Here is a 72,089-nt window from a genome sequence, read left to right as displayed (position 1 = left end):
TTGCTTTGCATAGTAAATGTTAATTTAGGCCTATCATATATACGGTATCAACTAATTCACCCCTTCTTGGATTGGCACCGGTTCAACAAAATGGAAGCCCCAACCCGAAGCCCAGCAAGGACACTCTTGTGTTGGGTTCTAGGCCTAAGCTCAGTTCATGGGCCAAAAATTCCAGCCCAAGCCCATAAATTTTTGAGTGGCTTCAAGTTTTTTTTGGCCCAAATTTAATCTCTACTTGTAATGAAATCTGGTTAACCCTAGGGGTAGGGGTGGGGGAAGAAATCTTTCTCCTTCAATAGGAATCTTACTCCAATTCTATTATCTTTTCTCATCATTATTCATCACTTTTCTTTTATGTTTCATTTATTTTTCTTTATTCCTTAAAATAAATGAAAATAATCCCCCAGTGCAACAGAAAATATATCTTAAATTTAGCTTAGGTAGAGTTCCCTTCTCATTCTATGCTTTGAAGTCACAAATCAATATTTATTTTGAATGATGTTTTTTCACTAGAAATTAATTTTTTTTTATGAAAAAAAATATTACAGTACCAACAAATCATTGCCCTATATTTGGAACAATATCCATATAGCCGACGCTATTTACTTGGGATAGAGCTCAATAGTAGTAATAGTTGTAGTTTCGTAGCAAAAGAAATTTTTTTTTATATGTAGCATTTGAGATATTTGCCCACCCTTGTATAGTTGACGGACCCTGATTCTCTACTGCCAAGCTACCTAGCAGGACCTTACTGTTAAGACACAGCAAGACGGTAAATTAACGCCTTACCCTTGTCCAAGCGCGTTGTCTAAGTGAGGGGTAAGGCGGTCATTTATCGCTTTGTTGTGTCTTGACAGTAGGATCCTGTTGAGCAGCTCGACAATAGAGGATCCAAATTAGTAGTTGAATTGGATATAGAACCTCTACGCTCTACGGCCTTGGCTACAGCAACCATCTTCTGGCCCTTGCAACCTGCAAGCGACACAACAACGCATAAACAAGAGTTAAAATCCAACAGCTTCTTTTGTAAAAGTTTGAAAAAAAGAGTTAAAAGCAGTTTAAGTTTATACCAACTCAAACCGGACCGGTCGGGCTTACCAAACCTAGCTCGGTTTACAGCATTAAAACAAAAGAAACTGGATTTAGATCTTCCACGACCTAGCAGATAGCAGCCATCATCCTGCCCAGCCCTTTGACTGCGCCACGTGGATTTAGGGGGCATCTGACGGTTAAGTTCAAACTGGTTCACTTTAACGAGTGGATGCCACTAACCGGTGACCAACCCAAATATCTAGGCAACCCGTTTTGGTTCAATAATATGAACCAACCCATACTGTAGGTAAATCCCCAAATCACGTCGAATTCATCACTTTGCAATCACCAGCTTCTTCTTCTCCGTCGAACTCGTCACCCACGAGCCAAATCGTGGCCGACTTCTTCTTCTCCGTCAAGATCTGCAATACAAAGGCGAATGCCCACATCTAAATCGAGTCTGTCGATCTAAATCCCCAAAAACAAAAGCCCGAATGAAAAAGGCGTCTTCTTCCTCCGCCGCTCTGCAACTCTGTGTGTACTACTGTCTGTCCGTTTCTCCTGGTAAAGAATCCTTCGGATTGAAATCTTCTGTGATGCATCAAATACTGGGTTTAAACCTACCCACACACACAATACACGAATCCTTGATTTAGAGTTCCCGAGGGCTACAATTTCATATAAAAAAAATTTAATTGTTTGGTTTCTTTTTGGGTTTTTTATTTGAGTTTAGTGAAGATCTGATTTATCTACCTGTAATAAAAGAATAGTTGATTTTTTTTCAATTATTTCAACAAGAAGTTACTCAATTGAGCCAAAATTCTCTATTCGATTTGGCCATGCAGAGATGTCCCTATGTTTTTTAATGGAAATTCTAGAATTGATGAACTTCACAGATAAGTGTTTCCAATAGACAAACTCACATAATCCCGTGCTTGAAACTCTCTTAGCTTTTGTGACAATGACAATCAAATCCCCACAAAAAAAAACAATAGCATGCATTTGTGATTTTAGAAATGGAATTGTTGCAGAGGTTATGAGGCTAGAGTAAAGGCATGAAGGGTGAAGCAGATGACAGTGTATGAAACCATTATGCTAGATGGTTGCTATTCAGTCATGAGTAGGGTTTTCAAAGCCAAAATTCCGATTCTGGACAAAATCAATCAGAATCGAGCCAGCAGCTGCCGGAATCAGCCAGGATGGGGCGTAATCCTAGAAAAGCTGTAGGGAGAGACCAATTTGAATTGCCCAATCAGATTCACTTTTTCAGTACCCTGGTCATGAGTTATTCTTCTACCTTATGTCTTGCAGAGCTCAGCGGAGAAGAAGAAGAAGCCGGAATGGATTTGGCTCGTGGGTGACGAGTTCGACGAAGAAGAATAAACCGGTGGTTGCAGAGCAACGATTTCGATTTAGGGCCCGTATGTGATTTGGGAGTTACCTACAGTTTGGGTTGGTTCATGCTATTGAACCAAAACGGGTTGCCCAGATGTTTGGGTTGGTCACCAGTTTAGTGGCATCCAGTCATTAAAGTCGGCCAATTTGAACTTAACTATTAGATGCCCTTAAATCCACATGGCGCTCTCAGAGGGCTGAGCAGGACGATGGCTGCTATCTGCTAGGCCGTAGAAGACCTGAATCCAAAGAAACTCCCTCCACGACCAATTTGGATCCTCTACTCTACTGCCAAGCTGTCCGGCAGGACCGTGCTGCCGAGACACAGCGAGGCGGTGAATGACTGCCTTACCCCTGCTCAGGAAAGGCGCTCAGGCAGGGGTAAGGCAGTCATTCCCCGCCTTGCTGTGTCTCGGCAGTACCAGCCTGCCAGGCAGCTCGACAGTAGAGGATCTGGATCCCTCCACGACTCCTCTTCTTCTTTCTCAAACCCACGACTGCTCTTCTTCCCCTTCTTCCCCGCCTCTTCTCCTCTCTAATCTCCGAATGGGAGACAATGAACCGTAGAAAGTAGAAACTCAGATAATACAGTCTTCTTTTTATCTATTAATAAAATAAAAGTTTACAATAGCCATAGTAGTATACAGCACAAAGACGTAAGAGACCCAACAAAGCACAAATATAAAAGTACACAACACAGAAGGAAGAAGTTTGAGTTTCTAGAGTTGAAATGGATGGAAGGAAAGTGTGATGGATCTGTTTTGTTTTGGGGGGCATTGGATGCTTTAGCAGCTTAGCTTACAGAGCGTTCTGTAATCTCGCCAGTAGATGAGAGTTTTCCTTCTTGAAGCCATTTCATCTCCTCGTATGCCCATTCGAGACCAGGAGGGGGATTAAACCTGTTGTCATTGATGTCTGGTGGCAGAAATGCTCCATTCTCAACTGAAAATCTTATTGCCCCTGTCTTTCACTCCTTAGCAGCATTGTGCAGAGGCATCCCTGGTTTTCAGAGACACGATATATAGCAAAGCATATAATTAATAAGAAAGCAACATTAAGAACAGGGAAAAATATCTATGTCCAGGAGTGTGGCCTATGCCAGCACTCCCATGAGTCTATCTCTCTCCTCCCCATGTCAAAAGACACTTTTGCCACCTTGTTTTAAAGGAGAGAGATAGACTCATTGGAGTGCTGGCGTAGGCCACAATCCCATATAGAAAACTGCTTCCCGAATAGAATAATAGCAAAGAACACTACAGAATGGTTTCGGAAATACTTTTGGTTAACCCCAAAGGAAAGATCATTTTTCATACGGGCAATTTTGTCGTTGAAATAAATAAAATACAGCATTCCTGGTAACCAAAATGACCTTGGGGAAGAAACTTTATCTTGGAATTCAAAATAACTACAGGATAGCTTCAAAAATACTTTGGTAAACAAAGGAAATATCAGTTTCAAATGGGCACTTTGAAGACTCTTTTTAGGGGTTTATCCCCCTATCACTCCAATATACAAATAATAATAATATAATCACAATTCACAACTCCATAACTAAATTAGAAGACTCTTTTTAGGGGTTTATCCCCCTATAACTAATTTGTAGTGAGAAATGACAGGTATAAGTCAAACAAAAATATAAGTAAAAACCATACAATGGAATATAAGAATTGAAGAGAAACTAAAAACGAGAGATCCCAATGATATTTAATAGCTACAATCTTCGCCCACCTTTTAATGATTCAACCGCTTCATTAGTCAAATTGTTGTACCCAATAGCGTTGTGACTAAGTGAGGCTAATGGTTCAACAAACAAACAATATTCCGCCTCTTCTGTGCAACCGAACGGTGGGTTTGATCCCTCCTCAATCCCTGTAGCTCCATTGCTACATCCTTCATTGTGGGCCTTTCTTCTCCTTTTAGTCATAAACATCTTCCTGCCAGCTCTAGAACTGCTTGGAGTTTCTCTTTGCACTCTTCAGTAATAATCCCATCATCTAGAATATCCCAAACCCTACCCTCTTGGACTAAAGTGACAAAATGCATGGCTAGATTTGTCTAGAATATCCCAAACCCTACCCTCAGAAAAGATTGCCTTCTTTCCAGCTAATAGCTCCACAAGTACTACACCAAAGCTATAAACATCACTCTTTGTTGTGAGTAGACTTGATTGAAGGTACTCTGGATCCAAGTAGCCCCATGTTCTTTGTATTAGTGTACTAATTTAGCTATGGTCTAAAGGAACCAACCTTGATGCACCAAAGTCTAACACCTTTGCTGTATAGTTATCGTCCAAGAGTATGTTTAGAGACTTAATATCTCTATGAACGATAGGTGGCGAAGCTGCAGAATGCAAATAAGCAATCGCATCTGATGTTTCTGCAGCTATCCTGAGACGATTATCCCATGACATTGGAGAGTTGCATCCCTGATCACCATGGATATGTTGGTATAAGGTTTTGTTCCTGACAAATTCGTACACCAATATAGGAACTTCGGTTTCTAAACAGCAACCGAGTAGCTTTATGACATTTCTATGGTTAATTTGGGAGAGAATAACCACCTCATTTATGAATTGCTCGACTTGAGTTTTGTCAACTTTTTTTTATTTCTTAATGGCAACAACTCTACCATCGGATAGAATTCCTTTGTATATTGTACCATTACCTCCTTGACCAAGGATCTTGGTCTGAGCATAGTTGCTAGTTGCTTGCCTTAGTTCTTCTACTGTAAAGATTTTGGCAGCTCCAGCAGACCCTTCATGGGAAGATATCTGTTGCTTAAACAATGTGAACCTCTATTTTTCTTGAAGAATTTCTACTTGAGTTTGTTGCTCTTTCTTTTTTGAATTCCCCAGAGGACCAATAAGATACCAATAAGTAGAAACAACGATCCCAAGCTGGCACCTGTAATGAGACATTGAACTTATTAAAGACACTTGAGAAGTTGGGGTCAAACACCTTTCAGTATTAATAGAGTTCTGGATACGTTTCTAGAACAGGTTTATTAAAAACCTTTCAGGAAGCCAGTAACGCTATTCTGGTAACAGTAACACCAAAATACGTTTTTGGTCAGAAATAGCACAGAAACACTAGTAACGTTGTCAAACGGTGCCTAAGGGTATCTCTGGTATAATTTGTATTTGTCTTTATTTGATTAGTTTTTATTTTTTAAAGATGATTGGTATGATTTATGAGTGTTATTTTGTGATTTGTGATTACAAATTATTTGTGGTTATTTATGCGTGAGTAGTTAGTGAGCAGGTGTTTATAATCTGCTCCAGGTAGGGGTTAAATAGTCATTTACTTTCATTATAAAAATAAACATTTCACATGCCCTATCTCTCTCGTTGGGCATCCACCTCTCCGTCTCTGCTACTTGTATAACGGGACTCTAGATCGCCATTAAAAACAATGTTGAGGTCAAATCTCTTCTCAGCAAAATCATAGAGTACCTTTCAAAGTGGATTCTCTATTTTTCTAACTATACTCCCTTTAATTTATCAGAATTTATTGTGCAATCCATCAAGTTCTTTTCTTCTGAATTCTTGAGTACAAAGGAGAATGACCAAGCAGTTTCTCCACCAATCTATTAATGCATCTTTGTCTCTTTTTTTTTAATATATACTTTATTTGGATTTTTAATACTTTTTAACGTCCTAACATCATTGACTTGACTTCTACCAAAAAAAAACATCATTGACTTTATATGGATTATAGTATTAATGGCATTTCTATAATTTATATTAATCAATACAAAACTATTACAGAAACAGGTTTTATCAAACACCTTTCAGTATTAATAGTGTTCTGGAAACAATTCTAGAACAGGTTTATCAAACACCTTTTAGGAAGCCAGTAACGTTATACAGAAACACTAGTAACGTTGTCAAACAGTGCCTAAGGGTATCTCTGGTATAATTTGTATTTGTCTTTAGTTGACTAGTTTTTTTTTTTTAAGATGTTTGGTATGATTTATGAGTCTTATTTTGTGATTTGTGATTACAAATTATTTGTGGTTATTTATGCGTGAGTAGTTAGTGAGCAGGTGTATATAACCTACTCCAGGTAGGGGTAAAATAGTCATTTACTTTCATTATTAAAACAAACGTTTTACATCCCCTATCTCTCTCATTGGGCATCCACTTCTCCGTCTCTACTACTTGTATAACGGGACTCTAGATCGCCATTAAAAATAATGTTGAGGTCGAATCTCTTCTCAGCAAAATCATAGAGTACCTTTCAAAGTGGATTCTCTATTTTCCTACCTATACTCCCTTTAATTTATCAGAATTTACCGTGCAATCCATCAAGGTCTTCTCTTCTGAATTCCTAAGTACAAAGGAGAACGACCAAGCAGTTTCTCCACTTATCTACTAACGCATCTCTGTCTCTTTTTTTATAATATATACTTTATTTGGATTTTTAATACTTTTTAATGTCCTAACATCATTGACTTGACTTCTTCCAAAAAAAAAACATCATTGACTTTATATGGATTATAGTATTAATGGTATTTTTGTAATTTATATTAATTAATACAAAACTATTACAGAGACAGGTTTTATCAAACACATTTCAGTATTAATAATGTTCTGGATACGTTTCTAGAATAGGTTTATCAAACACCTTTCAGGAAGCCAGTAACGTTATTCTGGTAACAGTAACACCAAAATACGTTTTTGGTCAGAAACGGCACAGAAACACTAGTAACGTTGTCAAACGGTGCCTAAGGGTAACTCTGGTATAATTTGTATTTGTCTTTACTTGACTAGTTTTTATTTTTTTAAGATGTTTGGTATGATTTATGAGTCTTATTGTGTGATTTGTGATTACAAATTATTAGTGGTTATTTATTCCTGAGTAGTTAGTGAGCAGATGTATATAATCTGCTCCAGGTAGGGGTAAAATAGTCATTTACTTTCATTATTAAAACAAACGTTTCACATCCCCTATCTCTCTCGTTGGGCATCCACTTCTCCGTCTCTGCTACTTGTATAACGGGACTCTAGATCGCCATTAAAAACAATGTTGAGGTCGAAGCTCTTCTCATCAAAATCATAGAGTACCTTTGGATTCTCTATTTTCCTACCTATGCTCCCTTTAATTTATCAGAATTTACCATGCTATCCATCAAGTTCTTCTCTTCTGAATTTTTGAGTACAAAGAAGCAGTTTCTCCACCAATCTAAGGGATTCCTGAGTCAATGAAACTCGTACTGACCATATCACGATTATTCCCTCATACTATAAGACAAATTGTATGTTGTAAAGTTGGAACAACACCACATGTTGTAAAACACTGCCTTGTAATAGTATGACCATAATGCAACTTGGCCTAGAATCCATTTTCCTTATTCACAAAAGAGAGAGAGAGAGAGAGACTTTTAATGTGTTAATGCAACTAGTTTAGGTCCACAAAAATGGACATTTATGCATAAAAGATATCAAATAGAATGGTTACAGTATTAGAAAGGTCACAGTACTAGTAGATGACTTTTATATTACCAAACCTGAACCACTGAATGAGTTGATGCTGCCATGATAGAGAGAAGAAGAGAAAACAGTCAAAAAAAAAATATAAAGTGAAGGTTCCTGCACTTGTCCATGATTATTATTGTTTCAAAACAAAGGATATTCATCACCTTTTCTTTTCTGATAATTATGTCTAGTTGAGAAGTAGAGATTTCCATAGAACCTTAGTTAAATACCCATGATTCGACAAGGATTATATTATAAATACACTTCTTTACTAAAAAAAAAATAATTTAAATACACTTTAACTATTCAAGAGTATTTTACCTGTGGTGACCTGAATCACTGGAAATGGCTTACGAGCACATCCACGTCCATTCTTTTTCCCGTCTTCATCATGACCAGGTGGGCAAGAGCAGCTGTAACTCCCATTCAAATTTGTACAAACGCCATTGCAAGGACTGTTAACTTGATTTGCACATTCATTAATGTCTGCAACAAATATACCAACTACTTTACTTAGCTTGGGGTTTTCCACCAAAAGTGTAAACAAATGTACGAAAATGATGTATAGAATCAAGATTACCTTTGCAGCCATATGGAAGGTAGGGGTTACCTTGGTAACCTTGAGAACAAAACTGGAGCTAAAGCAGTAGGCGTTTCTACCACAGGCATAACTGGCGTTGTATTTCCTAGTTTCTTCACAAGATTGACCATTTTCATGCTCCATTGCCCAATCTAAGACAAGCGGGACATGTGAAACACCGTTTTTGTCGACATTGGGGCTGAAATGTAAGAGATCCGAGACTGAAAACTTATAAAAGTTCTTATCTACCAGGAATGCGAAGTTGCATGGATAGATAGACTCAAACTTGATAGTAGCGTTAGGGACGCTAAGATAAAAGGTTTTTATCTCGAAACTCTTGAGGCCTTTTGCAATGGGGGTCTGGTAACAACCAAAGCCGAAGCAGGAACTTTCCATAGGATGAAAATCTTTGCCTTCGCAGATCGCTTTGCACGCACTTTGCGTCTAGTAGTCATGACTATAGTCGGAGAGTTCTCCTAGGCATTGGCAACCCACAACTATGAACGTGTTGTGTGTGTCAGAGAAAGTAGTGAAGGGTCCACGTGTATAATTGATATTGTGTATGCTCTTGTCCTTGTTGTGGCCCCTTTTGTCATAACATAGCTGGGTTACTTTGTTCATCACTTGCAGTTGGCCTTGTAATGAAATGTTTAACACTTCCATATCTCTATAGAATAGTTTTGGAGGTGTATCATCATTGCAGGTTAGCAGAAAATTTTCATCACGGTAACATTCTTTCGCTCCAAAGCCGAAGGGATAAGGAACTGTGATACTACCACATTTTTCCTTGCAATTGGATTTCGGCATTGAAAAGGTTGATGTTGCCACCGCTGGCCATAACAATAGTATGATGACAAACCGAAGCCACACAAGTGCAGGATCCATTATGGCTTTAGTCAAATCAGAATGGCTGCCCTTGTATCGGTGATGAGAATGCACAGTGATAACACCAAAAGAGAATGTGTGAGGACGAGTAAATCGACCATGTTGGTAGTTAGTATATGTGAGATTGAAAAAACACAGAAGGAAATGCATATTAAGTCCCAGACCCCACAAGATAGGAACACACACATACACAAAGAGAGGAAGAGAGAGGACTTACTCTTTATCTCTTGCAAAAGTTTCCGACCTGTAGGTCCCTCAGTTACAAAGGTATAGTCTACAAGAAATTAAACCCAGAAAAAAAATGATCAAATTCAAGGGTTAGAAAGGATCAAATATGATTATTGTAATAGAAAATGGCAGAAACGACTTCAATTCCAGATAATGCCGTAAAGGTTTAGCCTATTACTATTAGCCTCACAGAAAGGAATAAAGGAGGAGAGACTAGAGAGAGAGAGAGAGAGGTACAATCGTACAAAAGCGTGTATTTGTGGTTTACTAAAGCAACCATCTTCTTCTGTCTCCACAACAAAACAAAAAGTCATGGCTGGTGCGAAGTAAGAGAGAAAGGCACCTCCATGGGTCTCTCTGCGGAGTATCTACTTCGTATCTGAGGCTCATGTAGTAAGTAATAGAGACTGGATAGTTTTTTCAAGAAGCTTTCAACTTGGATATGGGAACCACCACACTTGATTCTGTGGTTGTAGACTCAGAAATTTATTCATCTTTGGGTCTAATCAAGTTGGCTAAAGTTCCTGGAAACTACCCTCGTGTGTTGTCATTCCTTTCTTCAATTCTAGAGAGATCTGTCCAGAAGAATGAGAAGTTACTAGACACTACAAAGAAGAAAGATACAGTTACCATATTTCATGGTTTAAGGGAACCTAGCCTGGGCATTCAGAATTACATTGATCGTATCATCAAGTACTCAAGTTGATGCCCTTCCTGCTTTGTTGTTGCTTACATCTACATCGATAGATTCATCCAATGGACGGATGTCCATCTCAATTCCCTCAATGTTTACTGGCTTATAATTACAAGTGTGATGGCAGCAGTGAAATTTTTTGATGATGCATTCTTCAACAATGCCTATTAAGCAAAGGGGACCAGGATCCTCTGCAGTACCGGTTGGGTGGCAATGCACATCCGATGGCACAGTAGAGGAGTAAGCACATCAGAGATGAATAGGTTGGAGAGGAAATTTTTTGTTCAGTCTGGATTTCAGACTTCAAGTTACTGTTAAGACTTTTGAATGGTATTGTCTACTGTTAGACAAAGAAGGTGGTGGGAGTTACCAGATTGAGAGGTCGATCCAAATATGTGGGTTGAAAGAAAGCTGGCCAAACAAAGATAACCCAAAACATGCAGCCACAGTAGTAAGGTACAGTTGCTAAGCCATGATCTTATAATTACCAGTGCCTATCGGTTTCACAGAAAATTGTCATTCACACTAGGAGATTATTCTAGGAGATAGGGATGTTTAAAATATGCTTGTATGATCGCTATATGTAACGGATGCTATTGAGTGATTATTGCTTGCTTCTAGCATGCTTGTCTGGAAAAAAAAAAAAAGTAATAATAGCAAGGGCAAAACAAAACGTACGTAAAAAGATGGAACGCCTTCAATTTTTGTCTGTTCTACATTTTTTATTTGTGGCCCTCGGTGTACATACCAGAACGGTGGTTTGAATGTTGGCTTTAGGAGTTAATACACCCCTTTTCATATGACCAATCCCCGTTTGACACCTGGCCTCCCTTGGACCACAAGCAAACCAATTCCAAAATGTGGCTTCAAAGAACCATGCTCGAGACGGTTACATCAGCTAAGATGGGTCCACTAAGGCGGTTATACAACTTCCAACTGGGAACGTGCTGCTAGCCATATTCCACGTGCCACCTGTAACCAAATCGCTAGATTTGCTGAGAAGATCGCTGCCCTTTATGGTAGTTTTCTAATCCGAGCTTGCCAAAACCGGACTTACTAAAGAGGGAGGAGGTTGAACCCCAAACTGTTATAAATAAGAGCCCCAAGCGCTCATGTAAGGATGGAATGGTTGAACCCCAAACTACTATTTTGGTTCAAAGTGAAACATCTGATGAACAGAGCAGGAGAGGGACGTCTGCCCAACCGAGAACATCTGACAATAAAGGCCCCCACATATCTCCAACGATTGGGAACCAGTTGGCTAGGGGCAACTCTATAATGCCTAAGGAAAAAAGAAATGAAAGCAGGGAGAGGATATCGGAGCCCCGCCTCGAAAGGGTGCAGAATGAGACCAACCTCAGCAGCTTGTGGTTGGTTCAACCTATCCTCAGGAAAAGGAACCCTGAGATCAACAGACTCCGGGATGGCATAAACGTTTCGGATCTCGAACAGATTATACTCTGTCAGAATGGACAGAATCTCGTCCAACGCCTTGCCGATGGTAGGATCTTGCTGGGGTTGGCGAACCCGATAACCCCTGTTAGCCGATGATCTCTTGGAACCACGGCTAGAAGTATTGGCAGATACGCCAGAGGAACTTCGAGGAATCAATATGGGGATCATAGAAGCTACACTATCTCCTGACTACTTCGCTTAAGGGGGAGTGTAACGGATAAGGAGAATTCAAATTCCAATTTGAATTTCCAATCCCAACTCAACGTTATCACATGTGGACCAAGTCCAACATTAACACATGTAGACCAAGTCCAATGTTATGCCATGAGTCTTAGAAGGCTGCCCTTGTGTTGTATTTATTTTCTTTTCGTTTAGCAATAAATTGATTTATCTATCAAAAAAAAGTATCAAGCTCTCCCAAGAAAAACGAAAGAAAGAGTAAAGCCATATTTAATGTAAGGGATTATTTGTTTCGCTCTTATTTATATAAAAAAGTTGAAATTGATGGTACAAGAACCACCTTATTATATACAACTAGCAGCTAGCCAGTAGATTAGTTAGAGGAAGGTGGAGGGCCGCTGCAATCATAAGCACATATGCCGCCCACACAGCCGTGGACTTTACAATTAGGGTAGGGCGGATTAGTACAATCGACTGGTGACTGAAAAAGTGGGTCTTGGATTGAGACATCATCAGTATCAGCATAAACCAGTAGCAGATCTACAAAGAAAAACAATGATATTAAATAAAAAGATTAACAATTAAGGAACAATGAAAAGAGACAGAGAGAGATCACATGAAATTATCAAAACCAATATGAACGAAAAACTAGTAGCCATGATCGATTCTTGTTGAGAGAGTACGAAAGGTGTATTTGTTGGAGCTCTATAAATAAGGAGAGTCTTGGGTCATGTCAGAGTCATTGGAAACTCATACCACGATACAACTGCCATCTCCTCAATCCTAACTAATCCCACTAATTTAGATAGATAATTGTATATCTGTATTCAATGTAATCCTATTGTGTTGAGTGGAGATAGTTATAACCTATTGTGTTGTGTTGAAGAAGGTAAGGAGTTACGTTGATTTTAATTCTCTCTAGAACTCGGCACCATTGGATGTCCGAGCTGTTAGGTCTCAACATCTCCACCTTGAATTGTTACACATTTTAGGAAATTGAAAAGAATTATTTTCCAAAGTTATGTAGATATTGGGTAACTGACTGTAGCTATTGGGTAGTTGCTCCCCCCCCCCCCCACCCTTCCTACCCAAAAAAAGGTTATTGGGTGTCTATTGTATGTACTTTTTTATTTTTTGGGTACTTTGAATGACAATGAAATTAGTCTTTGGTTTCCACCTGAGTGGGGGCATGGTCTCTTCTAGTGTTTTGCGCCTTATCTAACCCATTCACGGTAGGTAATGTACCACTGAACTAGCCACCTCTCTCTCGCTGTCTAGTATCTAGGGGTTTCAATTGGTCGGACCGGGTCAGCTTTGGCCGGGTCTAATCAGGCCTTAAACAGACTAATGACACATTTATCTCTAAATGGAGCACAGACGGGCTAAGGTATTCACTTGCATATAGCTTTTCACTAGATACCTATTGTGTTGAGTTCTTCAATTTATCCCTTATCCGCAAATTCTATGCTATGCACCATTGAAACAAAAACGTCACATGGTTTTGGGCTTTATTTGGCAATTCTTACTAGCTAACTTCTGCATTGCTATAAAAATGCTCTGCAGAGGGTTGCAATGTCAATTCTATTTTATTTGCTTGATTGGATTGACCCCTAGTTATAATAGTTGGGTCTTAACTCTTAAACCCAAACTCACCTATTGATCATGTCAACGTATGATGGTCGTTAATGATAGCCCACACAAACAGGCTATAAATGGGCCGTAAATGGTCTTCAATAATGTCGGGATGGGACGGGCTATTAATCGGTCGGTCTTGACCTGCGACTGTCAGGCTGAACCCTTACTGGAATGACCGATTGTTATTTGGCCCATGCTCAAGCCTTACATGTTTCATAAATGGGCCTTGCCGGTCTCGGGTTTTCCTGATTTGGCTCGGTTGGGCCTTTCCAGTGCGGCCTTGAAATTGACACCTCTACTAGTATCCACGTCTCTCTTTCTCTTGTCAGAATTTGAATTTTTGTCCATCAAATTTAGATTTAAATATTCTATAAATGACAATTAATTTGCATGATATTTTTGGGAGCTTTTTGTCTTTAGGGTTACACCTTATATCGTTCACAAATGAAGATAGAACTAGACATTCTATTCATATTATTGTCATACTATGTAATTTTGCTAATGGAGATTTTGAGCACAAATTTGAATCTACATATGTGTGTACATTGGACTAGATCGCTTGAAAATCTTGAATAGAATACTATCAATTATGTTAGATACAAAACTCTCATTAATAATTTATGGTTTGTTCTTAGACTTGAGAGGTCTTTATCATTGTTGCTAATCATTATTTGTATTGGGGTACTAACACTTAGGGATGTAAATGAATAGCCAAAATCCGTTTCCGTATTCGTGCCTGTATCCGTTTAGCACTAATCGAATCCATCCAAAAGCTAAACGGATACGGATATGCTATAGCTATCCGAAAAGCTATATTTACATGTAAATGGATAAAATATCCACTCCATATACATGTCTGTATCCGTTTAGCACTATCCAAATCCGTCCGAAAGCTAATCGGATGCGGATATAGCACTAACCAAGCCGAATCCGATCTGTTTACATCCCTACTAACACTTGATGCCTCTCGGACCATATATCAATGCGCTAGATTCAGGATGTTTAGTAATAAACGAAAGAAACATTCGATAACGATTACACTTCACATATTGGGAGACATCAAGGGAGAGAGGTTTAATCAAGATTGGCTGAAAATTTTGAGCTCAGTTGCATGCTTTGTAAATAGTTTGCAAAATTTTCTAATATTATTAAGGGATTGAGTTCTCTATCAGGCTGCATAGCGCATGTTAGTGCCTCACTATGTCTACCTCTCTCCTTCCACGATGGAGGTTTATATGTCATTTCATAGGAGGGAAGAGAGAGCTAGCATAGACTACGTGGCCTAGCAACGTTCTTTTACCTTATTATTATTGATTAATAAATGTATTTTAAAATATTTTTGAAACTATTTATATCCAATGAATGATTGACAGTTAATTCTATGGTCATAGGTATGTTATGCAATATTGTATAGTGTTGGGACTAATTCATAATGATAGTATTAATTTTGGGGGCTTACACATTATATCCAATTTTGATGTCCTTGTGAATAAATGATAAATCTCTATTTATGACGTAAAGTTGGATTCACAGAAGAAAACTTTGGTAGGATCATCCAATGGGATCCCACGACTTGGCATATTTAACAGTACAGTGAGTCTAACAACTGTCTGAGAGTGGTGATACTGAGTGGAGGTGTTGAGTGGGGTGTTGAAAGTAGGTGCGGTTTCTATGTGGATTCTCCTGACAACCCCTAGGGAGGTTTGGAGGGGCTCTCACTCGAGGGTGGAGTCTATTAGCTACAGGTCAGGATAGGGAACAAACATAAATCAGAAATTTGCAAATATACAGATTACATCTGATTGTATTAGTTATCTAACTTCTATTAGAATTAGGCCCTAAAATAGGCCTCCAGATAACATACTTGGAAATTCGTAGATTAAGAACGTGCAATGCGCCGGAACGTGAGAAGGGATAGAGTGAGTGTGTATTGGAATACAAAGTATTTTTCTTCTGATAAATATTATAGTAAACATAATTAGTTCAAAGGAGAAAGAACGATGCTTGGCCGCATACCCTACGTCCTCTCACAGGGGACATGCAAATAGACCATCCCGCCCCTATTGATCAATGCCCATGTGTACGCTGCCATTGACCCAGTTGCTGGAGCAGTGTTCACGCGACCAAGCAGCTTCTTTTACCCTTAATTCAATTAAGAACTTGTATTTTTAAATGATCCTCTTTTAGTCATTTTTTAACTCATTCCTTTTTCAAACATGTTATAGTTTGGCATAATTCTAACCCGAACCTGATTGTAGATCCGAAAATCGGGAGAACCGAGGTTATAACCACCAATAACTTATGGTGTATCAGCCTAGTGATTATTCGAGAAGAGGGAACCCCAATGGTGAGGTCTTATTTGCCGGTGGAAAGACGAGTACCTTCCCCGTGCAACCACGGGGTCCATCATCGGATGTACCATTCATAGTAAGTAATCTCTAAATGGACAACTTTAATTATATTTTAATATTTCTAACTTAGAATTATGTTCGGAGAACTTGGAGTGCGAAGGCAAGAATGGCCAAAAGAGATCCAACAGTAAAATCAGCAATAACCCACTCTGGTCGATCACTTAGGTTGACCTCATATTTGGACCAGAGTTGTTGTATTCACGTTGCTCTGTCCTGAGAATGCAGGGCCCGATAATGCAAGTCGGGGATTTTGCCGCCGTGTCTCAATTGTCATGTAGGATCACTTTCCTGACAATGTGGGTAAGTGGGACCCACATTTCAAGATGAATACATGAATATCGACTTTTAAATTAGTTTTGGGCATATAGACCTTAGCCAAACAGGCCCTAGAGTCATTCCTATATAAACCAAAAACCAATTCTTAACCCATTTCTCTCAATTCTGGAACGATAAAACGAAGAAGGTGAGAGAAGAAGCACAGAAAGGAGAAGAGGAAGGAAAGGAACTTGGGGCCACCTACCCCAAGCTGAGGTATGAACCTCAACGTTCTCTCCCTTTCTTCCTTGAGTTCTGGTTACTTCACAAACTCTAAACCTTATCTTTTCTCCTCTGATCACCTTGAAAGGAGGAGACCCCATGCTGTAAAGCCCATGTATTGCCTCTATTTTCAGCAGTTCTTGATAATCTTAAAACCTACACAAGTATCACTGTTCAATTCATCCAAGACCTAGAATCTTATGTTCAATTCTGATCCTAAGAAGAACATGCCTAACCAAACTATTTGCATAATGATTTGTAGTGTTGGGAGATCGAAATTCCATTCATGCAAGTACAACCCATTTTCTCATTTCTTTTCTAGATTTAGAACTAATGCAAATTCTGTCTTATAATGTATATGGATCATCACCTAATTGCATGCATGTTTTATAAGATACAAATTGAACCCAAATTTCTTGATGCATGGTTGATCCAAACTCCAATTCACCAATTTCCCATCATCCTTGACCAATTTGTGATGCTAGATACATAATTGGAACGGTTAAACATCATCCCTAAAACCAAATAAGTGAAACCAAGCTAAAACCTCCCAAAAACCCTTGTTTCCCCTTTGATTTTGCTGTTGTGAAATCTCTGGTCGATGGCTCTAGTTGACGACACCCATCGACCAGAGAATGTCTTATAAAGTCTGAAATAGTCTTAGCTACTGTAGCCCACTGATTGATCCCTCTGGTCGACCTCACCTATTGACCAGAGTTGCTGACTTAGCTGTTATGAGTTTAAACTCCTCTTGGTTCACACCCAAGCATACCCTTGGGCCCCACCACTACTCTAACACACTTTTGTTGGACTTGAGTGTGTCCATCAAACCCGATTCGATCCGGTTCAACCCGGTTTTACTTTGTATTGAACTTTTATACATTTTAGTTTAATATTATCACATGCGATATAAACTTTTTGAGCATTATTTGTCCGTGAGTTTTACTTAAAATGGTAGTCATGACTAGGGTTTGGGCTGGGCACCCTTATCATATGGTCGTCGCATTGGATATGCCTCGACATGTGATGTCAAGGTACGAATGAGAATACTCACATGTTTGATGTGTGTATTGGCGAAGAATCTATTTTGTCGATTTCCTTATGTATTACTGTCAAATGTAAGAAGAGATAGACATGTGTCACCGACACCCTATGCCTGAGGGAACCATATCACTGCAAAATGTGATCGCATTCTTTGGTTCATCAATGACTGAGACTCAATCGAGTCAAAGCCGGTGTTCTGGGAATGCGAGAATACTTTGTGAGTGAAGGAGTTACTCAACATGGTCACCACTGCCCGATTGGGGAACACCAAGATTGAGACTGCCTGTGTACGGTTGGATCGGAATCTGGATCCAGTGCCGTTTTGGAAATGGTTTTGCAAAAATCTATTTTACATAAAATAATAGATTATATATGATTATTTGAACAAAGTGTTTTGTCGAGTTTTGCGGGACCCGATCAGATGCACATGCACTCTTATATGGACATGTACTATGGATTGGGGTTTGGCAGTACATGTGTACATGCCCTAGATTCCATAATGATGGTGTTGATTAGTGGGGGGGTTGTATATGATAATTTGTTATCATATACGGAGTTATTTGGAATTTGCTAAATTAATTGGTTCTTTATTTAATTAATGGATATGGTGCTAATTGTAATTATCCATAAATTTTACTTGATGTCTTGTGTGCTAGAATGACAGTAGAGCCTACTGCATGGTCATTAATAATGGAAATGTTTCTTTTCCTCATTAGATTTTGTGTTTTAATGTTTCAGAGGTTCCTTGACAGGTGGTTGGGTTCAACCGTTCATGATGTTTTTTTTTTGTGAACAAAGGGAGATTGGAGAAGGATATGTACGTTTTTTTGGTAAACATTGACATGGAAGGGAAGGACGTGTATGTTTAGAACATTGAAATTTGAAATGGAAGGGGCAGCAGAGTTTTTCTTTTTGTGCGATTTCATGAAATTTTACTTAAATGGTCAACTATAACCCTTGACAGTATTAAAGGATATTTAAAATGGAAAATTTTGGAAGATGAGTTATTTTATTGGTTTATCTTTTACTTGTTTATTTTTCATGTTTATGTCATTTGTTGTTTGGTGCTGTAAACGCTAAAGATCCTTCCTTATCTCCAACGGCCAACGTAGCAGAGTCCAACCATGACTTCACATATGATAATAGCTCAAGCACAGCCAAGGATAAGTCTGTTCTTATCCCTAACTCAACACTTCAATCTACAACAGTGTTTGAGTCCTCATTAAACTCTCCAAAGCTCAAGGATCGTACCAAGAAGTGTTCTAGATCAACATTAACTCCTTGTACCTATCTCTGTACAACCAAAACTACTACGCCTCTCCATCTATATAATGAGAGGGCTAGTAAAGAGTTAAATAAGTAAGAGAAATATTCAGTTGTGTGGACGTAGGTTTAGATAAACCGAACCATGTTAAAATTCTGTGTAGCTTTCTTCTTCTCCTCTTCTCCTTCTTGTTTTCTATTTTCTTAACTTCAACATGGTATCATCCAACCAGGGCACCTTGGGATCCACAAGTAACCTACCCAGCCTCGGCACAGGTTCCTCCACCCTACCTCTGTTTCCTTCTCTCAGCCATGCGATTGTCATCAAGCTGAGCGATTCGAATTACTTGCTGTGGCGCTCACAATTCATACCTCTTCTTCGTGGGTATGATCTCTATGGAATGGTCACTGGCACCATGGCATGTCCTCCTGAATACCTTACACCAGCAGCTGATGCATCTTCTGCTGATCCTCCAACGATCAATCTTGCCTACCAAACATGGCAACGCCAAGACCAACTCCTCATGAGCTGGTTAATTTCATCATTGACTGAATCAGTCCATGCTCACATCGTTGGATGCAGTACCTCTCATGAGGTTTGCCATACCCTTGAATGCTCCTACAACATCTCTAGTGCAAGAGTACTACAACTTCGGTACCAACTACAGAACACCAAGCGCGGTTCCTCCACTATTCAGGAGTACCTCTTAAGGATCAAAACAATAACCGATAGCCTTGTTGTTGCAGGGAAGCCTGTAACTGATGAAGATCTTTGCCTATATACTCTCGGTGGCCTTGGGCCTGAGTATTCGGCCTTTGTTACATCGATCACTACTTGTTGGGAGCCTCTTTCCTTTACTGCTTTGCGTGGAATATTTCTCACGCAAGAGATCCAAATGCTCGATGAACAACCTCTAGCTGATTTGAATGTCACTGCTAATACTGTCACCACTAATAATGATAATCGTGGTGGACGCTCAAACCGTGGCAATGGGTCACGCATTGGACGTGGTTATTATCATGGTGGCCAGAACGGGCGTGGCTCTAACCGGACTGGTTACCAACGATATCCCAATCCAGGTATGCACCGACAAGGTACTCAGCCTTCTAACCCTGCTCCAAATGTTTGTCAAATCTGTAACAGGGTTGGCCACAAAGCTCTATATTGTCACAATTGCTTCAATCATGTGTTTCAGCAGACTCAAGATACTGTGCCACCTGCTGCAAATGTGGTTAACTATACCCGTACGGCACCACCAAACAATAATGTTTGGTTCCCTGATTTTGGAGCAACAAATCATATCACTGCTGACATGGATAACTTGGCTATATCTTCTAACTATATCGGCCAAGATCAGGTCCAAGTAGGCAACGGTTCAGGTTTGGAAATCTTACACACTGGGTCATCTCAAATTTGTTCTTCTTCTAAGAATTTAATCCTACCAAATATTCTGCATGTGCCTGTAATTACTAGGAATTTATTATCTGTGTCTCAATTTACAAGGGATAATAACATCATGTTTGAATTTCATCCTGACCGTTTCTATGTTAAGGATCGCTGCACAGGGAGGTGTCTTCTACAGGGAATTAGTAAAGATGGACTTTACCAGCTGGCTATGAATAAAGGTGCTACTTCAGGACCTGGATCTGCTCCACGTGCATTAGTTGGGGAACACATGTCTCTACATCAATGGCATAACAGGCTAGGGCATCCAGCCATGCGCCTTGTTCGTCAACTTACGAGTAGATTTAATTTACCATTAAATTCTCAGCAGGTTTTTAATGTTTGTAATGCCTGTCAACAGGGCAAGAGTCATAAGTTACCTTTTAATTCTTCCACTCATCGGTCTACTGGCCCATTGGATCTCTTATATTCGGATGTCTGGGGTCCTTCTCCCATTCCATCTTCCAATGGCCACCGTTATTATGTGCATTTTGTTGATGGCTATAGCAAGTTTATCTGGTTATTTCCTATCACTAATAAGTTAGAAGTACTACCTGTCTTTATTAAATTCAAGGTTCTTGTTGAGAATTTATTTGATAGGAAAATCAAGCGCTTGCATAGTGATTGGGGTGGGGAGTACCGCTCCGTTTCAACATACTTGGAAAATAATGGTATTGAACATAGGGTATCTTGCCCACATACTCATGAGCAAAATGGATCTACTGAAAGACGACACCATCAAATAGTTGAGACTGGTTTGGCCCTATTATCTCATGCTGGCGTACCTAAATCATTTTAGCATCATGCATTTGCTACTGCAGCTTTTTTGATTAATCGGCTTCACACACCAGTGATTGGCAATGTGTGCCCTTTGTTTAAATTGTTTGGCACCCAACCCGACTACCTGACTTTGCCGGTTTTTGGAACTGCTTGCTATCCATTATTAAGGCCATATGACAAGCACAAGCTTGATTACAGATCTGAATTGCATGTTTTCCTTGGGAACAGTGCAAAACATAGAGGCTACAATTGCCTCAACATGCGTACAAAGTCCATTATAATATCCAGGCACGTAGTCTTCGATGAAAATCGGTTCCCTTTCCTTGAGGCTGCAGCTCCACACCCATCCAATCATCCATCACCACAACCTTCACTTCTAGGTCCACCACCGGTTCTCTCTTGGTCACGGATGCCATCACCACCATCCACCCAACACCGCTCATCTCCACCACTAATAACCCCAAAACGACCATGATCATCACCTACATCAAATCCATTATCTACCCCTCTACCATCCATTCCTCCACCTGTTCCTTCACACCCTCCACCGAATGCATCAACCCCATCTCCACCAAATACATTAATCCCACCTCCACCGAACTCTCCACCACCTCCATCAATCCCTCCACCGAATCCTATAACTTCCCACCACCCCATGATAACCCGACACCGTGATGGCACTCGTAAGGACAAAATACTTCTCACCACCAAACATCCGGTTCCAACTTTCCTATTAACCGAATCTGCAGCCCAGGCATTGGAACCCACATGTTACACCACTGCCTCTAAAGATCCCAATTGGCGTAAGGCCATGGACACAGAAATTAATGCCTTGATTAAAAATGGCACTTGGACTTTAGTCTCTCCTCGGCCTCAAATGAATATAGTAGGCTGTAAATGGGTGTACCGAATAAAACGTCTAGCAGATAGATCTATTAAGCGCTATAAAGCTCGCTTGGTGGCCAAGGGGTTCCACCAGCAGGAAGGACTAGACGACTCCGAGACTTTTAGTCCAGTGGTCAAGCCAACAACAATTCGTCTTGTACTATCATTGGCTGTGTCTAAAGGTTGGCCCATACGCCAGCTTGATGTTCAGAATGCATTTTTGCATGGAATACTAAAAGAGGAGGTCTACATGGCTCAACCTCCAGGTTTCACTAATTTACAGTTCTCAAATCACGTGTGTCGCATACACAAGTCACTCTATGGCCTGAAGCAGGCTCCACGGGCTTGGTTTGATCGTTTGAGTGAATTTCTTACTGAATTTGGCTTTTTGGGATCCAAGACAGACACATCATTGTTTATTTACAATACTGCTACAACTACCATGTATCTTTTGGTGTATGTTGACGATATCGTCCTAACAGGCAACAATACAATATTCATGTCACGGTTTCTTGACCAACTTGCCAAGACATTTGCCATCAAGGACCTCGGCAATCTCCATTATTTTTTGGGCATCAGTGTGCATAGCCATGCAAGGGGGTATTATGCTCTCTCAACGGCAGTATATTTTGGATCTATTGGACCGCACCCATATGACTGGCTGCAAACCCATATCAACTCCTTTATCACCATCACAAACACTGACACGGGTTGGTGGCACGCCAGTAGATGATCCTACTCTCTATCAAAGTGTGGTTGGTGGCCTCCAGTATGCAACCCTGACAAGGCCTGACATATCATTTGCCGTCAACAAGGTGTGTCAGTTCATGCACCGTCCTTGCAATGATCGTTGGGCAGCAGTGAAGCGTATTTTGAGATACTTGAAGTCAACCATTGATCATGGCCTCTTCCTAGAACGACAGCCCACATTACAGCTCTCTGCTTACTCAGATGCCGACTGGGTTGGATGTCCTGATGACAGGAAATCAACGGGTGGTTTTGCGGTCTATCACGGCACCAATCTTATCTTTTGGAGCTCCCGCAAACAGGCCACTGTAGCCTGATCGAGCACAGAATCAGAATATCGGGCCGTTGCCAATGCCGCCGCTGAACTTACCTGGCTACAGTCTCTCTTGAAGGAACTTGGGCTATACATGGCTACCGCACCGACTGTATGGTGTGATAATGTTGGCGCAACTTACTTAACGGCCAATCCAGTCTTTCACGCCCGCACAAAGCATGTGGAAATTGACTTCCACTTTGTACGTGATAAGGTTGTAAAGGGTGATCCTAACGTCAGGTTTATCTCCACCAAGGACCAAATTGCGGACATCTTCACAAAGGCCCTAGCAAGTAAACGATTCAGTTATCTTCTGTCCAAGCTCAAGGTTCAGCCCACCTTGCACTTGAGGGGGCATGTAAATGATAAGGATCCTTCCTTATCTCCAACGCCCAACGTAGCAGAGTCCAACCATGACTTCACATATGATAATAGCTCAAGCATAGCCAAGGATAAGTCGGTTCTTATCCCTAACTCAACCCTTCAATCTACAACAGTGTTTGAGTCCTCATTAAACTCTCCAAAGCTCAAGGATCGTACCAACAAGTGTTCTAGATCAACACTAACTCCTTGTACCTATCTCTGTACAGCCAAAACTACTACTCCTCTCCATCTATATAATGAGAGGGCTAGTAAAGAGTTAAATAAGTAAGAGAAATATTCAGTTGTGTGGACGTAGGTTTAGATAAACCGAACCACGTTAAAATCTTGTGTAGCTTTCTTCTTCTCCTCTTCTCCTCTTCTCCTTCTTGTTTTCTATTTTCTTAACTTCAACAGGTGCTTAAGGCAAGAGAAGGAAGCAATCAATTTTGTATTTTGAATTTATTTTTGGAAAAAATTGCATTTGCCAAGTGATAGGAGAGTTATTCTATTGGATAATCAGATAAACAGTAATCGGATAATCATAATTGGAATAGCGAACATCCGGATATTCGGGTATCCATTTTCTAAATGGATCGAACCGGATAATATCCGGAATCCGTTTAGTAAAGCCGAATTCAAATTCAATACACTTTCTACATATCTGCCGGATAAACGGATCGGATTCGGATAGTGGATTGATAAACGGATTCAAATTCGGATAGTGCTCAATCCGATTCGAATTTGATCTGTTTACATCTCTACCTAGACCTGACAATAATTAGCCAAATCCGATTTCAGCAACACTAATTGAAGGATCAGGATCGTCTACGGCCTGCTGCCCTTAGCAGTCGTAGCAGCCGTAGCAGCCTCCTAATGAGGTGCGGCGCAATGACCGCCTTACCCCTGCTCGGGCAAGGTGCTCGGGCAGGGGTAGGGTAGTCATTGTACCGCGCCTCATTAGGAGGCTGCTACAGCTGCTACGGGCGGGCAGGCCGTAGACGATCCAAATTGCTAATTGAATGGCACCTTCATACTAGTGGCATGTATGTATCCAAACATGTCCACCTCCAGCATCTGAATTCACTTTTAAAACGGGCTTGTGAAGCCTGGGCTGGCCCACTCAGTGTCTCATATGCCTGGGCCCTAAGCACAGCCTATACCAAGCCCAATAAGACCCAGTATCACACATGCTTGGTCTGGCAACGTGAGGCGCAGCTTTTAACTTGCAAGTGTCAAGTCTAAAAGAACTCTAAATCGCCTAAGACAGAAGAGATATATAAATAAATAAAAATAAAAAAAAGTAGAAACTTATCCAAGTAGACATTGAAACACAGTTGAATTAGGAGATTGATTAAATCGTTCTCTGCATCTTAATAAAGAGATTGTTGAACTCTTTTGGTACCGAAACACAAAATTATTTCAGACTCTATTCGTGTCTGAAATCATGAAGTCTCCCAAAATAAATTTTCTATTCTTTCTATTTCTGTTCTTCTTTGTTTTGATATCATCAGCTTCTTCTTCCCCTGTTCAAGTTATCAACTCCAAATCCAAACTCCATGTCCACAGATCAGATTTCCGGGTATTGAACAGAAGAACATTGGTTGAGTGTTCGCAGAATCAGAACATTCTAATCAGAGTTAATTCGAAATCCCCATCTGGACTTATGAATGAAGAATATGTAAAAGTTACAGTCACTGGAGTTTCAAATCCTTCAGAAAAAGATTGGATTGCCATGATCACACCTTCTCATTCTGATAAAGAGTAAGTACTCTTTTTTTTCTTTTGGTATTTCATCATGGTTGTCATCACTTTCATCTTTCTCTGATGGATTTTCTGTTATGATGGGCATGCAGTGTGAAGGCTTGTCTGGATATTGAACTTAACTATGTTCTGACTGGAGATACTAGTGATCTTCCTCTTCTCTGCCATTATCCTGTGAAGGTTAGGTTTTGTAATCTTATTCAAATTAGAAAATAAAAATTTAATAGAAAAAAAAAAAAAAAAAAAAAAAAAAAAACTGATTTTTTTGTGTTTTTCTGTATTTGGGTTACAGGGACAGTACATGAGCCAAGATCCTAATTATATGAATTGCAAGAAACAAGAAAGAAATAATAGTTGCAATGGAACATTAACTTTCCATGTTGTTAACATTAGAACTGATATAGAGTTCGTGTTATTTGGTGGTGGATTCCAAAACCCTTGCATCATTAAGAGGTCTGGTCCTATTAGGTTTGCTAATCCGAAGGCTCCGTTGTTTGGTCATCTTTCAAGTGTTGATTCCACTGGAAGATCGGTAACTTTTTTTTTTTTTTTTTTTTTTTTTCTCTAACTGTTTTTTTATTTTCTTTGTTAATGAGATAATGATGATTGACGTATGTTTTGGTTGGGCAGATGAGATTAACGTGGGTTAGTGGACATAAAACACCTCAACAGGTTCAGTATGGAGATGGAAAATCCCTCACATCACTAATTAGGACGGCACAAGTTACAACTTTTACCCCAAACGATATGTGTAATGGTGAGTTGAAATACTCTCTTTCTCTATTTAATTAGATATGACATATGCTCTTGTAAGTATTTGATTGATACGTTAGAAGTTATGGAACATATTAAATCAAGTCTCTTAATCTATCTCATATTAAGTTAGTTCAATCTAGTGTCCATACACTTGATTAAATCGTTTATACATAAATATGAATTGATAGTTTAATCTCATGGTTTTTTTATTTTTTTATTTTTTTTATTTTTTTTATTTTTTTGATTTGTATGAACCATATTATATAAGTTCGCGGGTAGATCTTGGCATTTTTCTTGGCTCGGGCCTTGCGCTAGTTTTGAAGGCAGTTTTTTTTTTTTTTGGGTAAAAAGTTTTGAAGGCAGTTTATTAAATGGAAATGAAGCCTTTTAAGTATACTATTTTAATTGAATCCCATCTGCACACCAATTGTATGATTAAATTCCGAAGCCTTTTAAGTATACTATTTTAATTGAATCCCATCTGCACACCAACTGTATGATTAAATTCCATCTTGTGAAATTTCAATTTCGCAACCTTGCAAGGGGGCCGAAAAATCTTTTTGATTTTGGATTATTTTGGTAGTTTTGGAAAATTTTAGATTTCAGAATTATGGTACAATTTTTTCACAGTTTCTATTTTTTTTTCATATTATTGGAATTTTGGATATTTGTCTATATTTAATAGAATTAGTATATAATATATGGGAGACCATTCTCTATGGGGGAATGTGGCCTTTGCGTGTGCATTGGGGCCAATGAGAGGAGGTGCATTAGCATCTTGGGGATGGGATATATATCTGCCTTTTACTGAGGGTGGGGAGGTCATTTCACCCCCCACACTGTCTTAGTGCACACTCCCCCATAGGAAACTTCTCTACATATATATAAAACACTCTCTTGTATTGTGTAATTTATATTGTACAAGTAATATAAATAAAGTTATAAATCAACACAATTCTTACCAAAAATAAATAAATAAATCAACACAATTTTGTCTCAAATGATATTAAAAAAAAAAAAACCAATTTTAATGAAATTTTGCTTACTGTCTAAACTGAAATCCTAAAATTTGGGTTCATTTAGAACCTAGCCCCTAACACACAAGGCCTAGGCACCATTGATCAGTTGATTGGTTAGAGTTTGGTTTGGTTTTGTATTGGGTTAGGCCTGGTTTAATGTTGTCCCGCCTGGTTACTCTAAAATGGGTTTTCAAGCTTGAGGGAGGGGAGCGGGGATAGGATAGGTTTTATGGTGGCCTCCTACATTAATGCAATCTACAGTGTGTGCGACGCTTGTGTCCTCAATTAAAAGCGGCGGTGGATGGGCTTTAAGCCTTAAGGCTGGCAAAATCGACAGCCCCACACCTCTTTTACGCGTCTCATTAATGGTTGGCTTGGCAACTTAGATAAGGGATGGGACTCCCAAGTCACGTCTACATGGGTTCCCTAGTCAGCTATCCAGTTCCAGGGAACACCAACAAAGATGAGCAATGCTACTAGGATTCCCGGTCAGGTGTCTAGGGACAACAACTACAACAATAACTCACTTTTATTCCAATTAATTGGGTCATCTACATGTATCATTGCCATCCGATTACCTTTATTTGGAGGTCATATTTCACAAGTCTTGAAGCATCTCATTCCTCACCATCAGGGCATCGGAATCCGTCGGAATCGATCTTCAAGAACCTTAGAATAGGTCTCCACATCCAAAATCAGAGAATTTCTAGGGTTTTGAATGTGAATCGACCGTGTCTGATTGATGGAAATCGTAATCAATCACTATCGATTCTAATCCAAATTGACCGATTCATCAATCCTCGATTCTTAAAATCTTGCTCACCATTTCTCCTATAGTCATTTTTTATCAGCTCTAGGAACCCTCTTAAAAACATGGAAAATCATCTTCTCCAATTCATAAAGGTGTGCAGTGCTGCAATGCTAGGTGGAGATGTCGACACTTGACAGTTCGGACATCCAACGGTTTGAGCTCATTGATATAGACCATTGGATGTCTGAGCTGCCAGGTGTCAACATCTCCACCTAGCACTACCACATTATACACTTTTTTAGGAATTGGAGAGGATCAAAATCCTAAAAACATTCACTTGCACCATATAGTATCACCCTTTATTACTTTTTTTTTTTCAAAATAAAATTGATTTCACAAAACCCAATCCAATGTAATTAAGGAGTCCTCCATTAGTTGACTCCCCATTTTCCAATCAGGAAATCAGAAATTAGGAAAAGATTCTCTAAATCGCTAAAATGGATATACTAGCACCTATATAGATCTTTTTCTCTCTCCAATGAAATTATTTTTCTGTCTCCTTGGATATATTTATATACAATACTATTTTGTCACACCTCAGTGGTGCACTCCTTGCTGGTAGCTCAAAGATCCCTTTCCTAAAAAATTATTATGATCTAATAATTGTTAGGATTGTTGCAAGTCACATTGGTTGGTGACATTTCCTCATCATCGACTTGTCATATGACAACGAGGGTGGGTCTATGTGATATTAACCACTAATTTTAGTCCCCTACTTGCATCATGGTTGCAGCCTCTTTCCCACAAGACAGAATATAGATATGAGAAGAAAAAAATTCAAGTCAAGAATATCTAGTAAAATCTCAAAAGGAATCCTTGGCCATAATTCCTTTTCATCCTGAATAGATTAGATAGAGGACCCCACAGCAATTTTATGAGAAGTACCTTTTAACAAGTAGCATAGTACAAGCACATTAAAAAGCTAAATTAAGGTGAACTAAAATTTTAAGAAATATCATTAAATTTTACTCTAATGATATTGTACTTTCCTAATTTCAAGAACCTTGAAACTCACAAATTTACCCCTTCCCATGTTTTTGTTTTGGACTCATATTCAAGCTGATAGATGGGTGTGGGGTCCCCTAAAGACGATCGGGATCCTCTCCAATGAGGAGATCGCCCACCCATGCAGCCTAACCGTTGGGATGCTCATTGGGCGATGCCTTCGTTGGAGTGGATCCGGATCACCTAAAGACACATCTTCATTTGTCCATGTGTGATATGTTGAATGGTAAAATGAGTTGGTTGTGGATACGAAATTTCACTAATCTTTTTTATTTTATATTTATACCAATCTCCTATAGTATCAATAATGGGATCTGATACACCACTTTCTATGCACCCAATCCCTATTTTACACGTGGCCCTACTTGGGCTATAAGCAAACCGGTTCTCAAACCAAAACCCAAAAAGTTACGCCCAAGACAGTTATACTAGCCTAGACACGTCAACAAAGACAGTTGTAAACTTCCAAGTGGGTATACGCAGATAACCGTAATTCACGTGTCACATATGGAAGGATCCCAATATTCGATGAGAGAATCTCGGTTCTTGTAAAGGTTTCCTAATCCGAGCATGCAGGGACCACCTTATCAGAAAGGAAAGGTCCTCTGGCAGATCGGAGGGATGGAATAGGAAAGGGATTGGGCATGAATTTGTATAAATAAGAGCCCAGTCTCTCATGAAGAGGAGAATTCATTCATTCATTCATCTATCAATAAAGAAATCAAGAAACTTAGCAGAGTCATCTTCGTTTTCCCCTAATTCATTCCTAGCCCAAGGCTAGCTTGAAAGTTGTATTGCCTGAGGGTCTTCCTCCGGAAACATTCTTTGTGCAACATTTTGGTGCCGTCTGTGGGAAGCGAAGAATAGAGACCTGCAAAGTTCCCACCATGACTAACACCAGAAATCAGTCAAAAGTCACAAGGGCTGCCACCGTCGCCGCTACAGCAGCCGCTGCTCCAACTGTTGCTCCCGCCGTCGCCCAGGGAGGAACTTTGGGAGAACCGGCAAGCTTTTGCCAGGCGGCGGAAGATCCTATCCTCGAAGTGAATGAATCACAGCAGGAGGAATCTCATCCAAGACTCTCTGGAGACCCACCGTGGTACGTGACGGTGGAGCAGTTCGATGCGTTGCAGGCTCGCTGGCAGGACAAGATGAATCAGATGGTGGAGCTGCAGTGTGATTTCTTACAGGGGATTCAAATACCCCCACATCCACCGCAGGATAGAGAAAGAACTCCTTCCTTGGAGCATAGTGAGAATCACAGTAATGCAAACAATGCCAGGCGGAAGGAGAAAGAAGTGCCAGGGAACGGCAAGAATCAGGGTTCCCAGATGACCAAGGTTGAACAAGCTATGAACGACAAAGTCTTGGAACTGTAGGATCAGATCCAGGAGGTCATGGGAGGAAAGAACCTAGCCCCTAATCATGACTTCCACTTCACTATTGATTTGACGTTTACGGATGAAATCCGGTTGGAACCTCTGCCGAAGGGGTTCAAGATGCCGACCATAGAGCAATACGTGGGCACAACGGATCCAGAAGATCACTTGGAAACTTTTAAGTCCTTGATGTCCTTTCAAGGAGCCTCGGACGCCATAATGTGTAGAGCGTTCCCCTCCACCCTGAAAGGGGCAGCGAGACAATGGTTCTCGCGCCTTCAGCCGCGCTCCCTTTTCAACTTTGTGGGCCTGGAGCAAGCCTTTCTGGCTCACTTTGTGAGCAGCAGGGTCCACAAGAAGACTGCCGCCAATCTTCTGGCCATAAAGCAACGCCCTGACGAGTCAATCAAGAACTTTCTTACAAGATTCAACAAGGAGGCCCTGGAGGTGCGAAACCTAGATTAGATGGTGAAGTTTCAAGCGTTGTGTAGCGGCATCCGAGATGTCAAGTTGAAGAAGTCCTTAATCATGGATGAACCAGGAGATATGTATGAACTTTTCTCAGGTATGAGAAATATATCAATCTGGCTGAAGTTCTGGCCGCCGAGTAAGAAAAAGAAGATAAACCCGAGAAGGAGGACTAAGAAAAGAAAGACATACAGGTCGGGGAGAGCGGTTCAAAGCGCGGCAGAGATGAGAAGGAGGGGAGGAGGAAGAGAGAGGACTAGAAGGCGTGGGTTCCCAAGAGTAACGTGGAGCCAGAACCTATTTACACAGCACTCACTCACAATCGAGCATACATCTTAAACGAGATAAAGGACCAGGTGATCCAGTGCTGGCCGGCTAAAATGGTGAAACCTGCGCATGAGCGCAATAAGAATAAATACTACCAATTTCACCAAGACCATGGCCACGACACCGAAGACTGCAGGCAACTGAAGGATGAGATAGAAGCACTCATCCAGAGAGGCCGCCTAGGCCAGTTTGTCAAGAAAGATGGCCATGATAGGAGGCAAGACTATCGACCCGAGTCGAAGCCCAGATCACCTACTCGGTTGGATAGAGAAGACCATGCCAGAGGGAAACAACATGCTGAGAACGCCCTCGTAAGGGAAATAGCCACGATATATGGAGGCCCAGGGCTAGGAGGCGAGTCCTCCAACTCAAGAAAAAACCATGTTCGGAGCGTGTTCCAAATAAAAGTACCAGACAAGAGTAGGAGGACCGAACATCAGATTACCTTCTCGGATGAAGATTTATCTGACATCCAGTCTCCCCATTCAGTCTCCCCACCTGCTCGGTTGGACAGAGAAGACCATGCTAGAGGGAAACAACATGTTGAGAACACCCCCGTAAGGGAAATAGCCACGATATATGGAGGCCCAGGGCTAGGAGGCGAGTCCTCCAACTCAAGAAAAAACCATGTTCAGAGCATGTTCCAAACAGAAGTACCAGACAAGAGTAGGACGACCGAGCATCAGATTACCTTCTCGGATGAAGATTTATCTGACATCCAGTCTCCCCACGATGATGCTCTGGTGATCAAGATGACTATCGCCAATTATACTATGGGAAGGATCCTTGTAGATAACGGGAGCTCATTTGACATCTTATATTACGATGCATTTGAGAAAATGCTTTTGAAACCCGAGATGCTGAAAAGGGTTGAATCCCCTCTATACGGATTCAATGGGGCCCGGTACATGTTGAGGGGTCAATTGAACTATTGGTGACGGTGAGGATGGAGCTAGGCTCGTTATGGTGAGGATGAATATTTTGGTGGTGAAGGTAAACTCCACCCACAATGGAATATTAGGACGATTGGGGCTTAACGCTCTACGGGCGGTGGTCTCCACCCCGCACCTGGTAATGAAGTTCCCAACCGATCAGGGAGTAGGGGAGTGCCGAGGAAGTCAGATAACTATCAGGAGATGCTACGAGGGATATCTAAGAGCCAAGAGCCACAGATGCTCTTAATCAACCTGGATGACAACCGGGATAATACCGAGCATGAAAGAACAGAGCCAGCGGAGGATTTGGTCCCCATAGAGATTATTGAAGGAGATGCAAAAAGTATCGTGCAGATTGGGGCAAGTTTGAATAGCGAGCAGAGGAGCGCCCTCATGAGTTTCTTGGGAGCCAACACTGATATATTTGCATGGTTGACATCCGGCATGCTTGGGATAGATCGGGAATTAGTCGAGCACAGGCTCAGCGTGTACCCTACCTCCAAGCCATTTTTTTAGAAGAAGAGAACCTTCACCCCAGAGCGACAAGAGAAAGTGATCGAAGAGGTGACCAAGCTGCTAGAAGCAAGCTTCATAGATGAGGCCATCTATCTAGAATGGCTTTCTAATGTTGTAATGGTGCCAAAGCCTAACGTCAAATGGCAGATGTGTATTGATTTCACTAATCTGAATAAAGCATGCCCTAAAGACTACTACCACTTGCCTCGTATTGATTTATTGATAGATACAACGGCTGGCCATGAAATGTTGAGTTTCATGGACGCCTATTCAAGATATAATCAGATTAGGATGTACAAACCTGATATTCTGAAAACTTCCTTCATCGCCAGAAGGGATACATACTGTTACACCCGTATACCCTTCGGGTTGAAAAATGCCTGGGGCACGTATCAATGGATGGTGAACCACATCTTCAAGGGTCAAATAGGGCGGCGCAATATGGAGGTATATGTAAATGATATGCTGATGAAAAGGTTGAAGGCAAAACATCACATCTCCGACCTAGATGAGGCGTTCCTGCCATTCCAGGTCTTAAGGGAAAGCAAAATGAAGTTGAATCCGACAAAATGTGCCTTTGGCGTCACCTCAGGGAAGTTCCTTAGGTTCATGGTCTCAAAAAGAGGAATAGAGGTTAATCCAGCTAAAATCAAGGTCATACTGGAGATGCATCCACCAGGCAGAATGAAAGACTTGCAAGAGTTGACAAGGAGAGTAGCGGCGCTAGGAAGATTTATCTCTGCTTCCGACAACCGCTGCCTACCCTTTTTCAAGGCATTAAAAAACCGAGCACAGGAGAGAGAAACGAAGGGGACCAAGCTCACTTTTGAGTGGACGACAGCGTTCACAGAATTAAAGAGATATTTGGCCCAACCACCACTCTTGACCAAGCTGGAGCCAGGGAACATGCTCCAGCTTTATTTATCCATTACTACAGTAGCGGTGAGCGCGGTATTGATCCGAGGAGACGGACGGGTACAGAGACCCATCTACTATGTCAGCAAGGTACTCCTAGATGCAGAAATCAGATACAACAATGTGGAGAAGTACGCCTATGCTCTGATAACGGTTGCTTGGAAGTTGAGACCTTATTTTCAAGCCTATACCATAGAAGTAATAACAAACCAGCCTCTGAAGAAAATCCTGGCCAAGCCCAACCATTCTGGGAGGCTAGTGGCATGGTCGGTAGAGCTGGGAGAATTTGACATCCAATATACGCCTCGTACTGCCATTAAGGCCTAAGCCCTTGCAGACTTTGTCGTCGAGTGCACCTTACCAGATGAGGAGATAGCACCAAAGACTGAAGCTGGGGAGGTAACAGAAACTTAGACATTGTTCGTGGACGGTTCATCTAATGCTAACGGATGTGGCGCTAGCCTGATATTGACAAGCCCAGGGGGATTCTTAGTGCAGTATGCACTAAGATTTGAATTCCAGACCACAAACAACGGAGCAGAATATGAAGCCCTAATTGCAGGTCTGAATCTGGCTAAGAGTTTGGTGGTGAGGAACATCACCGTGCATAGCGACTCCTAGTTGGTGGTCAATTAAGTCAATGGAGAATACGAGGCAAAGGAACCACGCATGGCACAATACCTAGGAAAGATGCACAACTTAATTCATGAGTTCGTCAGCTTTCAAATATTGCAGGTACCCCGAACATAGAATGCCTCGGTTGACGCACTTTCTAGGCTAGCCACAACGGAATTTCAAGATCTGGGCAGAACCGTATACATTGACGTGCTCGGTGCGCCCAGCATAGAAGAAACCGAGGACGTGCTACCTATTGAGGTTGAACCTTGCTGGATGGACCCCCTAATAGCATATCTCCAAAGGGACTCACTCCCAACGGACAAGAAAGAAGCCAAAAAGATAAGGATGAGAGTAGCACAGTACATGATGATTGGGGGAGTGCTTTACAAGAGAGCGTATGCCATGCCCTACCGGAATTGTCTCAGGCCATCCAAAGCAGAATATGTTCTGAGGGAAATTCACATGGGGATTTGCAGACAACACTTGGGGGGAATAGCACTCGCCCACAAAGTCATCAGGCAGGGATGCTTTTGGCCATATCTGCGGAAGGAAGCTATGAGTTTTGTGCGCAAATGCCTCAAGTGTCAAACGTTTGCACCGATCACGCGTCAGCCAGCCACAGAGCTCACTTCAATCTCAAGCCCATTACCCTTTGCGCATTGGGGGATGGATATTCTAGGTCCTTTCCCAAAGGCATCAGGAGGTAGACAATTTGTGGTTGTGGCTATGGATTACTTTACTAAATGGATAGAGGCAGAAGCTTTGGCAGTAATTTTAGCTGCGAAAGTTTGGAGATTCTTCCTCTACTCCGTCATATATAGATATGGGATTCCAAGAACACTCATCACTGACAACGGAAAGCAATTTGAGCAAAAATTCAAGGAATTCAGTGATCAGCATGAAATTCAACTGCGAAAGACCTCGGTAGCGCACCCACAATCCAATGGCCTAGAAGAAGCCATGAATAAAATCCTACTGGACGGAATCAAAAAGAAGTTGGAGACAGCCAAAGGATTATGGGCAGAGGAGTTGCCTAGCATTTTATGGGCGTACCGAATAACAATAAGAATTACAACAGGTGAAACACCCTTCATGCTGGCATATGGAACCGAAGCAGTAATCCCCATGGAGATAGGGGAAACATCAATGAGGGTGCAATTATACAATCCAGAAGCTAATGATGGGGAGTTAAGATCAAATTTGGACCTGTTGGAGGAAATCCGAGAAACAACTCGGGTAAGGAACACGGCTTACCTGTAGCGAACGGCACACCATTATAATTTGAATTTGAAACTAAGAAAATTTCACCAAGGAGAATTGGTACTTCGCAAGGTAGAAGCCTCTGACCCGAGATCCCTGGGAAAGCTAGCGTCCAATTGGGAAGGACCATATAGAATCTCCAAACAAGTGGCACCAGGGGCTTTTCATTTGGAGACTTTGGAGGGAGTACCCATACCACGGTCTTGGAATGCAGAAAATTTGCGAAAATTCTATCAATGAGGTCAGTTCAATGAGTTCCCAGTTGTTTTGAATCAAAATTGACGTTGTTCCAAAGTTTTATGTGGCTATGACTAATAAAGATACCAATGCTTACTCATAAAACTATAGCAATGGTTTATTCTCGCAATTAAACTTTGTAATCATTCTTCTAAGCAAATTTCATATGTTATTACTAATGGTGCGCCAAAAATTCAATGGTCATCCGACCATAATGGTGAATTGCACCATAGGGGCGTTTTCCCAATGAAGACAATGGTCATCTGACCATAATAGTGAGTTGCACCATAGGGGCATTTCTCCAATGAAGATCATGGTCATCGGACCATAATGGTGAGTTGCACCATAGGGGTGTTTCTCCAATGAAGACAATGGTCATCCGACCATAATGGTGAGTTGCACCATAGGGGCGTTTCCCCAATAAAGATCATGGTCATCCGACCAGAATATAGGAGTATCAAAAAAGCCCGGCCAGCCTGAACCCGCCCTAACCCTCCCTGAGCCCGAACAGGGCCTCGGCTCGATTTTTCAGCCTGTAGGGCGGGTTAGGGTTTAGTAATTTCTTGGCCCCGACAAGATAGGGTCGGGTTTGGGTTTAGGCCTCGGGTTGAGCCCGGCCCAGCCCGACCCTGTATTGTATTAACAAACACACAATGTAAAATTTAAAAAACATAAACCAAAACCCTACATCAGATCCTAATCGCTAAAGGGGAAAGGGCAGCTGCTGAAGGTAGCAAATCTCTCAACAGCTCAAATCTTATTCTCTCCTTCGAGCCTTCGATTCATTCCTTCATGGTTGGAAATCATGCATTTAGATCCTCTCTTTCTCTCTCTTACCCATGTATGTGTGTGTAAATATTTTTAATTTGATAAAAGTTTTTGGGTTGGGAGTGTGGACTGTGGTACTGGGATTCTTCTAAGCTGCTATATGCTGGTTTGATCAAGGCTATTCTAGAAAGAGAAGTGTTGTGTTTTCTTTGTTTTGAGAAAAAAACTGCAGCGGCCTTCTTAGAAAAGTTGAATAACACAGAAGACCATAAAACCTCTTTCTTTCTACTCAAGAACACAAGATGCTGAAGAATCAACAAAAGCCAAGTACCCATTACAAAGAAACTGAAAATCAGGGAGAACAAGAAAGGCTTGAAGCGTCTAATAACTTGCTAACACATAAAAACAAAAATCTGCCCAAATCGAAAACAAAGAAAACACAAACGGAGTAACTCAGTAGCAGGAAAGAGGAAGAAAAAAGAAAGGGTCATTTAGGTCAATCAGGGCCAACCCGACCCTACTCGGCCCAATCAGGGTCAATCAGGGCCGGGTCGGGCTAGGGTATACCCTGGCAGGCCCGGGCCTGGGTTGAGGGATTATTAGGCTCTGACAGGGCCAGGCTGGGCTTGGGTCCAATTTAAGATCCCTAGAGTTGGGTTAGGGTTTAGGGAAAACCCGGCCCAGCCTGGCCCGTTGACACCCCTACCATAATGGTGAGTTGCACCATAGGGGCGTTTCCCCAATGAAGATCATGGTCATCCGACCATAATGGTGAGTTGCACCATAGGGACATTTCCCGAATGAAGACAATGGTCATCCGACCATAATGGTGAGTTGTACCATAGGGGCGTTTCCCCAATGAAGACAATAGTCATCCGATCATAATGGTGAGTTGCACCATAGGGGCGTTTTCCCAATGAAGACAATGGTCATCTGACCATAATGGTGAGTTGCACCATAGGGGCGTTTCCCCAATGAAGATAATGGTCATCCGACCATAATGGTGAGTCGCACCATAGGGGTGTTTCCCCAATGAAGACAATGGTCATCCGACCATAATGGTAGGTTGCACCATAGGGGCGTTTCCCCAATGAAGACAATGGTCATCCAACCATAATGGTGAGTTGCACAATAGGGGCGTTTCCCTAATGAAGATCATGGTCATCCGATCATAATGGTGTGTTGCTCCATAGGGGCGTTTCCCCAATGAAGATAATGGTCACCCGACCATAATGGTGAGTTGCACCATAGGGGCATTTCCCCAATGAAGACAATGGTCATCCGACCATAATGGTGAGTTGCACCATAGGGGCGTTTTGCCAAAGAAGAGAATGGTCATCTGAGCACGACGATGAATTGCGCTACAACAACAAAAAGGGTCAAAAGTTCAATTTATTATTATCAATGATGATGGAGCGGAAGATCGACCATAAAGCATAAAAGAGGAAATCAGAGCAGAAACAAATAAAAAACAATAAAGTTCTTTATTGTCATTTCAAATGGTGGTACAAGTGCAAGGGACTGTTACAAACATCAAACAGTATTACAAATACAAAAGTTAACTATGCTTGGTTCCAGTTGGATTCTTCTCCTAAAGGACGAAAGCCGAGCGAGATTGAAATGCGCCTAACCCACAAGCCCGATGTGCCTTGTCTTGATCCTCCAGAGAAGAGCGTTGAGGCATGAATGAACTAGGGGATAAGAAATATGAAACAGGCATAGCCATAACCAGAATGCAAGACCGATTATAATCAACCCCGACATTCATGATACAACATGACCTGTTCCAAAGCGACCTCGAGAAGCCCTAGGGGGACTGCTTTACCAAATGGGAATCACCATTCGGGCATCTTGAAGCTCCTCCAAAGCCTAAATGGCCTCCATTACCAGTCTCCTAAATCTGCTAGAGATGAGGAGGTTGAAGACGATGAGCATGGCACCGATTTAGGTTCTCCAGCGCACTGCTTGTGCAAAACCACCATACCTCGAACTCTGAAGAGGTTAGGGATGGCAGGAAACAGCCCCCTCAAGACTCTCATTCTCTCTGCGATAGCATAACTCCACCAAGTATTGGCAAGGGCACACCACGCAGAAAGAAAGCCCAAAAGCCTAGAAACCCAAAGGGCACTATGTGTCAATTGAGGATCGAAGTTGTAAGGGCTAATGTCGATTGAAGATTGGAGCCGAAAACAATTACATCTACAAAAGAGTTGGCATTCAAAAATATAAAACCTGTATAGCCATAAAGGCAATGACAACTAAAACACCAGAGAAGTATAAGAGCTTCGACAGAACTACAGGAAGAACATCTATAGAGAGGACTCATGGCTTTGCTATGAACAGCAGAAGTGGAAAGCAGAGGCACTACTTAAAGGGCAACCGACGGTTCAAGTTAAGAGAGGAATATCAAAAGGCAACCACCAAAATTAAGAGGAATAACTGTCGGGAGCCACGTGGCCAAGCCCCATTGCGCCTATACCTTTCAAAAATTGGGAAAGGGTCCAACTACGGAGGTAACAATTCGGCAAGTTCCATTAATGGCAAAATAAATGAAGTGTTGAGTACGGCATAAGCAATAAATGTTTTACGTTGGGAATTACAAACAAAATCCCCTGGAAAAAGATCTTCGTCATAAAGGCAATTTTTTGCCAAAAATTAGGACCAACGCTACAAAAAAAAAAAAAAAGAACTATTCATTAAGACAAAGAGACTAAGCAGTATGAGCCAAACAGATACCGAGCAAGATGAAGATTCCATAAATAAAACGTGACAGTTATCACTGTCTGAGGTACAATGAATTGGCTACAAATACACATGCGTAGGGTGTGGAGGATTAGGGGGCCAAGGTCCTGGAACATCCTGAGGAGGGGGAAAGAAAGGTATCGAGAGGGAAGATGGATCGAACATCACCTCCCGTACAGGAATTCGTGGATTAAAGCCCAACATAATCTTCCCCCATTTGAAGTAGGGGGCAACTTCCCTTATCTTATCATACAAATGCTAGGCACCTTCTAGTGCCTTATCTTCGCTGAAGCGCTGGAAGGCCACTGACTTTACAACGTGCTCTATAGTAAGGTTGGCAGCAGCATACTTCTCGGCCTAGAGATAGTCAACAACATTGTCTACAATATCCCTAGCAAACTCCAGTCTTTTCAGCAAATCTTTCTCCCAGCTTTCAAGGGACTTGTAGTAATCTAGATCACTCTCAAGACGAGAATAATGCTTCCTTAGGACAGCATTTGCATTCGCATACGCTATTATCTAGGCGTGCAAATCCTTTTCTCGTTGGGCGGCATCAAATTGTGTGCTACCGGGCATGGGAAGATTATCCTATAGACAAGATACAAAGGTTATGGTCAGATAATGCAAAATCAAAGAAATCAACACTGGATAAGAAATGCAGAATGTAATGAGAAAGTAATCGTTCTTTATTGAAATCCCTAGAGGCAAGTTACATTTTTCGGTGGACAAAAAACAAAAAGAGCAACACACGACAAAGAATTAGAAAAAGGAGAAGAGCTAAACTACGGAAGCGTCCTTGGGATCCTGAGCATCCGGAGCAGGAACTACCCCCCTCTGCAAGCACCGATGAAGGATTCTCCACTCCCAGCTCAGTACTCTGCTCGGCAACCTGATCAAGAATCCTCGCAGCTGTCTTGGCTTGCTTGGGAGCAATGGTCTCGGTCTCCACAACACCTGTCGAAGAAGTCGACCCTCCAACCTTCGCGCTAATCATAGGGGTAATCACAGAAGAAGGATGCGGCCGGGGAATCTCCAGTTGACCCCTAGATGAAGTGGGGACATAAGCACCCGATTCTAGCCAAGTAAGCATGTACTGCACCTCGGATATGTTACCAAATCAAAGTCAGGCTGCTTTTCCTTCACTTGCTCCCAAATGGAGTGAGACACTTTTAGATAAACCTTTGAGGCCGTCTTCAGATGCTCCCTGGTGTTGGCCTCCGAACAGAGATAATCCTCCATGGCCTTGGCATAGGGATCCTCAAGTTAGGACTTCAGACCGGCAATCTCCTTCCTTTGATCCTTGATCAGCTGCTCCTTATCGCGCAGCTTTTCCTTATTCTTCTCATAAGAAGAAGAGGGAGTCTCCACCCGCTTCTCTGCCGCCACAAGCTTCACCTCTGCCTCAGCGCGGGCCTTCTCCGCAGCCTTCTTCCCCGCCGATAGATCCTTCACCTCGGAAGACAGGAGATGAATCCAGTCATTCCTTTCAAGGCTAGTTCTCTTCACCTCCCTGCACTCCTTCTCTAGCTCACTATACACAGAGGCAATCTTTCTCTTACGCTCCACCAACCCAGAGGCAAAAGCCAAAGCCTGGAACAAAGAAAAATTAACAATAATTACCTAAAACCCCGAGATTTATCAAGACAAAGGGCATTACCTCATACACCCAGGTAAGGGTGGTACTCTCCAGCGTATCATCATCCATGTCAGAAAGTAGATCCTGATCAGCTAGAGGAATGCAATGCAATACCAGATGCTCGGCAACCCCTACATCACCGACCACCTTCTGGTCAGTATGAACTGACCATTTTGGGACAAACACGTTCGAGCTTATTTTCTTCTTTCCCATACTTTTCTTAGCCACTGCTAAAGACGGGGGATCCTCAAAGACTGCGAGAGAACTTTGCTACCGTGTTGAATGCTCAGAGGAAGAAGATGTCTTCTTCTTGCCCAAATGCTGCCCCTGAATTTTGAGATCCTAGGAAGACGGAGGAGGGAGATTCTTGGACTCTTTCCTCGAGAGACCCTTTTTGTGCTCGGTCGGTGGCTCCTTTCTTTTCTTGCCCTTGTCCAAGGGAGGAAGAACAATATCCCCAGCCACCTGAAGATTTTCAGCCTCCATGAAACTGGTGAGAGAACCCAAAGTAAACTCCACTACAACAAACATGAAAAAGGAGGTTAATGCAAAATAAAGGACCATAGGAAGGAGACGGGAAGAAGCAAATTCCAAAGGCGCTCACCCCTCTCCAAATCATTCATGTCCAGAGCGTCAATAGCATCCACTTCCACACGCTCCCGATCGATCACCATCTTTTCCAGAGTGGACAGATCTGTGGGATCAAGGCAAGAGGTTCTATTCCGAGCAGAGGTGTCTGGGTAACCCCACACAATAGGATACTTGGGCCCCTTATATGAAGCCTAGAAGAATCTCTGTTTCCAGCCATGAATGGCCGATGGGATCTTGCCCATAACAGGAACGTCACGCTGACGAAAGTAATACCACCCCGGGTGACTACTATTTGAGTTCTGGGTGAAGCACCTAATAAACAAAGTGGGAGAGGGATGTCTACCTAACCGAGAACATCTAACTACGAAGGCTCCTACACATCTCCAGCAGTTAGGGACAAGTTGGCTGGGGGCAACCCTGTAATGCCTAAGGAGACAAGAGATAAAGGTAGGAAGGGGGTAACGGAGCCCTACCTCAAAAGCATCTAGGATGAGGCCAACCTCGTTGGGTTGCACATGATTCAATCTATCCTCGGGAGAAGGAACCCTAAGGTCAACAGACTCCGGGATCGAGTAAACATCTCGGATCTCCACCAGGATATATTCTGTCAATATAGAGGTGATCTCGTCCACCCCTTTTCCTAAAGTAGGATCAAATTGGGGTTGCCGAACGCGATAACCCCTTTTTCCATGGGAAGCCATTGATTTTTTGGAGGCACAACTGAAAGTGCTGGCAGAAGCACCAGATGAACTTCGAGGAATCAAAAAGGAACCCTAGAAGCTACAATGCTGATGTAATCCTAGGTAGGAGAAGTCCCACTAGGAGCCAGGGGAATAGGATCACCTAACAAGGCTAGCCGATTAGGACAGATTAGGCTAATTAGGGCAGAAATTAGGGTTAGGGTTGAATAATGATAATGGGGTTTATAGGGTTTTAATATACAAGTCTAGGAAGCTTTAATGGCATATAAATACTAGGGTTTAGGAAGGTTCCATGGGCAGAATCGAGTTGCAGGCTTTTAGGTCTAATGGGGTGGGGGAATGGAGGGGTTATAGTGGAGACTATGGGCTAGGGTTAAGGTCGAATGTGGGTAGTGGTGTGGGGGATATAGGCTAGAAGTAGGGTTCGAAAGTGATGGCTAAAACTGGAGTTACGAGGGAGTCCTAGTAGAGGTAGGAGTGCAGGTTTAATGGAGAATTAGGGTTTGATGGATGGAGGGGGATGTGGATTAGGTCTAAGGGAAGGGTAATGGCTAGGTGGAAGAAGGGTTTAAAACAACTTGCAGGTTTAAACTTGCTGTAATGCAGGAACAATGGCAGCAGCTTGATGTCTTGAAAGAGCCTCCCGATCTTCACGATGCAAGGAGTCGTAGGAGTCCACCTACCCTTTACCACCTTGAGATCCACAAGGATGTAATCACTCACCAAGGAGCAGAGGCAGCATCACGATGGCAGCAAACAAGGCTTAAAAGAAAGAAAATTTTATACAGGAAATAGTGGGGGAGCCTACCCACAATTGTTATATTTATAGTAAAAAAAAAGGCCAAAGGCCTTACAAATATTCAGATCTGGATTAGGAATCCCAAATCTAATTCCTAGTTACAAAACAACTCCACCCTCTTAAAATCGTGGAGGGGGGGGGGGAGAGACTAAAACATAGTTTAAACAAAAAATTTAAAAGATGCTCTAAGAGCCAATAGAAATAAAACAAAAGCAGTCAATAGGAAAGAGTCACTTAAATTGGACCATTGGTTGGACCGGTTCAATCTAAGAGCTCAAACAAAAAAAAAAAAAACTAAGTATAGAAAAAAAAGAAAGACTCCAACACAAAACAGCCAAGTCAAGGCTTCTTCTTCTTCCTAGTGCTTGAACCTACATCAAATGCCCTCCATGGATGACCGGGGAGGAGCCCTTCGGTTTCCTCTCGCAACCTCTCCATGATACAACTTCTCACCCTCTTCTAACAAGGAGTCCACCTCTTGATTGGACTCAGCGACCGAAGTTTTCTTAGATTTCCTCATCTCTCAGACTGAACAGAAAAGCAAAGCAAATGAAGAAATAAAAAGAAAGATAAAGGAAAAACTTACTTGAGCAAGAGGGGATGCAATTGAAGAAAAGAAGAAGCACTGAACAAGATGACTTCAGAAACTCAAAAGGTTTTTTAGCAAGGAAACTTGAAGACGATGAAGAAGGAAAGACAGGGGAAGTTAGAACGCTTTATACTCTTGGGGGCAGTGGAACAAAGCTTCCAATCCAACCATTCGTTTTGCTCGAACGGCCAAGATGCAAAGATGAAGAAGAAGAAGAGACACATATTTCGAGGATGAGAAAAGCTACCTCTACAAGGAAAACACCAAAAAAGCAAGAAAGTTTAAATTTGAACTTTATGACATCCCATCAAGCTTCCCTCAAAAGGCGTGAAAATCGAAAGATATTTTGCACCCACGTGCAAACATTGACGAGTGGCGGCACGATTATAAAAGACCCATGGAGGGTAATGTCGTCTAAAGGAGAAATATGATCCAAAAGAAAAAACGATTTGTTCACGACTTGTAAACATCACTGAACATATAAACCGAGCTGCATTCACGTCTGCACGGGATACCCAGGAAACTTCCTCCCCATACCTCATCTCAGGCAAGGGGAGTCGGGGGCAAATGATACACCACTTTCTGTGCACCCAATCCTTGTTTTACACGTGGCCCTACTTAGGCTATAAGCAAACCGGTTCTCAAACCAAAACCCAAAAAGTCACGCCCAAGACAGTTATACCGGCCTGGACACGTCAGCAAAGATAGTTGTAAACTTCCAAGTGGGTACACGCAGATAATCGTAATTCACGTGTCACATACGGAAGGATCCCAAGATTCGATGAGAGAATCTCAGTTCTTGTAAAGGTTTCCTAATCCGAGCATGCAGGGACCACCTTATCAGAAAGGAAAGGTCCTCTGGCAGATCGGAGGGATGGAATAGGAAAGGGATTGGGCATGAATTTGTATAAATAAGAGCCCAGTCGCTCCTAAAGAGGAGAATTCATTCATTCATTCATCTATCAATAAAGAAATCAAGAACCTTAGCAGAGTTATCTTCGTTTTTCCCTAATTCATTCCTAGCCCAAGGCTAGCTTGAAAGTTGTACTGCTTGAGGGTCTTCCACTGGCAACATTCTTTGTGCAACAGGTCAAATGACTATTCGCCCCCCCCCCCCATGAAATGTGCAAATGATGTCCTGCTTGATGCCTCACATGCTCTCCCATTGGCCTTGCATGAACAAGAGCCCAAACTATATGAGGCCCACATATTCAAAAACAAATGAGAGAAAATAATAATAAAAAAATCATGTGAGAGGGAAACTACATACAGGCAGCATAGAAATATTTTTCTCTATATATTAATTATATTATAGGGAAGCAGTTTTCTGTACGGGAGTGAGGCCTACGCTAGCACTCCCATGTGTCTATCTCTCTTCTCCTTAAAATAAGGGGGCAGAGGTGTCTTTTCACATGGGGAGGAGAGAGATAGACTCATGGGAGTGTTGGCATAGGCCACACTCCCGCACAGAAAACTTTTTCCCCATATTATATATATAAAATGATGAAGTATTACGCACCTGGAATTCTCATGCTTGAAGAACTAGATTGGTAATACATCATCTTTCACATCAAAATTAATAATTTACCCTATGTATTAGCATCTTTTTCTTCTATTTTTAAATCATTCATTTATTTTTCTAATGTAATGAATCTTGAAGGCTTTATTTTATCACAATGCCAACTCTGGTTTACTGCAAATTTGATTAGTAATCAAAGTACTATGGGACCTACTTGGAAAAAAAACTTGAGCCCTAATTGATCTACTACATGGCTAATATTAGGTCAAACCACCAAACAAACCACTAAAACGGCTCCCATACTTATATATGAGTTTAGTAGGCCTTTGTTTTTTTTTTTTTTATAACTCTAATTTGAAGTTATATTGGTCTTGCTTTATCCTTTTTTAGGTTTTTTTTTTTTTCTTGAACTGCTACAACAAAATTGTTAAAGGTTAGACATATATTTTTCCACTCAGTAATATGTTTAATTATCCTTCAAACTTGGTAGGTAATACTTCTGGATCTGATTGCCCAGCCTCGGATTTTGGTTGGCATGACCCTGGCTTCATTCACTCTGCTGTGATGATCGGTCTCAAACCTTCAACCACTTATTACTATAGCTATGGAAGGTATCCCACCTCTCACCTTGTATCATATATATTTCCAAGAATAACAATCTTTGTTCATTGTGACCATAGTGTTGCTTTACTTATATAATGTATTAGGGTTGACAATGCTTGATAATCTTATATACCTTAAAACTCATTTTATGCAGTTGTTCAACTGGTTGGAGCAACCAAACCCAATTCCGTACTCCCCCAGCTGGAGGATCACATGAACTCAAATTCATCGCATACGGCGACATGGGAAAGGCCCCCCTTGATCCATCAACTGAGCACTACATTCAGGTGATAACCTCAAAACACATTAATTCTCTTTTATGGGTATGTAATGAACTTTGGTTCTTATGTACATGAAAGGTGAATTTAGAGCTTAGGGGTCCTATCAATCTATTGAAAATCTAGGGGTATTTTTGTCTTACAATTTGGGTTTTGTGGGTCTATATATTATTTTCATTTCTTTTTGTCCATTCATGTAATTCTGGGATAATTAGAGGGTTAGGGTTAATATCAAAACCCCTAACCAACTTCTTGTTTGGTGCTTTTATTATTAATATAAGTAATATAGTCCTAGATATGTAGGAGACCTACTAGGAGCCAATCAACCAGGATCTGTAAGCTGATGGTTTGATGGGGGCAGAATTGAGGTTTTAGGTCAAATTTTAGGGTTATGGTTAGGTCAATGAGAGTGTATCTTATATAATAAAGTTGGGCAAGTGTAGGGGAGTCTAATGATCTAGGTTTAATGAGTTTCGGATGGGTAGATTAGGGTAGATGGATTTGGGCAGCAACTAGTATTAGGGTTTTGAAAGGTGGAAGATGATGGAATCTAGGGTTCATAATAACACGAATCATGTGGTTGAATGGGTTGAATATTTAGGTCGAGTATGGGTAGGGTGGAGGGGAATATATGCTGAAAGTTATAGCTAAATCAGATGGTTAGATCTGGAGTTATGGAGGTTTTCTAGTAGAAGTAGGAGAGAGGGTAAAAGTATAATTTCAGACAATCAGGTGGGTGGATGGTTCTGAAATTTGGATCGAATCTCTATTAGGGTTAGAGGAAGATTCGATCAAAATTTTAGCAGGTTCTAATGGTTAGATTTGGCTAGGCATAATTCTCGTGAAAATCACCTTGCATGTGACCTTCTAGAAGGGAAGAAGAATAGTTGCAGGTTTTAGGGTTCTAATAGATTTATGGATTAATAGAGGGGATGATAATAGGAGTAGATGGAGCTTAGGTTAGAGGATTAGAAGAAGAAGGTTGAATGCTGATAAACTACCTACTTGAAAAATTCAATCTTCAATGGCAGCAGCTTTGAAGAACTAGAAGAAGGACCTCCCAATCTACAAGATGCAAGGAGTTGATTAAAGGTCCACCAATCCCTTATAACAAATCCTCCCGGTACTACCAGACGCAAGGAGTCAACTGGAGATCCACCAATCCCTTCACCTTGACATCACAAGGCAACACTCAATAGAGTAAGGGGCAACAACAACAATGGTAGCAAGCATAAAACTAATTTTTATTAATCAAATTCGTGTTCCATGCTGGCCTCCCTTACAAACTTATATAGAAGACTCAAAAATAGCCTTAGACACTAAAAAGGAAAGATCTAAGCCTATCCTTAACCTATTAGGTAACTTAAACGGACTAGGAAACTGAAATAGACTCAAAATAGAGTCATAATCCAGCCCAACTAAACAATTAAAAGACAAATTACTAAAATCACTTAAATTGAACCACTGGTTCAAACCAGATTTGGACCGGTTCAATTTAAAATATTAAAAACATAAAAATAAATTAAGTATAGGACTAATCCCATATGCAACCTATGTACTCATATTTTAGGCCCATTAAAGTGGTCTATTAAATAGAAAACCCTTGGGATCAAAGGCTCAATATATATATATATATATCCTAACCCTAGACATATTTCTAAAGAAATAAGCTCATTTCGATGATGAATCTACATCAATAAGAGGAGAGAGCCTCCTACGATAGAATACACCACTATCTATTGCAAACTGCTCTCGCCTACCTGGTATGATTCATCAAACCAGTTGTTTCATATGCATGTTCCGAAGCAGTTTTGGTGTGAGGGAGTGTCAACCGCTTGTTATTTGATTAACTACATGCTTTCGTCTGTTCTTACTGATAAGTCTCTATTTTTTGTTGTCTTTCCCAGTCTATTTTCTTTTAGCTTACCGCCGTGTGTTTTTGAATGTCTGTTTTGTGCAAAACTTACACATCGCCTATGATAAACTTTCTCCGAGGTCCACTGAATGTGTTTTCCTCGGCTATTCTTGTACCCATAAAGGGTATAAGTGTTATGATCTTGTGTCCCACAGGTATTTTGTGAGTGTTGATTTCACCTTCTTTGAGGGAAGTTCTTATTTTCCTCCATCTCCCCCTGATTCTGGGGATGAGTGAACCGTTGTTGCTCCTCCTCCTGTTCCTGCCTTAGTTCCCTTTTCAGATCCACCACCATTACAGGTTTATCAGCCTTGAGACAAGACAGTGCAATAGGCTAAGATTCCTACTACTCCAACCGTTTCTCCACCTCTACTAGTTTTTTCCTGATGCAGATTCATCACCGAAATGGCCTTATTTTTTTTATTAGGAATAAGTCTAGGGTCGGGCTATATACATGTTGGGCCTTTGATCCCATGGATTTTCTATGTAATAGGCCACTTTTATGGGCCTAAAATATGGGTAATTAGGTTGCATATAGGATTAGTTGTTTTAATTCCTTAGTTTTTATTTTTATGTAATTAGTAGTTATGTCATCACTTAAATGATCATGTGACTTGGTTAAGTGGTTATGTGATGTAAGTTGGGCTAGATTAGGACTCTATAAGTTCAACCATGTTTTGAGTCTATTTCCTTTATTATTTTAGTTTTCTAGTCAGTTTAAGTTACCTAATAGGTCAAGGATTAGGTTAGGTCTTTCCTTTTTAGTGTAGGAATCTAATTTTGAGTCTTTTATATAAGGTTGTACGGGGGGACAAGTATTGAATACGAATTTGATTAATAAAAACTCAGCTTTATGCTTGCTACCTTAGTTGTTGCCTTTGCTCCATCGTGAGTGTGCCTTGTGAGTCATATCAAGGTGAAGGGACTGGTGGATCTCCAGATGACTCCTTGCGTCTGGTAGTACCGGGAGGATCTTCTACTCATCTCCTTGCATCTTGTAGATTGGGAGACCCTATCTTTTTCAAGCTACTGCTACTATTGAAGATCTATTTTTCAAGTAATTAGTTTACTGTTACAGCATACATCCTTCTTCTTCTAATCCTCCAACCTAAGCCTACCTATCTCCAATCGTTCCTCTAAACCCTAGTTCAATCTACACCCTGTCTAGCCTACCTTCCTCATCCGCCATTAATACCATAGATCCATTAGAACCCTAAAACCTGCCACTATTCTTCTTCCCTTCTAGAAGGTCACATGCCAGGTGATTTTCGTGAGAATTCTGCCCAACCAAATCTAACTGTTAGAACCTACTAAAAATTTGATCGAAACTTCCTCAAACCCTAAGAGAGACTTTATTCAAATTTCAGCACCATCCACCCAGTCGATTGTCTGAAATTACACTTTTACCCCTCTCCTATCTCTACTAGGAAACCTCCATAACTCAAGATTTAACCATCTAATTTAGCTGTAACTTTTAGCATATATTCCCCTCAACTCTACCCACACTCAACCTAAATATTAAACCCATTCAACCACCTGATTTCCTACCCTAGATTTCATCATCTTCTATCTTTCAATACCCTAACCCTAGTTGCTGCCCAAATCCATCTAACCTATTTTAACCATCTAAAATTTACAAATCATAGTTCATTAAACTCCTAAACCTGCCTAGCTTTACCATATAAGATTCACTTTCATTACCCTAATCCTAACCCTAAATCTGAGCTAAAAACCTCAATTCTGCCCCTATCGAACTAGCAATTCTACAGGTCCTGGTTATCTGGCTCCTAGTAGGTCTCCTACCTATCTAGGACTACATTAATTCCTCTGGTGAAGATATGCCTCCTACTTGTTTGATGAGTTACCAATCTCCTTGCGTAAAGGTATGCGTTCCTGTACCCAGCGGTCCAATGTTGTGTATCCTATTGATATTGATCAGGATGTTTCTCTCTCCCACTTACCCTCGTCCATACACAATGTTGCCTTATCTTTATCTGCTACCACTATCCCCAACCATTATACTGAGGGTCTTTGTCTTCCTAGTTAGAAAACTACCATGGATGTGGAAATGGATGCTCTCTTGACCCATAACACCTGGAGTTAGTTGATCTGTCCTCTGGTAAGGACTTAGTTAAGTGTCTCTGGGTTTACACTATTAAATACCTACCTAATGGGTCTATTGAGAGGCTCAAGGCCCACTTGGTTGCCAAGGGCTATACACAAACTTATGGTGTTGATTACTTCAAGACTTTCACTCCTATTGCTCGGCTCAACTCTGTTCGGTTACTTATATCTCTGGTTTTTAACTATGATTGGTTGTTGTTTCAGCTGGATATTAAGAATGCATTTTTGTGGAGATTTATATGGAGCAACCTCCAGGGTATGTTGCTCAAGGAGAGAATAGTACTTGGGTTTGCAAATTATGAAAGGCAATTTATGATTTCAATATAGTCGCCCAGAGCTTGGTTTGAGAAGTTCAGTGATACTGTGGTGCCTTGTGGATTCTCACAATGCTACTCTGATCATTCTGTGTTCGTTAGACGACGTAATGGTAAACTGGTTGTCTTGGTTGTTTATGTGGATGATATCATCATTGCAAGTGATGATGTGGCTGGTATTGTAGAGATAAAAACATATTTACAACATTTTCAGACCAAGGACCTAGGTGACCTCCACTACTTCCTTGGTATTGAGGTTATGAGAAACAAGAAAGACATCAGCCTATCCTAGAGAAAATATGTTTTAAATTTTTTGTCTGACACTGGTATGCTTGCATCAAAGCCAATGGATATCCCCATGGATCCTCATCAAAAGTTTGGAGTAGATGATGGTTGTCCTCTCAAAGATGTGCACCAATATATGAGTTTTGTTGGGAAGCTGATCTATCTTATAGTTACCAGACTAGACATTTCCTTTGTTGTTGATGTCCTTAGTCAATTCATGCAGTTTCCATAGAAGGCCCATTGGAATGTTGTTGTCTGCATTCTCCATTACTTGAAGGGTGCTCCTGGTGAAAGGTTGATTTATCATCCTAATTGACATGGATTTAGTTGCATATTCAGATGCAGATTGGGTAGGCTCGATCAGCGATCTTCGCTCCACCACATGTTACTGTACATTTGTTTGGGGCAATCTAGATACTTGGCGTAGTAAGAATCAAACCACCATCAGCAGGTCAAGTGCTGAGGCAGAGTACAGAGCTCTGGCTTATACTACGGCAAAATTGATGTAGCTTATGTCTCTCCTTCTTGAGCTGGGTTTTCCTGTGCCTACACCAATGAAGATGTATTGTGACAACCAAGCAGCTATTTATATTACTAGCAATCCTATCTATCATGAGCAGATCAAGCATATTGAGGTAGACTGTCACTTTGTTCAAGATGCAATGATGAAGAAGTTAGTTGAGACTCCATTTGTTTTGTCTTCAGACCAGTTGGCAGGCATGTTTACCAAGTCATTGTTTGCTCCTAGTTTTCGCTCATGTTGTAACAAGCTGAGCATGGGTGACCTATATGCTGCAGCTTGAGGGGGAGTGTTGAAAATCTAGTGATATTTTTGTCTTACAATTTGGGTTTTGTGGGTCTCAATGTTATTTTCTTTTTGTACATTCATGTAATTCAGGGATAGTTAGGGGGTTAGGGGTAATATCAAAATCCCTAACCGACTTCTTGTTTGGTGCTTTTATTATTAATATAAGGGGAGAGAACCTCCTACAACAGAATACACAACTACCTATCGCAGGGTGCTCTCTCCCACCTTGCGGCTTGCTTTTCTTCTCTCCTTTCTCTCTTCTTCTTCTTCTCTTGATTTGTTTACCTAGATTCTGGTTTGTTACAAAATCTATAGAACATGATACTAAAAGACTAACTCATGTATTCATCTTTGTAAGAAACAAAATCACTGGAAAGAAGGGATGTTGAACTCACATTGTTGTTCTGTGAAATATGCAGCCAGGTTCAATATCAGTGATGGCAGCTATATCTAAGGAAGTTGATGCAGAAAAAGTTGACTCAATCTTCCACATTGGAGACATTAGCTATGCCACTGGCTTCTTAGTGGAATGGGATTACTTTCTTCAACATATCTCACCTGTTGCATCTCATGTTTCCTACATGACTGCAATTGGAAACCATGAGAGGTATTTTCAATTGTCATGATCTCATCTGTTGACATTATCTCATTCTTCATTTTAGACTTCATGGTAAACTGAGGGCCATGTAAACCTTCTGTTTGAAGCAATCTGTGATATAATGCCTTCTACTGTATGAGATTTTGCAGAGATTACCCAGACTCTGGATCAGTTTATGGTCTATGGGACTCAGGTGGAGAATGTGGAGTTCCCTATGAGACTTATTTTCCAATGCCCGGAACTAGAAAGGACAAGCCATGGTACTCCATAGAGCAAGGGCCTGTTCATTTAACTGTAGTTTCAACTGAACATAACTTCAGCTGTGGTTCTGAACAAGTAAGAATAAGCTTGCTGATTGATCACTTCTCCTTTTAATTCTAAAATCATTTCTCCCAATCATATAATAAAAACATCAAAACTGTTACAGTATGAATGGATCAAAAAGGACTTGTTTTCAGTTGATCGATCAAGAACTCCTTGGGTGATTTTTACAGGGTAAATATGATCAGACCCCATCTCTTCTATTTGAATCAGTCTTTTTCATTTAAGAGCCTCATAAGAACTCCTTTGATTGATTACAGGCATAGACCCATGTATTCATCTGCACCTCCATTCTTTCCACCAAATGTCGACACAAATTTTGTTGCTAGCTTGGAGCCTTTACTAGTACACAACAAGGTATACAAGTGATCTTTGGGGGGTGGGGAGGAACACTATGATGCATTAAGATTTATGAGGGAAAACAAAGCTCAGAGTGGATTTCAGATTTTTTAGACTCATTAGTATCCTAAACTGAAGGATGACAGTAACACTTGTTGATGATGAATCAGGTTGATCTAGTTCTTTTTGGCCATGTCCACAACTATGAAAGAACTTGTTCCCTTCAAGAGGGTGTCTGCAAAGCCATGCCTTTTAGAGATAGAAGGGGGATTGACACATATGACCACAACAACTATAAGGCTCCAGTTCATGCAATCATTGGAATGGCAGGATTCTCATTGGATGGGTTCACTGATAATGTAAGTAGATATTTCATCTCCTGCCTTTCAACTTTTGTTTTAGCCTGAAGTGTTTGAATATAAATAAATAAAAATAAATTAAGGACTATCAATAATGTTTTGGAATTATGGACAGGTTAATAGCTGGAGTTTGGTGAGGATTTCTGATTTTGGATACACTAGATTGCGCGCAACAAAGAAAGAGATAAGTGTAAAGGTTAGTAAGCTGAAACTCAAAGAAAGATGGATATAAGATGAAATGAAATTGTGCATGCAGCAGTCATTCCTGCTATCAATCTTATCCAAGTGATCCTAAAAAGTCAGAAAGTTAGGATCATTAACTCCCATCTGGCTAAGACCCATTAATCGTGTGCCCCATATAGACCTTGCTTGGCAATATTTGATCCTTGTAATGATACTAATTATCAGTAGATATGTTGCAGAACATAAGTTCTGTCATGTCTTTGCACATATACTGAACCAATTCTGACAATAACTCAAACCCCCAACCCCCCCACCTAACCTCTGTCTTTCTTACATTTTCTAATTCTCATTTTCCCTTTGTGATATGCAGTTTGTGAATGCAAATACGAAGAAGGTCGAGGATACTTTCCGAATCATAAAAAAATTAAGGAATTATTATCACTAGTTTAATTTCTCAACTAGAAGCATACATCTTTTTTTTTTCCCAGTTATATAGAAGAGAGAATTAGGGAACCATATACTAGAAAATACTCAGGGATAGCAGTTTTTTGGTAGAGGCATCTAAGCAGAGAAGTGATATAACTATGGATACAGGCACCGATTTTGTAATGATAAGTTTCAGTTACAGTATTGTAATATTTCTAACTTCTGTTCCATTTATACAATCAGTGGTTTTTTTCTTTGCATAGACAGTAGAGAAATACAAGGCAGTCATTGTGTTCTAATCTGAGATTCTGATTCTCTTTCTCAATCTGAGATTTCTTGTTAATACTGACTGAGCATCACCCAAAAGGGCGAAAACCAATCATTTTTTCGTCCAAGGAGGGGAGAATTTAAACATTTCAAAGTGCTTGGCTAAGCTTCTGATTATAGATATTGGCTAAACCTTTCAACTAAAATTTATTTCTGTGGTGCTTATGGCCTATGGGGGGGGGGGTGGACAATGGATATCTTTAAACTACGATGGATCATATAAAACTATGTCCAGGGGCTATAGGAACAATTTTATTCAGTTAGATTCCTAATCAGTGGTTTATAACATTATGGAATCAAAAACATCTCCTTGGTCCACTTGATGGTTGATCTACAAAATACAAAACACACAGTACTTCAAACTTGAATTGCCACATCACCTTCAACACATTTGGTAAATTTCAACTCAAAACCATTTAAACCCTGCATACAAGATGGTAGATCATGTGGCATCAACTTCAAGAAGTTTGTAATATATTAACTTGGAGAAACAGAACAACAAAAGAAAAAAATCGTTATCTTTACAATTCGTATTCAAAATGGCAACTTGTAGGATAGAAACCACAAAGAAGATGATATATAAGTAAAACTGCAGTAAAACTTAGAAAGAACAGGACACAAAATAACATTTTCTGAGTTTGTTATAATTGGTGCAATTTTTCAGATTCCTGCAAAGTATAAATAAGATCCAAAACCGATTCCTTTCTTCTAATAGATTCTAATCATTCACTACCACTTGCATTGAAGCCCATTGATTTTTTTTTTTTTGGGGGGGGGGGGGTGTTGGTCCATATTTTGAAAAAGAAAAAAACAGAACAGTGCATGGTAGGAGTCTGTTAAGCTGTTTTGGACCTACTTGATCTCTTACATGCAATCTATCCAACGGTGGGTTCTATCCTCTAAACATTTGGCACTTGGTGGTGGCGCTGTAATTTACAGGCCCAAGCTGCAAAAAAAAAAAAAAAAAAGAAGAAGAAGATGAGCTTCGTAATACAAAGAAATACATACTCTTCCATAAAAAAAATACTTACTCACCTGATGCTTACATTTTAGTGAACATTCCTCACACTATCCAAGAAAGCAAACACCTTCTCACCCTTACCTGAGGGCATTATTTAGTGAATTTATTTCTCATATTATCCATGATGTGTCTAGTCATAATGCTAAATTATTATTGGCTGTTAGGAAATTTATAAATCTCCAAAGGTGTCTATAAAGGATGTAAACAATCTTAGCCCCAATGGTGGGTATGAGAAGTCTTTCATTGAAGAAATTGAAAAAAAAAATTCCTAAGCCAAGAAGGGACAACTAAAATTGTCTTGTAAAAGGTCAGGTAGGTGTTTATCATTCCCTTCTCCTCTAATGGGTCGATAATGGAAAAGCTAGATTATTTGTTGTAGTAAAATAGAACAACAAATATATGATTTGAGAGACTAGTATAACAAAACTAATCTAAAAGGTTGAAGCACTCACTGTAAAAATAAAGTAAAGATTCCACTTGAATTTGAACAACATATGATCTCTGCAACTTGCTCCAAACAAATGCAGAAGTGAAGGTGGGCTGAGTCGTGCCACTGGTCAATATTAAGATCGTGCCACCGGTCACTATCCTTAATATTGTATTCACCCTCAATCGTACAAGAAGATTCTTGTGAATCAATCCCCAAAATGAAACAGCCCCTTGGGCCCTCCAGTAATTGTTGCACTCACTTACTGGGCCATGTCAGTGCACTTTTAGGCTATGCTCAATCAACCAAGGAAGACAAACTCTCAAAACAGTGTCTAAAAAAGAGAAAGAGAGATAGAGAGAGTTTAGAATGAGATAGGAACACTTAGAATAATCATACAAAATGCCAAAGCCATCCTCTATTTATAGAGGACAAAAGCCCTTTGAAAGCACCTGTGTAGGGAGGCCCAACAGTGTTGTCTGTCCAAGAAAAGACACATCAAAAATAGTCACTACCAGTACCGAGTGGACACTGGCCAGCACCCTTTGAGGTGTCGGCAACATCAGTTGCAAGTCAGCTGGCGTTGGCCATTCAACCGCCAACATCGGCCGAATCAGACCGTATGTCAGACAGAGAGTGTAGGGCCTCGTGAGGTTCTGACAAACCCCAACACTGTTTTCTCTCTGTCTGGCACTAGATGCACCAATGCCAACGTCAGTGCAAAAAAAAGATTTCTCAATCTTTAAGGCCTCGCCTCGCCATGCCACACAGTTCTCATTTCTATATATAAGCCTCCCATCATCCTCTTCCACTTCCAATGTGGGACTAAAGTTCCGACACAAAAGGACCTAAATAAAAAAAGCAACTTCGAAAAGATCAAAGAAACCAAACCTTATGGGAGGGAAACACCAAAACCAAATTTCAAAAGGGAAAAGGTGTTTTGAAACTTCATTTAAAATACATTTTACAATACTTGTAAACTGGATTGTTCTGACTGATTTCATGCTTCTTCATATGGCATCCACGAACTAGCAAAGATGAAACTGATCTGAAGGTTCAGCAGTCCCTCTTAAGTGTTAACTCCAAACAAAGATGAAACTGATCTGAAGGTTCAGTAGTCCCTCTTAAGTGTTAACTCCAACATTAAACTTCCTTGGTCATGTAGAATAGGTTCCTAAGGAACTTGATTTTTCTCATGTTTTTTATTTTTTTTTTTATGAAAATGAATAAGTGTAGATTATTATTTAGTATAACAGCTTCCAAGCAGCAACATTTCTCTTTCTTTGATAGAGCAGATAAAATTTAGTTCAATAAGTTTGTAGAAGGGAATTATAGTCCCCCCTTCTTGAGTTTAGGTCCTTCTCCCCATAATTCTAATGCCCCCTTAGATGTGGTGTCTTAATAAAGAGAGAGAATAAGGAAAAAGGTACGGCCAACTACAGTCATTCTCATATAAAAACAAACAAGAAGAAAGACTTCAACTGGACCTGAAAACTAGTATGTCATTCTTGACACACATTCTCCATTTTCTTTCTGACCTGAAAGCTTTTGTACCTCATTGAAGGAAGAGTATCCCATGACATGACTAATCCCCTTTCCTTCTGTTATTGCTCTTGCTCTTCCATCAATTTGTGTCATCCAAGGATCAAGAGTCTATGCTTCAGTTCTCATACATTAAGCTCAAGATAAAAAGAAATACACTCGAAGACTGAAAATTCTTTCATAATTTTGGAAAGGGAGGTCAGTATGCCACACAGGTGGTGCAGCCAACTTGGGAAAGCCCAAGAATTTTACACGACAACTTCGGTGGCATCCTACATCACCCTCTACACACAATGGAAGTTTCACTGAATTAAAGTGCATGTGGCACTTTTTATTATTATTTTTTGGGTAAATTACTCCCCCCTCCCCTCGATTATGCCCGAATGACAAGCCCCACCCCTTGGTATTGAGTAATAACTCTCCCCACCCCTGAGTCAAAAGATTCTATCAACCGTATCCATTCCGTCAAAAATCACTGTTAAGTGATGACATCACCCTAAATATATTCAATTAAACCCCAAAATGTCCTTATGTTTGTGATATTCCAATAATACTCCCTAAGCATATCAAAACCGTAAAAACATCTCTAGAAACCCTAGTTTCTCCAGCTCGAGTAACGGTCACCACCACCACCACCACTTCCGTAGCCACGGTCACAACCACAGCTGTATCCACCACCGCCGCCCTCACGACGTCCATAACCACTGCCGCCTCCACCGCCAAAGCAAGAAAGCCTTCTCTTCTCTGATTTAATAGAGGTAGAAAATTCAAGCTCAGATGCACAGAACCCAGGAAGAATTATTGGATATCTTCAATCTCTGCTTATATTTTAATGGGAACCCATTAATTTTATACGCTTAAAATTAGCTTCAGAACTTTCGAATTCCTTAGCAATCTCTCCGTTGCCGTTGACAGAACCACATAGAGAAACCTGAAGGCCATCCAAAGTGGTGAGCTCATCACCACCACCTTTTTCATCTACCCAAAAGCGAATCTTCTGAGATGCAGGTCCCTGAACCATGGTGTTCTTTTCTTTTTCTCAAGCTCCTCTATCTTTTATATGTTTTTGTTAATCAGACCGAAATGGGTTTTTTTTTTTTTTCTAGTTTGACTTCACAAGTTCACATGACCAAGTTACCATCTCTCTGCTGCTGGATATTCTTCGAGGGGAACGCTAACATCTCCATGCCTGTAGTCAAATTGAAGAGCTCCGAATTTGATTCGTAACTTTGCATCTGGTTTGCGATATGAATCGTTGGGTTATTAGTCTATGCCCAAGTATGCTGTTCTAACTTCTAACTATTACGGATAAGGAGACGACAATAACAATGGCCAGTGGGGTTTCTTCTGATCCTGCAACTAAAATTCCATTAAAAGGCTTCTCGAATTGCAGAAACGAAAAGTGATTAATTAATTTCCTTGCTTGAAGAGGTATACTGTTAGTTTCCCTTTTTTTTCTTTTTCTTCTCCCAATTTCTCTGTTAAAAAGTTCATTTAACCCTTCAAAAACTGTTCTTTTAACCCCACTCTCTACTCTGTGGTGGTTGATTGTTTGGTTCTGGAAGACTTGATTCTTGAACTAATTGAGCGACTGCGGGCCTTCCCTTTGATGCCCGCATCATGATAAGTCCGGCATCTCATTAATTTTCTGTAATTCTGAATATTTCACCCCTTCCTTTCATTTTCTGTTCTCCTGAACTAATTGAGTGACGGCCAGCAATGGTGTGTCTCTGACTCTGGGATTACAACAGTTTGAAGATTGTGAATCAGTTCATACTTGGGGGACAGTCAGATAACGAGAAGAAGAAGAACTTCTTCATAATTAGTTTGTGTTGTTCCTTGTTAATTCCTCCATTTTTGCAGGTTGAAGCCCAAAATGTATCCGAACAATCCAGTCCTCAGGGGTTAACACTCAGGAAGACTCCGTCCTTTCTAGACCTCATAGAGACGAAGCTGTCTCGGGGAAGGAATCTTAGTTGAAGCAACGTAGATTCCGAGAAGGGAAGGGCAAGGAGAGAGCATGAGTGGGGGCAGTGAGATGGGTTGCGTTGGCAGCAGGGTGGGGGCAGAGTTGCAGGAGGAGGAAGAAGAAGAAGCAGGGGGTAATATAGTCTTTTTCTAACACTTAACAGACATTTTTGACAGAATGGGTACGGTTGACAGAATCTTTTGATTTCAGGGGAGGGGAGAGTTATTACTCAATACCCAGGGGTGGGGCTTGTCATTCGGGCATAATTGAGGGTAAGGGGGAGTAATTTATCCTTCTTTTTTTTTATAACAAAAAAACAAAAAGGAATACAAGGAGGAAGTGGCCATATGGTTGAGTTGGGCAATGGAATCTGATGTCTGGTTAATCCAGAAGGTCCCTATCACTATAAAATTAGTTATACCTCTACACAAATAACAAGTTAAGATCCATGGCCCATGCAGCCCTTCTTGACTAAATAGCTAGGCTTTTCCCCTTTTAAATTGGATCTACATTATCATTTTGGGATCTAAATGTCAATTTGATAACAATCACCTAAACAATCCAAAAAACACATGATTGATCTATCATTATCATCATTAGTGTCATCAATAGCCCATCCACTAGAGTTGGCAATACAAAACCAGTTGTAGCATTCCTTTCTCTTAAAGCCAAGCCATCCTTAGTAAATACCTCTCCAAAATTTTCTACCATCTAGAGCATTCAATCTTCTTCATTGAACTAGCAGGTGCATCAATGACCTTCACGATACATATGACTAACCCATTTTGTTCAACTCTCCATTTTCTTGATGGTGCTACTCCTAGCTTCTATCAGACGACCTTACAGTTGCATTTCTAGTCTTGCCCACTCATCCATCCCAACTGTTAGAGTTGTGAGAAGTTATGTAAGGGTAGTTTGGGAACTAGCCTTTTGTCTAGTTGCCCCATTATGTATTTTTCTATTTTTCTCCTTTCTTACCTTTTACCTCCCTAGGGAGGTGTATGTAATATTCTTATTTCTAGTAATGAAGTAACATAGTTGTCGAGTGTAGAGTCATTACACTCTAACACATTACAACCGAATCCTCTCTCTTGTCTTCTTCCTCCTCCAACATCCTCTCCTTCTCTTACTTACATTCCTAAACCTAAAATCTAACTTGGTATCAGATCTTTAGGTTTGAGAGTCGTTTTCTGCTCCTCTCTTCTATTCTTTTTCTTCTCTTTGAGATCCTAGTTCACAAAGGATTTCAAGGAGAAGACTCCTATGTAAGAAAGCTGTCAAAGAAGCATGAAATAGGTTCGATATAACCTATTCAAGTGTTTGCAAGTGTTATTTGAGCTGTGTTGAAGCTCTCATGATGTTTTGAAGCTCACCCAGTCTCAGCTAGGGTTACCGCCGGCTACAAGTTGCAGGTTCTGCTTCTCCTTCTCTCGGTATGTGTTTGGGGGTTGGAGTAACTCTGTAGGATCGTACAAGGGTCCTCTTTATGCCACTTGTGTTTTCCCTTGATGGATGAGAACCCTATTTGAGCATAGCCCATTTTCGTGCTGCTCCTTTTTCTGCCCAGGTAAAACCGAGATTACCTTTATTTCTTGCTCTTGCTTTTTTGGTGTTGGGTTTCTCTCTTGGTAGAAGAATGATAGTGGACACCATGTTTGAGATATTGGAGCTTGTTTAAGTTAGTATTACCTCTCGGAAAGTGTTAAGGACCAGCTTATACCTGTCTTCTTCCTTACTGGAATTTCTGTTTTGTATTGGAATCCTCTATTTGGTTTGAGTGTGTACTCCCCACTTGCAGTTGGTAATCTGGTTAATGGTTAAGTGTTGTTTTCCATACAATATGGTTGATTCGGGTACATCTGGACTTGGTTCGGTTGATTCACAGCCCACTCCAGCTGCCCCTCAGTTGGTTTATGAGAGTACACACACACAGATTTCCTTTGTGAAACTTGATGGCACTAACTACTTGGACTGGTCACACTCTGTGAAGCTTTTCCTTAGGAGCAAAGGGAAACTTGGGTACATTACTGGTACTATTAAAGCTCCAGAGCCTAGTTCACCTACCTATGACAAATGGGAGACCAAAAACTCTACAGTCATGACATGGCTAATTTTCTCCATGACACTCGAGATTGGGAGAAGGTTTATAAGAAAAGAAACTGCAAAGTCAATCTAGGACAGTGTCTCCCAGACTTTTGATAGAGTGGGTGACTCTGCCAAGGTCTGTCAGCTTCATCAAAAAATTAACTCAATGAGGCAGGGCGACAGGACCATTTCTGCGTACTACAATGCTTTTCTTAGTCTTTTGGAGGAGTATGACCACTACAAGGATCTTCACTTGACCAACCCAGAGGTTGAAGCAAAGGTGTATCGGACTCTTGAAAAGGAGCGTGTCTTCACTTTACTTGGTGGTCTGAACCCTAACTAGGAGCCAATCAGACTCCAGATTTTAGGTCGGTCTCCCCTTCCATCTCTTAGTGAGGTCTGTAGTTACTTACAGAGTGAGGAGACTCAGCGTGTTGCTATGGAACCAACACTAGCATCATCTCTTGAGAGGTCAGCTCTCAATTCTAGTTCTTTCCGAGACACCCGTGGAGGTGGTAGAGGCCAAGGGCCTAACCGTGAGGAAGACAGAGCAGTGAAGACAATTGGTGCCAGTGGAAACGTGATCATTGTGGGAGAACTGACCACACCAAGGATAGGTATTGGTCTCTTCATGGTCGTCCTCCTGATACACGAGGTCATGGTAGCCGTAGAGGGGAAGCTAGAACACACTCTGTGATGACTGAGACAGATACTACACAGGATGACTCCACTTTGGCAGATGCAGTGTTTCGCAGGGTCATGTCACAGCTGAGCATATCTCCTGCACCCACAGTGGCCAGCTCTTCTTCATCCTCAGCTTTGCAGGTCTCTACCTCCGCTTCTACTGCAACCCAGTCTTAGGTCATTGACTCTAGTGCCACTGACCACATGACTGGTACATCCCATTATTATGATTCCTATACCATTTGCTCTGGTAAGGATAAGGTTAAGGTAGCTGATGGCTCCCTTTCCTCCATATCTGGTAAGGGTAGTATCCCTATTACATCATCTATTTCCCTTACTTCCGTTCTTTATGTCCCTAACCTTACACTTAATCTTTTATCTGTGAGTCACTTGACTAAATCTCTGAACTGTTGTGTCACATTTTTTCCTTCTCACTGTCTTTTTCAGGATTTGGTGACGAAGAGGATTATTGGTAATGGACATGAGGAGCAAGGCCTTTACCTTTATTACCCTTTTTTTCCCACAACTCAGTCCTATGTGTGTGGACGTAATGATAGTAGTTCTGTGGAGTTTGTTATGTTATGGCATCGTCGTCTTGGTCATCCATCTTTTACTGTAATGAGGAAAAATTTGCCTCACTTATTTTCTTCTATTCTCTTCTCATGTTTTTCAATGTGAACCATATATGTTTGCAAACATTGTCGTTCTTCTTATCAATATCATGGTAATAGAACTGCTGCTCCTTTCCATATTGTGCATACTGATGTTTGGGGACCTTCCCCTACTAGCTCTTTATTTGGCTATCGTTACTTTGTGTCATTTGTTGATGATTTTTCTCATGCTAATTGGACTGTTCTTATGAAATATAAAAGTGATGTGTGTGATGCATTTCAGAATTTTTATCAAATGATTCTTACTCAGTTTGATACTCGTATCAAAATTATTCGGTCTAATAGAGGAGGAAAATACATGTTTGGTAGCCTCCAAGCCTTCTTTACTAATAATGGCATTATCTATCAGCTCGCGTGACTTGACACACCCCAACAAAATGGGGTTGTTGAGAGGAAAAATCACCATTTATTGGAGGTCACCCGTAGTCTCTTGTTTGGCATGCATGTTCCCAAGACCTTCTGATCTGCAGCTTTTCTCACTGCTTCCTTTCTCATTAATCGCATGCCTACCAAACTTCTTGATTTCAAATCACTCTTAGAAATCTTATCTCCACAGGTTTCTGCTTTCTCTCTTCCTCCTAAAGTCTTTGGTTGTGTTTGTTATGTTCATATTAACAAATCACATCGTACTAAACTTGATCCCAAAGCTCTCAAGTGTCTATTTCTTGGGTACTCTTCTACTACCAAAGGTTAAACATGCTATTACCCATCTTCTCACAGGTGCCTAATCTCCAAAGATGTCACTTTCCTTGAGTCTGTCCCTTTCTTTGCACCATCTCAGCATCCTCTTTAGGGGGAGAATTGTGGAAGTGAACAAGCTGCTGATTTTCTTCATTATCCTCTACCTATCTCTCCCTTTATGCTTGACATTGGAAAACACAAGGTTGTGGATGTGGATGTGAATATATATTTGGTTGTTAACAGTGGTTCTGGTAAGGAGAAGGATTACCACATTAAATACAAGAGTGGTGAAGGCTTGCATAATGAAGGAAAGAAGACCTACCAAGAGTCCTCTTTGGATCCAGATCCAGATCCTGAGATTCATTCTCCTCAATCAAGTGATATCCCTTCTCCTCCATCTGATTTAGACCTTTCTATTGCTGTTAGAAAGGGGAAAAGAGCTTGTACTAATCTTATAGCCCAGTTTGTTTCCTATGATGCTCTTTCTCCTACAGGTCTTGCCTTTATTGCTACTCTCTCTACAGCTTCTATTCCCAGGAATGTTACTGATGCTATATCTGACCCAAAGTGGAGATAAGCTATGTCTGAGGAGATGATGGCCCTTGAAAAGAATGGTACTTGGCAATTGGTGGATCTTCCCAAGGGACGTGTCCCAGTTGGATGCAGATGGGTCTATATAATCAAGTATAAATCTAATGGTACTGTTAAGAGATACAAAGCAAGGTTGGTGGCCAAGGGGTATAGTTAAGTCTATGGGATTAACTATCAGGAGACGTTTGCTCCTGTAGCTAAGCACAACTCTATAAGAGTTCTTTTATCATTGGCTACCAATAAAGATTGGCCATTATATCAGTTAGATGTGAAGAATGCCTTTCTTCATGGTGACTTGGAAGAGGAAGTGTACATGCAACTTCCACCAAGCCTCAAAATACCTTCAGCTGAATGGAAGGTGTGTCTCCTCAAGAGGGCACTATATGGACTCAAACAGTCACCAAAGGTATGGTTTGAGCACTTCTGACAGGCTATTCTGAAGAATGGATATTCCCAGAGTCAAGTTGACCACACTCTCTTTACCAAGTAGGGCAATGGTACCATCACAACCCTCATTGTCTATGTTGATGATATTGTAGTCATTGGAGATGATATGGCTAAGATAGATAAACTGAAAATCTACTTGGCTAAACAGTTTGAAATCAAAGATCTGGGTCCCTTAAAGCATTTCTTAGACATTCAAGTATCAAGGACCAAGAGAGGAATCAACATATGTCAACGAAAGTTTGTGCTTGATTTGCTGACAGAGACAGGGATGTTAGGCTGCAAACCAGCAAGTTCTCCTATTGAGCAGAATCATAAACTAGGAGAAGATTGTGGTCCTTCTCTTGTTGATGTGGGAAAGTACTAGAGGCTAGTTGGGAAGCTTATTTACCTTTCTATGGCACGCCCAAATATTTCCTATGCAGTCAGAGTAGTAAGCCAATTTATGCATGCCCCCAAGAGTGGCCATTTAGATGTTGTGTATCGTATTCTTAGATATTTGAAGTCATGCCCAGGGAAAGGACTGTTGTATGCTAGGCACAACCACCTGAGAGTGGAAGGTTTTACTGATGCTGATTGGGCTGGATCCATCATAGACAGGAGGTCTACCTTCGGCTATTGTACCTTTGTGGGATGTAACTTGGTTACATGGAGAAGCAAAAAACCGGTTGTAGCTAGATCCAGTGCCGAGGCAGAATTTAGAGCTATGGCTCATGGAGTGTGTGAACTTATATGTTGGAAAGACTTGTTCAGGAACTAGGATTTACCACTGAAGGCCCTATTAGACTCTACTGTGATAATAAGGTGGCTATTAGTATTGCTCACAATCCAGTGCAACATGCCAGGACCAAGCACATTGAAGTGGATCGACACTTTATCAAGGAAAATATAGACTCTGGATGCATCTGTGCTCCTTTTGTGAAGACTGGTGATCAACTGGCGGATATCTTCACCAAGGCTCTTACCTCTATTCAGTTTGGTCCTATGCAAGCTAGGAATACATGACATTTATTCTCTAGCTTGAGGAGGAGTATTAGAGTTGCGAGAAGTTAAGTAAGGGTAGTTTGGGAACTAGCCTTTTGTCTAGTTGCCCCATTATGTATTTTTCTATTTTTCTCTTTTCTTACCTTTTTCCTCCCTAGGGAGGTGTATGTAATATTCTTATTTCTAGTAATGAAGTAATATAGGTGTTGAGTGTAGAGTCATTACACTCTAACACATTACAACCGAATCCTCTCTCTTATCTTCTTCTTCTTCTTCTTCTTCTTCTGTTAGAGCTTATGTTTTAGGGGTATTTCTGTAACTGGCCATTGTATCGTGCCTTAAGTTGTATTTTGTTCTCTAGTTTCTTCTTTTTTACCTCCCGATGGAGCTATTTGTAATTCCAGCAGTTGATTAATAAAGAATATATGGGAGAGAAATCAATTCTCTCTCCCATACGATTGTGTTCATTTCACTCCTCTTCTCTCTTCTCAGCCTCTACCTTCTTACTTCCTATCTTGAATCAATCCTAGCTCATTTCTAACTTGCTATCAGAGCAGGTTTTGAGAGTTGACCTAGCTCTCATTGACTCTTAACTCTCTTTGGAACCCTAGAAATGTAAAGGGATTCCATTGAGACCATACTATGTAAAGAACTTCACATAGAATGATCTATTGTGGTTAGATCTTCAAAGCAATGATGAATGGAGGAGGTCTATTGGCTGGAAAACTGCATTGAAGCACTTGGAGATGAACCCAAAATTTCCGCCAGCCATTCTTGTCTCAGTTTCGATTCTGCCTCTTGGCAGGCTGTTTTGTCTTGAAGCTAGGCCCATTTGAGTGGCCTAGAGGTGTGTTTTTACAGCCCCAAAAGCTTGGTTCTTGAAGGGATAAGGTTAGAGAGTAGTGCTCTTTTTTGCTGCTGCACAGAATTCTGCTACTATCACCAACCCTGTCTTGTCCAACTTGTCTCTCCCTCATCCCATCACCATTTGGAGTGGGACCAGCACCATTAGAATCGCCTAGGGGTCTTCTTTCAAATCCCCCAGCACTCGATTGATGAGAGAAGCAGTTTGAGGAGCATATTTCATCTCTTTGCTGCTCCAAAGGTACCACCAACCCTGTTTTTGCTCCATATTTGATATTTTTTTTTGGAAACCAATGCATTGGATGGTTATTGGTTGCTGAGATTGGAATGTCTGCCTGTAGTTACACTTGTTGGGTGTTGGATGGTTATGACCTGAGGTTCTTTGAAGTTTTTTGAACTGTTATGTGGTGCATGGCTGTTGTGACTGTAGTTGGGCTGCATATGAGGTGTTTGATTTAATGATTCTTACGGATTTATCCTCCTTTTTACTGTCGTGACTACTTGGGGCAATGTATTACCCTTTGTTTGTGGGGTATCTTACTTGTTTTTGGGTAGAGTTTACTCCCCATTTGTGCAAGGCACCATTCTGATTTGTTGGATACTTTTGGTACCATGTCTACCAGTTGTGGTGTTGAATTTTTTTGAGCTGTTCGCCTTGTTTGGCTGCTGAACTGTGTTCTTTTTGGGTTGAGAATATACTTCCCATTTGAATTTGGGTATTACTCCCATCTTGTAAGTGTGTTCTTTGGAGAAGTGAATCGACAGCGGTTGTTTGAAGAACTGTCTCTGTTTGGGTAGAGTGTGTACTCCCCATTGGATTGAGTATTATTTCCTTTTTTTCTACGTATTCCTACATTATGTCAACTCTTGGAGGAAGAGGCCAGGGTACACCCCAAGGAAATGACAGAGATAGGTTCCGCTGTGACCATTGTGGGAAGTCTGGACACACGAGAGAGAGATGTTGAATACTTTATGGCTGTCCCCCCTGGTATGCAAGGCAGCAGGAGAGGGGGCACTAAAGCATGCTCCGTGATGACTGCAGTTGCACCTCTGGGATCTACATGGATTATTGACTCTGGAGCCACTAACCATATGATCGGCAATTCTCAGTATTATGACTCCTACTCTATCTGTTCTGGTAAGGACAAGGTTAGAATTGCTGATGGTTCCCTTTCCTCTATTTCTAGTAAAGGCAGTGCTCGTGTCACTTCTTCTATCTCCCTTGACTCTGTTCTTCATGTTCCTCAGTTTCATACTAACCTCTTATCTATGAGTCACCTAACCAAATCCTTGAATTGTTCTGTCACTTTTTTTTCCATCTCATTGTGTTTTTCAGGATTTGGTGACAAAGAAAGTAATTGGCAGAAGACGTAAGGAAAGGGGACTTTACCTTCTTGATCAAGGGACTTTACCTACTGCTCAGTCCTACGCATGTGGGCGTAATGACAACAGTACTGTTGACTTTGTGATGTTGTGGCATCAACGTTTGGGCCACCCTTCTTTTGGGGTTATGAGGACAAAATTGCCCCACTTGTTTTCTTCCATTCCTTCTTCCCATGTGTTTCAGTGTGAACCCTGTTTGTTTGCCAAACATTGTCGTTCCTTATCCTTATCAAGGTAATCGATCCACTATTCCCTTCCATATTGTACACTCTGATGTTTGGGGACCTTCCCTCACTACTTCTTTGTTTGGCTATCGCTACTTTGTTTCCTTTGTTGATGGCTAATCCAAGGCAACTTGGACCTTTTTGATGAAACAAAAAGTGAGGTCTGTGATGCCTTCAAAAATTTTTATCAGCTCATTTATACCCAGTTTCGTACTCGCATTCAAATTGTTCGTTCTGATAAAGGGGGGGCAATATATGTATGGGGGGCTTCAATAGTTTTTTACTGATCATGGCATTATCCATCAAGTTGCTTATGTGGATACCCCTTAACAGAATGGGGCGACTGAAAGGAAAAATCGCCATTTGTTGGAAGTCACTAGAAGTCTCCTATTTGGCATGCATGTTCCAAAAACCTTTTGGTCTGAAGCTCTTCTTACTACTTCCTTTTTAATCAATCGCATGCCCACTAAACTTTTGAGCTCCAAATCCCCTTTAGACTTGTTGTCTCCTCAGACTTCTGCTTTTTCTCTTCCTCCCAAGGTGTTTAGGTATGTCTGCTATGTTCATGTCAACAAATGTGCTCGGTCTAAGCTTGACCCCAAGGCACGCAAATGTATTTTCCTTGGATATTCCTCCTCTACCAAGGGGTATAAGTGCTATCACCCCTCTTCTCGAAGGCGACTTTTCTCAAAAGATGTTACCTTCTTTGAATCGACACCTTTCTTTGCTTCTTCTCAACACCCTATTCAAGGGGAGAATAGTGGAAATGAAGAGGCTATCTCTATCCCTTTCCTCCCATCTTTGCCTTCTTCTCCATTTCTGTTTCATATTGGGAAACACAAAGAAGGGGCTGTTGTTGATACTGATACTCATTCCAGTGATGATGCTAGCAATGAAAAAGAAGGGGCTGTTGTTGAAAATGGTTCTGGTAATAAGAAAGATTACCACATTAAATACAAAAGAGGTGAAGGCTTGCCTAATACAGGACAAAAGACCTGCCAAGAGCCATGTTTGGATCCATATCCTAAGATACATCCTCCTCGGTCAGGTAACATCTCTTCTCTTCCTTCTGATTTAGAACTTCCCATTGCTACTAGAAAAGGAAAGAGAGCTTGCACTAATCTTGTAGCCCAGTTTGTTTCCTATGATGCTCTCTCTCCTACAGGTGATGCCTTCACTGCTGCCCTCTCTTCTATTTCCATCCCAAAAAATGTCACTGAGGCCATGTCTAACCCAAAGTGGAAGCAAGCCATGTCTGAGGAAATGATGGCCTTTGAGAAGAACTGTACTTGGAAACTGGTTGATCTTCCCAGGGGGAGAGTTCTAGTTGGATGCAAATGGGTCTACACAGTCAAGTACCGATCAGATGGTACGGTTGAGAGATACAAGGCCCGGTTGGTGGCTAAGTTACAGTCAGGTGTATGGGATCGATTATCAGGAGACATTTGCTCATGTGGCAAAGCATAACTCAATAAGAGTTCTTTTATCTTTGGCGGCTAATCAAGATTGGCCATTGTATCAGTTGGATGTGAAGAACTCTTTTCTCCATGGTGATTTAGAAGAGGAAGTGTACATGCAATCTCCACCTGGTTTCAAGTGTGCCTGCTCAAGAAGGCATTATATGGTCTCAAGCAGTCCCCGAAGGCTTGGTTTGAGAGGTTTAGACAGGCCATTTTGAAAAATGGGTATTCCCAGAGCTAAGCTGACCACACTTTATTTACCCGGCGAGGTAATGGTACCATCACAACCCTCATTGTCTATGTTGATGATATTGTAGTGACTGGAAATGACAGGGTTGAGATAGCTAGGCTAAAGACCTACTTGGCTTAATAGTTTGAGATTAAAGATTTGGGTCCCTTAAAGTACTTCTTGGGTATTGAAGTGTCAAGGTCTAAGAAGGGAATAATTATTATATGCCAAAGGAAGTTTGTCCTAGACTTGTTGAAAGAGACAGGGATGTTGGGCTGCAAACCAGCAAACTCTCCTATTGATCATAATCATAAGCTAGGAGAAGACTGTGGACCTTCCCTTATTGATGCAGGGAAATACCAGAGGTTTGTAGGGAAATTGATCTATCTCTCTTTGACTCGCCCAGATATCACCTATGCAGTTGGAGTAATGAGTCAGTTTATGCATGCCCCCAAGAGTGGGCACCTGGATGTTATTTACCGGATCCTCAGATACTTGAAGTCCTCTCTAGGAAAAGGTCTTCTATATGCCAAGAACAATCATTTGAGAATTGAAGGGTACACTGATGCTGATTGGGCTGGTTCAGTTTCTGACAGACGATCTACATCTAGCTATTATACTTTTGTGGGTAGTAATATGGTCACATGGAGGAGTAAAAAGCAACCAGTTGTGGCTCGGTCAAGTGCAGAAGCAGAATTTAGAGCTTTGCCTCATGCAGTATGTGAACTCCTATGGTTGAGACGGGTGGTCCAAGAGTTGGGATTTGATACTAAGCCACCTATGAGACTCTATTGTGATAACAAGGCTGCCATTAGTATAGCACACAACCCTGTGCAACATGACAGAACAAAGCACATTGAAGTTGACAGACACTTCATCAAAGAAAAGATTGACTCTGGATACATTTGTACTCCCTTTGTGAAGACCGGTGATCAATTGGCAAACATCTTCACCAAAGGACTCATTCCTCACCAGTTCAGTGCTCTTCTATGCAAGCTGGGAATGTACGACATTATTCTCCAGCTTGAGGGGGAGTATTAGAGTTTATGTTTTAGGGGTATTTCTATAACTGGCCATTGTATTGTGCCTTAAGTTGTATTTTGTTCTCTTGTTTCTTCTTTTTCCTTTTACCTCCCTAGGGAGCTATTTATAATTCCAGCAGTTGATTAATGAAGAATATAGGGGAGAGAAATCAATTCTCTCTCCCATACGATTGTGTTCATTTCACTCCTTCTCTTCTCTCTTCTTAGCCTCTACCTTCTTACTTCTTGTCTTAAATCAATCCTAGCTCATTTCTAACTTCTTCTTCCTCCTCCAACATCCTCTCCTTCTCTTACTTACATTCCTAAACCTAAAATCTAACTCATTATCGTCTCAGCAATCTGATATATCAAATAAGGGAAAAGGTTCTCTGAGCTGTTGGGGCAAGGTACGCTAGCACCTCTGTGTCTATCTCTGTCCTTTGCACATGAAATGATCTTGCTGCCCTACTATATACCATACCTTTTATCGCACCTCATTGGCGCGCACTCTCTGATGCCACTTACTCAGAGAACCCTCTCCCATCAAATAACCTAAACTTCTGAAAATGGTGGACAAAGTACAAAAGGAACACATTAAAATTAGAAAGATGCATTATGGCATAATCACAAAATGCATATCAACCAATACAGGAGGACTTATCAAGAAGGACAATACATTTTCCTTAGCAAACTTGTCATAGAGTTTTGAAAGTTAAAACAAGATTTTCCTTCTATCCTATAAGTTTCCAATGATCATGTTTGATGACTAAAAATATCTCAGCCAAGTTGATTCCATATACTTAGCCTTGGGTAATTCTCTGTTTAATGCCTGTTTGCAAGTTTTAGCCACTAGAAGTCTACTAACCTCTCCCGAAAGCTTGTCTCCTTGACTATTGCACATTTGTCATGGGTACCTAAGAACTTCAACATCCCTTCTAGACCAATGCCTATATGGGGCTTCTAGTATCATGGCAGCTGGAAAAAAAGAACATAGAAACTGATTCTGCAAGTTCCAATGCAAGATTTCTAAGGGAGACACTTGAGAGCTTTGGGATCAAGTTTAGTACGATGTGATTTGTTAACATGCACATAACAAACACAGCCAAAGACTCTAAGAGGAAGAGAGAAGGCAGAAACCTGTGGAGATAAGATTTCTAAGGGAGATTTGAAATCAAGAAGTTTGCTAGGCATGCAATTAATGAGAAAGGAAGTAGTGAGAAGAGCTGCAGACCAAAAGGTCTTGGGAATATGCATGCCAAACAAAAGACTATGGGTGACTTCCAATAAATGGTGATTTTTTCTCTCAGCAATCCCATTTTGTTGGGGTGTGTCAACACACGCGAGCTGATGGATAATGCCATTATTAGTAAAGAAGGCTTGGAGGCCACTAAACATGTATTCTCCTCCTTTATCAGACCGAACAATTTTGATACGAGTATCAAACTGAGTAAGAATCATCTGATAAAAATTCTGAAATGCATCACAAACATCACTTTTATGTTTCATAAGAACAGTCCAAATAGCACGAGAAAAATCATCAACAAATGACACAAAGTAACGATAGCCAAATAGAGAGGTAGTAAGGGAAGGTCCCCAAACATCAGTATGCACAATATGGAAAGGAGCAGCAGTTTATTACCATGATATGGATAAGAAGAACTACAATGTTCGGCAAACATGCATGGTTCACATTGAAAAACATGAGAAGCAATAGAAGAAAATAAGTGAGGCGACTGTTTCCTCATTACAACAAAAGATGGATGGCCAAGACAACGATGCCATAACATAACAGACTCCACAGAACTACTATCATTACGTCCACACACACAGGACTGAGCTGTGGGCAAAAAAGGGTAAAAAAGGTAAAGGCCTTGCTCCTCACGTCCACTACCAATAATCCTCTTCGTCACCAAATCCTGAAAAAGACAGTGAGAAGGAAAAAATGTGACACAACAGTTCAGAAATTTAGTCAAGTGACTCACAGATAAAAGATTAAGTGTAAGATTAGGGACATGAAGAACGGAAGTAAGGGAAATAGATGATGTAACAGGGATACTACCCTTACCAGATATGGAGGAAAGGGAGCCGTCAGCTACCCTAACCTTATCCTTACCAGAGCAAATGGTAATGGGACGTACCAGTCATATGGTCAGTGGTACCAGAGTTAATGATCCAAGATTGGGCTGCAGTAGAAGCTGAGGTGGAGACCTACAAGGCTGAGGATGAAGA

The 72,089-nt window shown here is 40.9% G+C and overlaps 2 protein-coding genes and 2 pseudogenes across 2 annotated transcripts; 2 read left to right on the top strand and 2 right to left on the bottom strand.

The window, feature by feature from the left end:
* Positions 1-832: 832 nt before the first annotated feature.
* On the bottom strand, positions 833-8,627 carry LOC122643434 (annotated as a pseudogene).
* Positions 8,628-9,887: 1,260 nt separating this feature from the next.
* On the top strand, positions 9,888-10,922 carry LOC122642837 (annotated as a pseudogene).
* Positions 10,923-21,850: 10,928 nt separating this feature from the next.
* Positions 21,851-53,271, top strand: LOC122643433 (probable inactive purple acid phosphatase 27). The gene is made up of 15 exons (XM_043837055.1): positions 21,851-22,546; positions 22,695-22,928; positions 24,771-25,108; positions 25,201-25,288; positions 25,401-25,640; positions 25,739-25,865; positions 45,190-45,310; positions 45,457-45,589; positions 51,446-51,633; positions 51,774-51,960; positions 52,052-52,119; positions 52,206-52,302; positions 52,455-52,643; positions 52,759-52,839; positions 53,197-53,271. Exons 1-15 carry the CDS (start codon positions 21,851-21,853, stop codon positions 53,269-53,271), a joined length of 2,862 nt encoding a protein of 953 aa, XP_043692990.1.
* Positions 53,272-57,164: 3,893 nt separating this feature from the next.
* On the bottom strand, positions 57,165-57,590 carry LOC122643432 (glycine-rich RNA-binding protein 2-like). Its single transcript, XM_043837054.1, has 2 exons — positions 57,425-57,590; positions 57,165-57,313 (listed from the first exon to the last, which is right to left on the bottom strand). The coding sequence occupies exons 1-2, from the start codon at positions 57,588-57,590 to the stop codon at positions 57,165-57,167; spliced, it is 315 nt and encodes a 104-aa protein (XP_043692989.1).
* Between the last annotated feature and the right edge of the window lie 14,499 nt (positions 57,591-72,089).

This window comes from Telopea speciosissima, chromosome 10 (genome assembly GCF_018873765.1).
Source record: "Telopea speciosissima isolate NSW1024214 ecotype Mountain lineage chromosome 10, Tspe_v1, whole genome shotgun sequence".
Classification (NCBI taxonomy): Eukaryota; Viridiplantae; Streptophyta; class Magnoliopsida; order Proteales; family Proteaceae; genus Telopea; species Telopea speciosissima.
This window is presented reverse-complemented; position numbering and strand designations above follow the sequence as displayed.

Bases quoted from the DNA above. Each gene is read 5' to 3' on its own strand.
- LOC122643433 (XM_043837055.1), top strand. From the start codon at position 21,851: ATGGACACAGAAATTAATGCCTTGATTAAAAATGGCACTTGGACTTTA. The intron at 22,547-22,694 runs GTATATTTTGGA...GGTGGCCTCCAG, and splicing joins ATTATGCTCTCTCAACGGCA to TATGCAACCCTGACAAGGCC. The intron at 25,109-25,200 runs GTAAGTACTCTT...ATGGGCATGCAG, and splicing joins CCTTCTCATTCTGATAAAGA to TGTGAAGGCTTGTCTGGATA.
- LOC122643432 (XM_043837054.1), bottom strand. From the start codon at position 57,590: ATGGTTCAGGGACCTGCATCTCAGAAGATTCGCTTTTGGGTAGATGAA. The intron at 57,314-57,424 runs GTATAAAATTAA...CTATTAAATCAG, and splicing joins TTCTGAAGCTAATTTTAAGC to AGAAGAGAAGGCTTTCTTGC.